Genomic DNA, 72,089 nt, shown 5'->3' with positions numbered 1-72,089 from the left:
CTGATTTACTAATTACTCATTCTCCAGAATCCTGCAAATTTTTCGCTACGTTTTCAACTTAAAATCACTCCTTTATACGCATATAGTAAATATGTGAGCCGTCATGACCTCTACATGCGGAGGAAAATTGCCGAATGGGCGAACGCCAAGGCTGACAGAAACAGAGTATGGCTCTATAGTCAACAGATCTGTTTAGTTATTAACAAACAAAGGATAATATTGCATATTTGTTCAATTGTAGAGACTTGGTTATCCTGAACTATACGACCTGTACAAACACAAAATCCGTCAACTCAAGAGTTAGCAAAACCCCCAGAAAACTAGAAATGGATTTGTTCTAGTGAAAACTAATGACTCTCCCTTTCCGTGCTACAAAGTCTCGAAAAGACCAACGATACTGACTCACCGCCATGTTGTCATTCAACTGCTCTTCCGGCCGTCGTCAGTTTTCTTGAGCGAAGCCGCCAGCTCCTCAAGAGGCCTCACAGGAGCTGTATGCATCCCGCTTGCAACAGCACTAACCAGACCCGAATGGTCACCCATGCAAATGTCGGTCATGATCGACAGTGTTTAACTTCAGTGATCTGACGCAAACCGTTGTTACCTCTGCGGTAAAGCCGTTGACAAAACTAATATGTAGGAAGAATATAAACTAATAGATTACTACAGCGGAGTTCCAAATTCTGTTGAAAAAATTGCCATTTAATACTTTGTTACAACATGTTCATAGCAGTTAATTCAGGAACCAGTTACAAACATGAAATTGTTATTTTACATGTTCTTCTAATGTAGCAGGATTTAGTATCAGTGGAATGTAAGGTGAACCATATAATAAAGATAATTACGACTTAGAGACCATAAACACGCTGCAAAGAAATTTATTTCAGTTTTCTTTTTTTCTTTTTTTCTCTCTCTCTTTTACTTCTCTGCTGACAGCATACCGTCTTCTAGACCCCCAGGTTTTCTTTTTCTCCCTCACAAATACAATTTCAGTAGCTTTTTTGTGTCTGCAAGCTCCCCTCTTTGGTTTTACGCCATTAGAGGTCAGATTAAACTTTTGATAAAACTTTTGGGGCTACATAGATTAGTGCAGTTTTTAAAGTCACCCTGAGCGCTGAATTTTTCAGCCTGCTTTCCTGAAGGATTATTGTTTCGGCTTGGACCTAAAATTCCACGACGACGGTGGTCTTGCGTATTCTTGGCGAAATTGTGCACGGGCCCTCAGGGCTCTGAACGGTGTCAGATGCAAATTCCGGTAGCCGCTCTGGACTCGTTGACACCGTGTCATGTTCTCATTCGGATAGTCATATCAGTCTGCTACTTTGTTCCAGTCTAGCTCTCACCGCGCTTACATAAGCATAGCTCTTCATTAAACTTTGAATCGGAATAGTATTGATTTATATTTCATCAGCTGTTATTCCTGTCAGAAAGTTTATGAAGTGGTATACCCTTTGGAAAAGGAAACGATAAAATGTTTAGCTAAAGGTATTATGTTTATGTGCATTGTAACAATCTGCGGCTCACGGGTGACACATTCGTTGTTCCACCAAGAATTCTATTTTGTGCTTGGTTTATCTCATGTAGATTCTCTCCTTTAAACTGAAAGAAGCGATTGAAGACATAAAGTCTGAAAATGAGTCAGTGAAGATATTTTTGGCACTTTATTTTACAGATACGTCTTGGTTACATAAATGTAAGAATTTGTGTGACCTGTAAAATAAAGTGCCAAAAAGAATCTGAAAGAAGGTTGAACGCCTATCTCGCAGGTGCTCCAATTACAAAATTATGATTTTCAGTGAGGGGTCAATTACAAAGCGTGTCTGCCAGTTTCAACAAAAGAGAGAATTTGCTGTTGTACACGTTCAATACATATTTAGCGGCATGTGGCTGCATGTTGGGTGCTTTAGTGATTAATTTTAACAGTGTGTGGCCTTAACACTGCTTCATATCGGCAAACAATAATTCATAAAAATTTTAATCACGCGTTTCGTGTATGCCGACAGTCTTGCTGCAGCGATAACACCGGTTCCCGTCAAATCACCGAAGTTTAGCGCTCTCGGGCTTGGCTAGCACTAGGATGGATCACCGGCCGGGTCTGCCGAGTGTCGTTCGCAAGCGTCGTGTACTCAGTCCTTGTGAGGGCAGTTGAGGAGCTGCTTGACTGAGAAGTAGTGACACTGGCCACGATAAGTGACAACGACTGGGAGAGCTGTGTGCTGACATGCCCTTCTGTATTCGCATTCAGTGACACCTCCATGCTGAGGATGGCATGGCGGCCGGTCGGCACCGTCGGACCATCAACGGCTGTTACCATGGTGTTTGTTTTTGTTTCGTGCATGGTCGACTGCCAGAATATAAGAAACAGATACAAAGCGTCGTGTGAGGTTTGAACTCTACATCTGCTCTGTTACCACTTAACACTGTAGTTTGTATCAAGTTTACTTCTGTTATTATGAAGATTGAAATGCCCAAAACGAGTCAATAGATAGATTTTTTTTATTTAGCCATGTGAAGCAGTGTTAAGGACGTGTTCAATATTACAATGGGTGTAGCCCTTCTGGACTATCTTGTCTCGCAAGTAGAAATAAAAGAGATAGATGGTGTGACAACATTGATGTTGGATGAGGCTGAATTGCATTGTTTTGTATGTTAACCGGGGACCTAGAAACGACGGAGAGGCTCCGTCCCCGATGCAGCCGCAGTGTCCACGACCCCACGATGACTGCCGCAGTCCACTTCACCCCTCCGCCACCCCACACCAAACCCAGGGTTATTGTACGGTACGGCCGCCGGTGGGCTCCCCCAAGGAACGTCTCACACCAGACGAGTGTAACCCCTATGTTTGCGTGGTACAGTAATGGTGGTGTACGCGAACATGGAGAACTTGTTTGCGCAGCAATCGCCGACATAGTGTAGCTGAGGTGGGATAAGGGGAATCAGCCCGCATTATCCGAGGCAGATGGGAAACCGCTTAAAAACCGTCCACAGATTGTCGGCTCACCGGACCTCGACACAAGTCCGTCGGGCGGATTCGTGCCGGGGACCAGGCGCTCCTTCCCACCCCGGAAAGCCTTGCGTTACACCGCTCGGTTAACCGGGCCGGCTAGATGAGGTTAATTTTATAGCGCTGCGGGTTCACCACAGAAGGTAGCAAGACATGATTAACGCGCTTTCCTTAGCACTGTCAAGATATACCATAAAATGAACGAAATACTCTTATCATTCTTTCCATTCAACTACACGTGTTAAATACATGTAGCTAACATACTGGGCACATTACATCAAAGTCAGAAATTAAGGTGTTACATGATGTACCTGCTCGCCACTGGCGGAGCACCTACAAAACATTTCCTTGTGATAGAATTGGAAGGAAGATCAGCATTGGCCTATTTTGCTGTTTTATTGTCAGCAAAATCGATTTTCGGTCACTTAGCGACCATCCCCAGAGCTGTAATACACAATTAAAATTGGTAGACACTAGTATCAAGCTATAACCACAAGCTTAGAGCGATCACAATTAAAATTGGTAGGTACTGGTATGTGATAGCTTTAAGCTTGATACCAGTTATAGCTTGATACCAGTGCCTACCAATTTTAATTGTATATTACAGCACTGAGGATGGTCACTAAGTGACCGAAAATCGATTTTGCTGACAATAAAACAACAAAATACGGCCAATGCTGATTTTCTTTCCAATTCTATCCATTATTTTGGTCGTGGTGCACACAACACGCCATAGAGTCGCCAATCAATATCCTTATGACGCTGAGGCATTCAACGGTTAGCTCTCCAATAACTGGTGTGTTGTTGCTGCAGGCAGCGGCTGACTGCTCCAGCAGCAGCAGCGACTCTGCACCGAGCAGACTTCTGCATCTCCACCGCCGCAGCCTTCTCGTGTTCCGCCCTAGGGAACCCGTGGCAGGTGAGTGCTAGCGGCAAATATGGAAGACGAGCCTGCTGGCAGCAACCATGACTTCCAGTTGATGAAATTTCTCTTCTGTATGATGTCAACTCGTCTCACAAAATAAATAAGAGGAAAAACGTACGTTACTGTCATGTTTTAACTATGTTCTTCAAGGAGTCAAAATTTATTTTGAAAAACAAACAAAACTTCGGAAAGCAGGTTGAAACTTAACCTCTCATTAAATTTTAATTTATAATATATCGTGTGAAAGTTCTATAAACAAATTTTGCTACATTAACAATGATGTAGGAGTATTTGTTCGTAGAGGGTAGCTACAGGCCCAGCGCTATCGAAAGTCGATACCAGGAAAATAATAAAGAGAAAAAAAGACTGCGAAAAGCAGTAATAGCACTGGCATTGACTTCCATATCACCACAAACTCCGCTACAGAGCGAAAATTTCATTCTGAAAACATCCTTCAGGTTGTGACAAAGCCATGTCTCCGCAATATCCTTTCTTCAAGAAGTGATAATCCTGCAAGTTTCTCAGGAGATCTTCTGTAAAGTTTGAGAGATAGGACGTAGATTACTGATCGAAGTAAAGCTGTGAGGACGGGTCGGTAGCTCACTTGGTTGAGAACTTGTCAGGGAAAGACCTACGTGCTGAGTTCGAGTCTCCGTCTGGCACACTGTTCTAGTCGTCCAGGAAGTTACACACAAGCGCACACTCCGGTGCGGAGTGAAAATTACATTCTAAGTAGAAGCACGCTTGGTCAACAACTGCTATGAAGCTTACCGTACATACCTCCTACACAAGTCGTATAAACAGCGTCAACCTTTCTGTTTTCTGTTTGTGGGGTTAGTCTTTCTACCGATAATCTAAACTCCTTCGTCACTTCCTACCTCGTATTGCTACCATAGTTACGTGCATACTATATGAACAATATGTTAGCCTTTCTGTTTACTTCTGCTGCTCATTCCACGCTGAAATTCCTCCACAGTTGATATATCAATAGCCTCTCGCTCCTTATGCTTCAGCGTTCTCCATGTATTTCTCACCTAGGCCATTCTTCTAACATTTTTCTATTCTGTCCAGTTACCTTCCCGGTATTCGTTTGTAGAACAAAATACAAGTTCCAGCTTTCTAAGATTATCATGATTTGCTTGCACACAAAGATAAATATCAAGATGAACATTTACAGTCATATTGCAAAATCCCACGCCATAATTTCATAGTAGTACATTCCTAAAAAGACCAATTTTGTTGTAAAGCTGATCACTATCCTGATTTCTGCTACTCATCTTCGGATTATTCTCAATGTATGTTCTGTGTTGATTAGACAGTTCATTTAAATCAACAAGTCCTGTACCTCTTTTACACTTTACTGACTGTAATGATGTATTCAGTGAATCTCGTCAATGATACCCGTTCATGCCGAATATTAATCCCAGTCTTGTACATTTCTTCTATGTCCATCACTGCTTCTACGATGTACAGATGAGACACTAAAGACGAAATGCTATATATTCCCGCCTTACACCTTTTTTTAATCTCTGTGTCTCGTTGTTCGCCTTCCATTCTTGTTGTTTTCTTTGAGTTCTTGTACACACTTTACATCAGCCGTCCTTCCCTATAGCATACTCCTATTTTTTATCAAATTTTCGAATATCGTGCACTATTTTGCATTGTCGAACATTCTTGCAAAATCGACAAATCCTTTTAATGTAGTTTGATTTTTCTTCAGTCTTTCCTCCATTACCAAGCCCAACATTACAACAGCCTTTCAAGTGCTTTTACTTTTCCGAAACCTAAACTCATCATCTTCTAGCCACTCCTCCACTGGCTTTTCCATTCCTCAGTATTATATTATTGTCAGTAGTTTGGATGAATAACATGTTATGCCTACTGTGCAATAGTTCTTTCTTGTTTAACGTGTAGCTGATATTTTTTCCACAGTCTGATGGTAATGTCTCTAGTGTTACAGATTCCACACACCACCTTGAACAGCCATGTTGTCACTTTCTTCAAATATCTTAGAAATTTCAATAGAATTGTTACCAACCCTTTGACTTATTTCCTCGCCGTCATAAATTTTGATTTTAATAATGCATCACCTATGTTTTCCATATCGACTTCCATTTCATCAGATAAGTCGTATGGACATCCAGTGTCCTCCTTCCAACTGCTAGCTCTCCCCTCTGCTTTTAACGGTGAACTACGCCCTGCGGTTTTAATGTTCTACATCTACATCTACATCTACATCCATACTCCGCAAGCCACCTGACTGTGTGTGGCGGAGGGTACCTGGAGTACCTCTATCGGTTCTCCTTCTATTCCAGTCTCATATTGTTCGTGGAAAGAAGGATTGTCGGTATGCTTCTGTGTGGGCTCAAATCTCTCTGATTTTATCCTCATGGTCTCTTCGCGAGATATACGTAGGAGGCAGCAATATCCTCTTTGACTCCTCGGTGAAAGTATGTTCTCGAAACTTCAACAAAAGCCCGTACCGAGCTACTGAGCGTCTCTCCTGCAGAGTCTTCCACTGGAGTTTATCTATCATCTCCGTAACGCTTTCGCGATTACTAAATGATCCAGTAACGAAGCGCGCTGCTATCCGTTGGATCTTCTCTATCTCTTCTATCAACCCTATCTGGTACGGATCCCACACTGCTGTGCAGTATTCAAGCAGTGGGCAAACAAGCGTACAGTAACCTACTTCCTTTGTTTTCGGATTGCATTTCCTCAGGATTCTTCCAATGAACCTCAGGCTGACATCTACTTTACCAACGATCAACTTTATACGATCATTCCATTTTAAATCACTCCTAATACGTACTCCTAGATAATTTATGGACTTAACTGCCTCCTGCAATATTGTAGCTAAATGATAAGGGATCTATCTTTCTATATATTCGCAGCACATTACACTTGCCTACATTGAGATTCAACTGCCATTCCCTGCACCATGCGTCAATTCGCTGCAGATCCTCCTGCATTTCAGTACAATTTTCCAATGTTACAACCTCTCGATATACCACAGCATCATCCGCAAAAAGCCTCAGTGAACTTCCGATGTCATCCACAAGGTCATTTATGTATATTGTAAATAGCAACGGTCCTACGACACTCCCCTGCGGCACACCTGAAATCACTCTTACTTTGGAAGACTTCTCACCATTGAGAATGACATGCTGCGTTCTGTTATCTAGGAACTCTTCAATCCACTAACACAATTGGTCTGATAGCCCATATGCTCCTACTTTGTTCATTAAACGGCTGTGGGGAACTGTATCGAACGCCTTGCGGAAGTCAAGAAACACGGCATCCACCTGTGAACCCGTGTCTATGGCCGTCTGAGTCTCGTGGACGAATAGCGCGAGCTGGGTTTCACACGGCCGTCTTTTTCAAAACCCATGCTGATTCCTACAGAGTAGATTTCTAGTCTCCAGAAAAGTCATTATACTTGAACATAATACGTGTTCCAAAATTCTACAACTGATCTACGTTAGAGATATAGGTCTATAGTTCTGCACATCTGTTCGACGTCCCTTCTTGAAAACGGGGATGACCTGTGCCCTTTTCCAATCCTTTGGAACGCTACGCTCTTCTAGAGACCTACGGTACACCGCTGCAAGAAGGGGGGCAAGTTCCTTCGCGTAACCTGTGTAAAATGGAACTGGTATCCCATCAGGTCCAGCGGCCATTCCTCTTTTGAGCGATTTTAATTGTTGACGCTGTTACTTTTAATTTCACTCAAGGCTTACTCGTTTTCTAAATAAAAACTACCTTTCCTTGTTACAATATATTTTACTTATTACACATGTGTTTCGCCATTTTACTTTAAGGCTTCTTCAGTGGAATTCGCAGCAACTTTGGTTTGATATGCGATATTTGTAGATTATAGAACATTTAACGTCTTTTTCTTTACATAAATAAGTGATTACTTACAGTTATACGAAGTTTTGGTTGGCATGTGCGTTTGCCCTCATCTGGTCATTCGCTGGTGGACGCTTTATAATTTCACGTACGAAATATAAGCAAATTTTCACGTTACGAACTTTTTTCTTCACAGTTTTCGTATTCTTTGCTAATTTCTGTAGAGCGCTATTACTCTGCTGATAGAAGTTGTAGATATTTTACCGGAACCTTTGTTGAAAGTCGTAACTACAGTGTGTTCAGCGTACATTTTAAATGTCTTCCTACTGAGTTATGTTTTCATATATGTTGCCAACATAACAAAGTGTAAGCTAATATATATAAGTGTGTGTGTTTTGGTGGCCGGATAGGTGGGTGGGTTGGTGTTAACCAGGGCTAGTTGTGAAAAGCTGTATGTGAATGCAACAGCTGTCAGAGAATAGTTGAAAGTTTTGGCGTGCAGCTGGTTTAACTTTTGGTTTAAATGTTTTATGGAGGGGTTCGTCGAATAGTGAGTGTAAAGCGATTGGGTGGCATTATTACGGCAATAATCCACTGTTGGAGTGTTATTCTATATTTCATCTGTTAATGTTAACAGTGAGTTGTTTGTCATGTTAATTGAGTATTAAACTCTGGTTTCTTTTTTGCTTCGGTATTCTGTATGTGATTCATGTCTTCTTCTCTAGAGGCTGGCTTATGATTGTGTTCTCTTGGTATTCTTTAAATGTGGAGTTGTTTGTCCCATACTTCCAGGCTCTCATGTGTTCTATGTTCGTGACATCAAACAATCTGCCTGTTTGTCCTACGGATCTGCCATCACAAGTGTTACACTGTAATTGATACATATTTGGTTTCTGATATGTGTCTATGACTTTTGACGGTTTTGCGGTGTATTTTTGGATAGAATTTTGTTATGTATGTGCTATGTTTGTGTCCTGTCCGTTGTAAACGTAGGTGATTTTATGTATGAGTTTGTGTCTGTATGTCATTTGTACAGTCTTGTGTCTTCTGTTACATTTTCCTGGTTATTCTGAGTAGTTTGTACGGTACTAACTGCTTCTGGTTCTGTTCGGTTCTTTTGGTGGTTTTGTGTTTTCTGTTTTTATTTTCCTTGCAATTTTGTTGTTTAGCTTTTTATTGTGTTACTATTTTAAGCATTGTTTTTCACTATCTGCGTTATTGTGTCAAGTTATTTTTGGTAGTTTTCTTTGTGTCATGGAAATGTGTTGAGTCTACAGAGTATGTGTCAAAATTTTGCTTGTTCTTGAGAGTGTGAGTAGTTTGGGGATATGGGTGTGATGATACTAGTTGCTGTGGGTTTACAGTACACTTCAAACATATGCTTATTGGGTTATTTTTTGACTGTTCTCCCTAAAAAGTTAATTTCATTATTTTGTTATTTTTCAGTTATGAATTTTATAATTTCATGTACCTTATTCAAATCACCAAACAGTTTTTCAATTTTTGTATGTGGTTTATCTATTAAGCAGAGGATGTCATCCACATACTAGAACCAGGACAATATATTGTATTCTTTTGCTGCTGTTTTTGTAAAATTGATCTACGGCGCGTTATCAGGATTTTTTCGATCATATCTCTTGCTTCTGCTGCTGGTATGCTCGAAAACATGCTTTCTACATAAAATGAGAGGAGTATTGCTGTTCTGCAATATTTGTATATTTTATTTGTTGCATATCTGCGCAGCGTTTTGAATGGTTTAATCATCTTGTTTCTTTGAAGCTTTCAAATATCAACACATATCCCCCAAGCTTGTAGCTGGAGGATTTTCTGAAAATTATTATTGGTTCCCCTGGGATATTTAGTTTATGGATCATTAGTTGGCTCCAGAAGACAGGTGCAGTGAAATTATTCATCGTCAATTTTCTTTTTTCTGTGTTATAAATTAGGATATCTACACTTTTTAGAGGGTTTTTCATTATTGTCTTGAATTTAATTTATGTTTGGATTCTAATATCAGTTTTATAATGTTATTTTGTGAGACGAATTCTTGTATTTTTAAATATATTGTCTCTTGTCTGTAAGTACTACTGTATTCGCATTGTTTGCTTTTGAGACAATGACATTTTGATTTTGAAGTTTTTATTACACTTTCTGAAAGTTACAGATTCTGTGTTTGTGGTTGTGTTTTGGTATGGGTAATTATACAATATATTTATTTTTTTACTATTTCTCCAGTTAATCCAATACTGACACTGCTCTTTTCTCTGCTATCCTCACTTGCCGATGTACTTCCTGCTTCTATAATTAAATTTTCTCTCTTCTATTTCTAATTTACATTGTATTTTAATCATTTCTCCACTAGTTATCCCAATTTACTGTTTATTTGTCTGTATGGAAAAAGCGTATGGAATAAATAAAGTACATTTGAGCTAGAAAAATGCGGTTTTTATTTAACAAACAAATATTTCTATGTTAACTGTGGATGAAGGCCACACAAACAAAGCAGTCTCTGAAGGTTTCCCTTTCTTCCTTTCCGTATGTTAAATCTCTCCTTTCACCGAACATTTTGCTGCTGCCATTTTGCCTTGACTTTCTTGCATTTTCTACTTACTTCACTACAAAGTGATTAATACTGGTATATTCCTCTCTAACCCCAACCATAGTTGTATTTTCTCCTTTCATCGATCAGCTGAGTGATTTTTCTGATACCGATAGTTTATCCATTATTGACTTTCTTGTACCTGCCTGTCCAAATTCTGTGACTGCTATTATTAGAACTGTGCACTTCTCTTCAACAGAGAAGCTTACTGTGGTACTCCATATCGTATTACGCATACTATTAGAGAACTTCAAACGCATCTCACCATTCCTAAGTATTTCAGTATCCCATTTCTTTCCACACCAAATCTTCCTGACAGTTCTCTTAAACTTCAGTCTACTGTTTGTGACTATTAAATTGTGATCTGAATCACCTCTACTCCTGAGTATACCCTAGAACACAACATTTGATTTCGGAATCTGTCTTACCAAAAGGTAAAGTAGCTGGAAAGTTCAGTGCTACCGGATCTTTTCCTACTATACTCTCTTCTCGCCATGGTTTAACTCTGAATTCTATGTTACTGATGTTATTGCAGAATTCGATTAGCCTTTCTTTTCTCTCAGTGTCACTGCCAATTCCATATTCTGTCGTAGCTCTTTCGTCTATTCCTTCCCATGCTACAGCATAACATACTCTCAGTGTCATTACCAACCCCATATCCTTTCATAATCTATCTTCCATTCCTTCACCTACTGCATAACCCATGATTACTAGATTTTCATCTCAATTTGCCTACTTAATTACCATTTTAATGTTCTCACAGACATTATCTCTTCTTCTTCAACCTGCAGCGTTGGCACATATACCTGAACTATTGTTGCTGGCTTTGGACTGATATAAATTCTACTGAGAACAACCCTATCACTGAATTGTTCTCTGTAACTCACTCTCTGTGCTACCCTCCAGTTCATGACAAAAGCTATTCGCTTTATACAGTTTCCTGTTATTGATGATATTACTCAACATTCATCTGACCACAAATCCTTTGTCTTTCTTCCACTTCATTTTATTTGTATTCCCATTCTCAGATAATCAACCATTTCGACCACATTCGGTCGTCTGACATCCCTCACTCCGTCTCGTGGAATGTTATCTTTCTTAGGTTAGTCAATCATTTCCCATAGCTAATTCTCTCTTGATAGTCCCCTCCGGTGTTCCTAATGGCGATCTAACACGGATATCTTGCGAAATGAAAGAATATCACGACACTTTTCCTATTACAGTCAAACGTCCTGAGGATACGTATCAGGTATCTTAAATGTGGTGGTTTCCATTGCCTACTACGTGCTCATACTGTTGGTAATCGCTGGTTGTTCCACCTTTCAGAGGCAGTTCTACGCCCCATGAGCAAAATGTTGCAGTGGAACTCTGTCTACTCTTTCGCGATCTTTCACAGGCTCGTTGGTCTAATGAGGGTGACTCTTTGTAACGAAAATCTTCGGAACTCATAGTTGACAATTTTCAGTCAGAATGGAAACGGTGGTTGAGACTGAGCACGGGACGTTTTACTTACTGGTCAACGACGCCTCCCTTCGATCACGGGTTCATAAGATGCTTGAGAATGACTCGAAGAAGTGGTGCAGTTAAGCCAAGGCGTACTGTGAAGAACTCTAAAAGAATCTGTAATTGGAAGAACATATTCAGCGTACAGAAGGTTCTATACAACCTACGGTGAAATTTAAAGCAGAGGTGTTGACATTAAGCGTGCAGGAGGAACGTCACCGTTAAAACAAGGAGAGAGACTGAATAGGAGCAGAGAGTGCTGAAGGCATCTGCGAGTGGTAGGCACTGATAACCAAATAAAAGATATACGAATTCACATCGAAGATAAAGTGGCTCCAGTATCAGAGTTTAAGACAATTTTGGAGGTTGTGCGGTATAATGGATACCGTGAACAGTATTTTCTTCGAATTTCTAAACGACCATTTTTTTCTAAAGTCCATGAGTCTAGACTTGATAATATCATCGCCACATTACCGAAGACATCAAAAGCAGATAAATGTGAGAACTACAGCTTAATAGACTTAACAATAGTGCATCAAAGTTCCTGACACCAATTGTATACAAAAAATGGGGAACAAACTAAGAATATATTAGGTGTCCATCAATTTGGTTTTGGGAAGGATAAGGCAATTAGCAAGGTAGTTCTTATGCTGGACTTGATAATGGAAGCAAGACTTTAAAAAAATTAAGGCACGTTCATAATATCTGCCGACCTATAAAAAGCGTCCGACCACGTAAAATGTTGCAAGGTATTCTAATTCTCAGGGAAACAGATGTAAACTATACGGGGAGATGGAGGGGTGGGAAGGAGGGAAGACTTGCGTGCTTCAACGACAGTACAGAGAATGTGTTAAGGCATCAGTATTAGTCGTCAAACGTTTATACGTATCAGATAGTGCTTAAGAACCAAGAACAATGAAGGTATCTTTTGAAAAGCGTATTTTCTTTGTTGAGAGTAAATTCGTGGATGTTGACCTTTATTATCAGAAGTGAAACGAAAAATTTTGCGATTTGACTGTCCACTAAGCTGCGAATCGTGATAGGTGAATCAGACATAACATACATGAATGCATAATATGCTGATGTCTAGTGTTTGTCATGCTTGTATCACTGACATTATCGACGTATGAAATGTTTTACATTCATTGGCTTAATTACACCATCCACTGATAAGGAAACATATTTTCAGATAGGCCTACTGTGCGAAGCAGCCCGTCATATCAGTATATGGTAATGTCCAGCAGCGACATTTAAAAGGTGTTACCAGTGAAATAGTGGGTGAGAGATTACTGTGAAATGCTTTATCGATTGTCATTTCCACTGCGGTCATTCTGCGATATTTTCTACAAAGTGCACTGGAACAGTTACGTATTATTTGTTTATCTTTTGCTTTAGTTAATTTCTAGAAATTTAAACACTACGTGTTTTGTCGCTTGTTAATATGTGAATACTGTAGTATCACGCAGGTTCTGTGTGTAGTAACACTCTAAATACCGTAGTATCGTGCAGGTGTTGTTTGTAATAAGACGCATAGCCATAAGAAATGGAAGTACAGCAAACCAAGTAATGTGGATAAATGACAGTAAGACAGCAACAAACCTCACTTTATGATATGAGGTATGTACCTATCTAGCAGGTAACACCTTCCAAATTTTCTGCGATTTATTCAAACTTTGAATGAGTAAAAACTAAAGAATATTGTAACCAAAACAAAGAATTGTTGTTGTTGTGGTCTTCAGTACTGAGACTGGTTTCAGGTAGCTCTCCATGCTACCCTATGCTGTACAAGTTTCTTCACCTCCCAGTGCCTATTGCAACCTACATCTTTCTCAATCTGCTTAGTGTATTCATCTCTTGGTCTCCCTCTACGATTTTTATCCTCCACGCTGCCCTCCAATGCTAAATTAGTGATCCCTTGATGCCGCAGAACATGTTCTACCAACCGGTCCCTTCTTCTCGTCAAGTTGTGCCACAAACTCCTCTTCTCCCCAATTCTATTCAATACCTCCTCATTAGTTATGTGATCTACCCATCTAATCTTCAGCATTCTTCTGTAGCACCTCATTTCGAAAGCTTCTATTCTCTTCCTGTCCAAACTATTTATCGTCCATGTTTCACTTCCATACAAGGCTACACTCCATACACTTGCTTTCAGAAACGACTTCCTGACACTTAAATATATACTCGATGTTAACAAATTTCTCTTCTTCAGAAACGCTTTCCTTGCCATTGCCGGTCTACATTTTATATCTTCTCTACTTCGACCATCATCAGTTATTGTGCTCCCCAAATAGCAAAACTCCTTTACTACTTTAAGTGTCTCGTTTCCTAGTCTAAATCCCCCAGCATCACCCGACTTAATTCGACTACATTCCATTATCCTCGTTTTGCTTTTCTTGATGTTCATCTTATATCCTCCTTTCAAGACCCTGTCCATTCCATTCAACTGGTCTTCCAAGTCCTTTGCTCTCTCTGACAGAATTACAATGTCATCGGCGAACCTCAAAGTTTTTATTTCTTCTCCATGGATTTTAATTCCTACTCCGAATTTTTCATTTGTTTCCTTTATTGCTTGCTTAACATACAGCTTGAATAACATTGGGGAGAGGCTACAACCCTGTCTCACTCCCTTCCCAACCACTGCTTCCCTTTCATGCACCTCGACTCTTGTATCTGCCATCTGGTTTATGAACAAATTGTAAATAGCCTTTCTCTCCCTGTATTTTACCCCTGCCACCTTTAAAATGTGGAGGAGAGTGTTCCAGTCAACATTGTCAAAAGCTTTCTCTAAGTCTACAAATGCTAAAAACGTAGATTTGCCTTTCCTTAATCTTTCTTTTAAGATAAGTCGTAAGGTCAGTATTGCCTCACTTGTTCCAATGTTTCTACGGAATCCAAAATGATCTTCCCCGATGTCGGCTTCTACCAGTTTTTCCATTCGTCTGTAAAGAATTCGTATTAGTATTTTGCAACTGTGACTTAATAAACTGATTGTTCGGTAATTTTCACATCTGTCAACACCTGCTTTCTTTGGGATTGGAATTATTATATTCTTCTTGAAGTCTAAGGGTACTTCGCCTGTCTCATACATCTTGCTCACCAGATGGTAGAGTTTTGTCAGGACTGGCTCTCCCAAGCCCATCAGTAGTTCTAATGGAATGTTTTCTACTCCTGGGGCCTTGTTTCGACTCAGGTCTCTCAGTGCTCTGTCAAGCTCTTCACGCAGTATCGTATCTCCCATTTCATCTTCATCTACATTCTCTTCCATTTCTATAATATTGTCCTCAAGTACATCGCCCTTGTATAGACCCACTATATACACCTTCCATCTTTCTTCTTTAACTTCTTTGGTTATAACTATGTTTCCATCTGAGCTCTTGATATTCATACAAGTGGTTCTCTTCTCTCTAAAGGTCTCTTTAATTTTCCTGTAGGCAGTATATATCTTACCCGTGGTGAGATATGCCTCTACATCCTTACATTTGTTCTCTAGCCATCCGTGCTTAGCCATTTTGCACTTACTGTCGATCTCATTTTTGAGACGTTTGTATTCCTTTCTGTCTGCTTCATTTACTGCATTTTTATATTTTCTCCTTTCATCAATTAAATTCAATATTTGTTCTGTTACCCAAGGGTTTCTACTAGCTCTCGTCTTTTTACCTACTTGATCCTCTGCTGCCTCCAGTACTTCATCCCTGAGAGCTACCCACTCTTCTCCTACTGTACTTCTTTCCCCCACTGCTGTCAATTGTTTTCTTATGCTCTCCCTGAAACTCTATACAACCTCTGTTTTGGTCAGTTTATCCAGGTCCCATCTCCTTAAATTCACACCTTTTTGAAGTTTCTTCAATTTTAATCTACAGTTCATAACCAATAGATTGTAGTCAGTGTCCACATCTGCCCCTGGAAATGTCTTACAATTTAAAACCTGGTTCCTAAATCTCTGTCTTACCATTATATAATCTATCTGATTAGTATCTCCGGGATTCTTCCATGTATGCAACCTTCTTTTATGATTCTTGAACCAAGTGTTAGCTATGATTAAGTTATGCTCAGTGCAAAATTCTACCACACGGCTTCCTCTTTCATTTCTTAGCCCCAATCCATATTAATCTACTATGTTTCCTTCTCTCCCTTTTCCTACACTCGAATTCCAGTCACCCATGACTATTAAATTTTCGTCTCCCTTCACTATCTGAATAATTTATTTTACCTCATCATACATTTCATCAATTTCTTCATCATCAGCAGAGGTAGTTGGCATATAAACTTGTACTACTGTAGTAGACGTGGACTTCGTGTCTATGGTAGCCACACTAATGCGTTCGCTATGCTGTTTTTAGTAGCTTACCCGCACGCCTATTTTTTTACTCGTTATTAAACGTACTCCTGCATTACCTCTATTTGATTTTGTATTTATAACCCTGTAATCACCTGACCAAAAGTCTTGTTCCTCCTGCCACAGAACTTCACTAATTCCTGCTATATCTAACTTTAACCTATCCATTTCACTTTTTAAATTTTCAAACTTACCTGCTCGATTAAGGGATCTGACATTCCACGCTCCGATCCGTAGAAAGCCAGTTTTCTTTCTCCTGATAACAACGTCCTCTTGAATAGTCCCCGCCCGGAGATCCGAATGGGAGACTATTTTACCTCCGCAATATTTTACCTAAGAGGATGCCATCATCATTTAACCACACAGTAAAGCTGCATGCCCTCGGGAAAAATTACGGCTGTAGTTTCCCCTTGCTTTCAGCCGTTGGCAGTACCAGCACAGCAATGCCGATTTGGTTATTGTTACAAGGCCAGATCAGTCAATCATCCAGACTGTTGGCCCTGCAACTACTTAAAAGGCTGCTGCCCCTCTTCAGGAACCACACGTTTGTCTGGCCTCTCAACAGATACCCCTCCGTTGTGGTTGCATCTACGGTACGGCCATCTGTATCGCTGAGGCACGCAAGCCTCCCCACCAACGGCAAGGTCCATGGTTCATGGGGGGGAAACAAAGAATAACTAGCCGAAAATATATTGCTTGTGTATACCAATAATAGCGCACATTCTTCAGTCTATGAACAATAAAAAAATAACATTTTTACTACGGTAGTGAATTCAAATTTACATAAGCGGAATGAAGGTAAATTCCTTAGTCAAAACAGTCTATCTTGATGTAAACTTACAAGCATCAAAGAATTCCCTTAAAGTCTCTTGCAGTAACAGAGACTATTACTACAAATATTTGATTGCCTATAATATTTCACATACCAAAGATTCAAGATACATAGTAGTGAAATGTGGATCACTTATGTCTAGCATTAAGGGGCACTTTTGAAAGGTGGTTCATATATGCAACCTGCGTGCTGCAGTTAAAAATGTGTAGAGAGAATGTACGTACAAAGACAGCCACTGTTGCTTTAACGCGAAAAGAAAATGATGGAATGTAAAGCGTTGCTGGAAACCATACACGGCGTACCTGAATTATTGCTGTAAGGCAGGTTCATATTTCTCTCACTCTATCCTTAGATACAAGCGAGATGAGATATCAAATTGTAAAACAAATCGGATGAATCACAATTTGGAAAATTTGTTCCCTTTGAGGTTTCAAAACGCAGACATTTAACCGGTAAAATCTATACGGTTTTCCAAGGGAAAAAAAGATGGAGGAACCATACCGACATTATAAAGTTCATATCTGACTAATGTCACGAAATATGTGACCTCGTCACTTACCGGCACATATTTTGCTGCATTTTAGATAGTTTTGTTGAGTTCGGTTTTTCCTGTCTACTTTTTCATTGTATACGGTGAGAGCTCCAGTAACTATCGCGGCGACCAAGGGTAATGTTTAGCGGCGGCATGTTATTTTCCGTTTGGACTCGCTTTCAAGTCAGTAAATGCAAATATAACACTGTTTTCATGTGCTTTTATGTAGTTTTATTTGAGTACGGTTTCTCTTTGTGTGGATCTGAAAACCTTTATGTTACAGTACAATGAAAATTTCTCGCAGTCGAGTTTAAAACCTAGTATTATTTGTTGAAGCATATGCTGAGTAACAACTGTTGATTAGTTTTGCAATTTTCTATCAAGTAAGAAATTCTTCTATGATTATGTTAGTAAAGGGTGTTGTGAGCTGAGTGTTTATCAAGTTGCATTTGGTAGTGGGTTTTCTGATTATAAGGATGAAAGGGGGGGAGGAGGGAATTATACAGAATTCGTTATATCCCAACTATATAGAACTCTTCGTTATCCCAATTATATAGAACTCTTCGTTTTACGATTTTCTGTCAAGTAAGAAGTCCTTCTATGAGTATGTTAATGAAGGGTGTTGGGATCTGAGTGTTTAACAAATTGCGTTTGGTAGTGGGTTTTTTGATTATAAGGATTTCCGTCAAAAGGGAGGGGGGAGGAAATTACACAGAATTCGTTATATCCCAACTATATAGAACTCGTCATTATCCCAATTATATAGAACTCTTCGTTGCTTGTGGTTAGTAAAGGATTAATGGTGGGGAAAGTTACACAGAATTAGTTATTGTACCAGTTGCAGTTGTTTTCAGATTCTCACTGGTTCCAATTTTCTGTGTAAAAAGGAGCCTTTCAGTGCTTTTGGTAGTGATGGGCGAATGGGGGAAAAAGTTACGTAAAATTGCGTACTTTATCAGTTGTGGTTGTTCTGAGAATCTTACTAGTTTAACAATTCTTTACTTCCAAAATAAATAGATAAACTTAAAAAGAAAATGAATTATGATCAAGGGTTTTACAGAAATTACCTAAACCGCGAAAATGGTTTGGTGTTGGCACGCTACAGTCATGAGCATCTATGAAGAGTGCTTGAAGGATGATGAAACCAAGAGTAGGCAAGGTCAAGGCATTGGGCGTCCACTCATTCCCAGAGAACATGGAAATCGAAAGTTTGTCCGTTTTATGAAGCAGAATAGGCGTCAGTGCAAGACCTGGAAAGCATCGTGCTGGTTCAGGCACACTGATGAACATAGGGCACAACTCAGACACCCCTATGTTTTCGAATTTTGACTCACCGACGTCGTCAGTTAAGACTGCAGTGGGTACGGCACTATCCAGATTGTACCGTGGATCAGTGCAAACTTGTAGCCTAATAGCATAAATCACGCCTCTTGTTACACTACGCCCATGTTTGTGCCCGGATACACTGTCATTCAGGCGAACTGCTGCTCGAAATCATGTGGCAATACACTGACACCGTCCTGTTGGTGGGGGCAGTGTTACGCCATGTAGGACGTTCACCTGGGTTACCAAGGGAACAGTGGTCGTAATCGAAAGCGCAGCGACAGGTTTGGACTGCAGGAATAATACTGCGGACCATCCACATCCCTTCATCAATGATGTCTAACGCGACAGAGATGCCATCTTCGAAGCGATAATCGTGCTACGGTGGTCTTAAAAGGAGGACGGTGAGCTTACGCTGATATCGAGGTCACCAAATTTGTCCGATCTGAATCCGATGGAATACATCGGCAACGCTCTCAGACGGCAGGTTAGCAGCCCCGAACCACCAGCCCGAAATTCACAGAAATTGCGTGACCTCTGCGTAGACATTGCATGGGGGCTTAATTATTTATAATGTCAATAATTTTTTATTTTTAGTAGCTGTATGTCCGGCTACGAAGTCTCGTAACTGGTTGGCCCTGACTAGTATTAGTACGCAATCTGACTGCATAGAATAACAACAAAGAATGAAAGGAAATTTCCGTTAACACTATTAATTAATTAAGTCCCCATCAGCTATGAAACTACGAAACAACATGGTACATGTGTAACTGTTCTGTGTGTGGAAGTGTGATTCAACGTACACATCTGGCACGGCTCTTCCTCATTAAGACAATATATTTTAAATTCCATTAACAGTGAATTAATTAAATAAAACTGAAATACTATAATTACACATAGAAACCCAAATTACAGTCTGATACATGAACACAAGCCAGATGCTTTGTTCACTGAACCTGTGACCAAGAGGCATTGTTAGTCAGGAAATTTAAAAATAAAAAATAAAAAAAATGCTTTCTACCTTCGTATATATTGACTAAAAATACACTCTGATCATCACAACATCCCCATTCGAACAACATCTGCTGTCTAGCCCATGAAAACGACTGCACACGACAAGGCCTCAAATAGTACAGCTATCAACATCCTCTCAGCAAAGCACTAACCACCACAACATCTGAACAAGCGCTGCCAGTGGAGGCGGCGGAATAAAACTCTTTGGCGCAATCTCTGGTGCTGTGATTCAGTGTAGCCACCTTTCAACATCTGTTGCTCCTTACCTACGGAGACCTGCCAATGACGTGTCAAATCCATGCCAAGCAGACTCGCTGCTGCAGTGTGTTCCAAATTTGGACCAGCACGCTATTAAAAACGTGGTCATAATGTCTTCGCTCATCAGCGTATACTACAAAGTAAACAAGGCTGAGAGTGAGAAACCTAATACAAATTGGATCACTGCTGCTTGGTGAGTTGGTCTCCAATAATTGTGAAGGACGGTCTCTTCACAGCCTGAACAATGTTCCGTATCTTACATTGAGGAATGTGGAAGGACCTTAGCGGTATGATGCAAAAACTGGGTGTCCTTTGGAAACTGTTATTCACTATCCTGTCTTTCCACATCAGGAGCAAAAACGGAGGCTGAATTTATTCACATGGTTCTTTTTTGAACCTATTGTACGTTGTAGAACCGTCAATCGTCATTGTCTGTGATGAACGTAAGATCATCTAGCAGTTACTGTCACTACAAATGCAAAATCTTGCCCATTCAAGAAACCCGTGAGCTGCTCTACAAAGGTTCCAGAAACCTTGCTAAGGTCTGAAAGACTACATGGTCAAGTAGTTGGAAAGGTCATCAGACATTCGTCATGGGCATCCGCACACAATTTCATGCAAGAGCGGGAATATTGTAAATCTGTCATTTTTATGTAACTGGTTCTATGAAATGTTAATTATGTATCGTGCCCCACAGAACCAAATTTGACAGTATATATACAAAACTTACTGTATTCCATACTGTTGACAGTAATCCATAGAACGTTTTTAAGGTAGATTACTTTGTAACCTGAATGATACGCCTATTTAATTAGTATAAACAAAACACATTTTTTTCGTTATTAATATTTATATCAATGCCATGTTTTTTTCAAAGAAATACAGTTAGTTTCTTGGAGCCAGAACAGTGCTACACTTGTTTTAGGGCATTATAGTGAACTGACGTTGATGTCTCGGCGACCGAGTTCGCCTGCTGTGATTCCTTTGGAAACCATGTGGGTCGCTGTCGCGCGCCATCACCGCGTAAGCAAATCAGTGGCCCGTTATTTACGTGAATTACATGACCTGTACCTAGACATCTAATGCCACATAGCTTCATAGACCTACCACCAAATTGTGAGATGCCTGCTATGCAGAATCAGTGACGTATTTCAACCCAATCTATTAAAGCAGGTGGTCATAAGGTTTTGACTCATCAGTGTGCGCAGTATGGTTCTGATACAATAAATTAACGAATGAACTATACAATTTATTTACACATCATCAGTTTAAGTTAATTTCTCATATACCTATACATATATTTCTCCTGTTCATGTCTCCCCCCCCCCTCGCCCCCTCTGCAGTACATTAAATATTTATGTAAGGTATCCTGTACACGATCATAATTTATCAGACAGAACTTGTACCAAGACTAGACCTTAATGTTATAGCCCACGATCAAATGTAGGCGTTTCACGTGGATAGCATCTCAGCCTTATAACGTATCGGAAATGAACCTCACCAGTGGACTGAGGTGACAAAGGCATAAGTAGTAAGTGGTAACTAGGAATTCGGGTGGGAAAATTCGGAACTGGGTCGCCCTAATGGGCAGGACTTGGGACCCTATATAACTGCCCCAGTACTCAACGTGTTTAATACATAACTTGCCTTTATTAGAGTCAAACGAGTTTTAAAAATAATCAGCAATGAAATAGAGCGAGCGGACATCAGAACGATGACCTTTAAAAAGCTTCCACTAATTATAAGCGCCAGCACCAAAATGACAGAATTTTAAAACAACTACATTTAGGAAAATTCACTGAGCAGTCTTTTTATCTAAATAACCTTCAGACAGCTGTATTAACGTGAACTAACTGTCACTCAGTAGACGGCAATGGTACATGAAATATGTCTGTCGATACGTCCCTCGTATCGACGCGAATCAGAGAGGTTTGTCTGTGCCGGTCAGGAAACGCGCCGAGCTGATAACATCCCTGAGTGGCGCGAGCGGTAGTTGGTTGGCAAGGGGCAGAGGGAGCAGTCTGCCCTGTGCGAGCGGCGAGCGGAAGGACCAGCCGATCTGAAGTGCAACACTCTGTCGATTGGGGTCTGGTGTGCGAAGTGACAGAAAGGAAGCGGCGGTGGCCCTCACAGTCGTGAAGTGCAATTCGGTTGATGCTGCAGGATCCCGGCAAAACCCACGGCAAGCAGAGGACAGCGGGTGAAGTACTAAGTTATGTGCCTTTCACTGTCGATTTGAGAGCTGCTTACAAAAGGTGGAGGCTTCCCATGGTTCTTCGTTCGACTGTCTCCCTAATTTTGCTGTAGTAACTGTCACAGTATTTAGTGTCCAAAAATTTTAATAGAACAGCCAGTAAAAAACTATATCGGTTTGGTGACTAACTGCCACAGTTTGTCAGTGCACGTAAATATATTTGAACATTTCTTGCAAGTTAGAAAACGGATGTCACAGTGTGTTAGTGGTTGAAAATTTCATTTGAATAGCCAACATAAGGCTGCATCTGTGTTGCGAGTAACTGCCACAGTGCGTTGGCGCACGTCACTCTATTTGAACAGTTTGTTTCGAGTTAAAGTATAAATGTCACAGTGTATTAATGGCGGAAACGTTCATTGGAACAGTTAGCACAAACCGTTTCTATTTGTTAGTAATTGTCACTGTGTGTCAGCGCACGTAAATGAATTTGAATGTGTGTCTCTAATTAGAGAGCACGTACTACCATCAGTTAGTAGTAGTTAACTAATTTGTTAAAGACAGTGTAAAACTATTACTACTTTGCAAGCAACTGCCCCAGGTTGTAGCGTTCGTAAATAGAGTTGATTTCTGGTTATTGTCAAAGTTTGTCATACAGTGTTAATGGATGCACAGTTTGCACAGTGTGTATACACCGGTTAATTGTTAGAAGCCAACTGTTCCAGTGACATGTTTGAAAGATCAATTAATTCTTTTCAAGGAAGAGTAATTGCTGCTATGGGATAGCACCCCAAGTTTATTATTCAGTACATGTTCTTACAAAAATTATTTCTATAGGGGAGTAGTACCCGTAAATTTCACTTTGGAGAATGATTTTTAAAACACAGGTTCCTCAGTGACAAATTGTTTGCAACTTCTTTTTTTTTTTTAGTAAATTGTCGTTCTTAGTCCAGTGGCATTCACTCCAGGATCTTGTGTATTAGTTTACCAGCTCTACGGTACTTCCGTCATTTCACCCTACGTTCAAAGGTGGTATCAAATGATTACACAAAACGTGGTTACGATCTATTGTTATTGAGTAAATGAGCTTTTGAGGCTTGTCGTAAGGTTAGAAGAACGAGATGAGGTTTTTCAAATAACAGAAGTGTCAATATGTCAGACTGTGTACCCATCGGTGGAGAGGTGCTTAAGCTGGCTAATAGCTGTGGTAGATATGGAAGGAGCGACCTTTATTCTCCTTCGTAAAAAAAAAAAAAAAAACCAACTTAGATGGGGTCGTGCGGCTAGAAGGATCTGTGTGATAAATATCTGTACGAAGCTCGGGGCATTGCTGAAAGCTTGGCCAAATACGTGGAAAGGGTTTGGGTTGCTAGGGTGGCTCGGTACATGGAAGTATCCGAGACGGAGGCGATAATGAGCACATTGGACGGTTTGAGGCGGGGGGGGGGGGGGCGGAGTGGAAGGTCAGATGACAGAATGACATTTTCACTCTACAGCAGAGTGTGCGCAGATATGAAACTTCCTGGCAGATTAAAACTGTGTGCCGGGCCGACACTCGAACTCGGGACTTTTGCCTTTCGCGGGCAAGTGCTCTACCAACTGAGCTATCCAAGCCCAGTTGCAAGAGCACTTGCCCGCGAAAGGCAAAGGTCCCGAGTTCGAGTCTCGGCCCGGCACACAGTTTTAATCTGCCAGGAAGTTTCACGTCACAGTTAATGTTTGCTAGTAAGCCAGTCATTTGTGGACTTAGATCATTAATACAGAGAATGTTAGGTACGTCGATGATAAACAGGAGTTAAAAGGGGTCGCAGGGGATGCAAGAAGGCAAGGGGCAGGTTCCCTCCAGTGTAAAAAGGGATATGAGTCAAGATGCGCTTTCGTCAAGCGCGGTGATACAGAACACCTGGTAATGGGTTTTAAAGTTTCCCATGGAGCGGGCAGCGCAGATGGCTAACGCCAAGAACCCACAGGGGCTTCTGGAAACAAAGCCGCCACGTGCATGCAAATGGGTTTGTGCTGTAAACGCTGGGGATGGCCATTTTTGTGCGTGAACATAGAAAGGGGACCTGCGTGTATGGTTACTGACTCCGGGAGTAGTATCTCCATCAGTGATTGTGAGTGAATGAGGTCTGGCTGGGATAGGAAAGGTATAAACAGGAAGCGAGGTCTGTTGCAATGTATTCGGAGACCTGTTGCAAGTGATCGGTCAGCTACAATTCAAGCTTGACATTTGTGGGTTTACCTGACCGATAAGGGTCTGGGTTGTAAGAAAGTTAACAGTTCGGGTTTTGTCTGGATGTGATTTCATAGAGCAGTCCCAGAGTGGACTAGATGACGTCTGTACTTTAAATTTTGCAAGGACAAGGGTGTTAAGTTTTGTCACTAACAAGAGAATTTGGGTGTGTGTCTGACGGAGAAAAAGGTTGGGGGTTACTGAGTTGGTCAAGGAGAAGAAAAGGCAACAACTCTTAGAAGTCTTGGACAGGTTTCCTGAAATCCTGACAGAGTTTGGGAGCTACTAACGATATCAAGTGCAATCTTAAATTAATCGACCAGGTTCCGATAACGCAGACTCCGTACAGACTCTCACCGCTCAAGAGGCAAGGATTGCTCAAACTCATAAATAAACTATTAAAGGATGGCATGATTCGCCCATCTGTGTCGCCATATGCCATCCCACTTGTACCTAAGCCAAATGGGGGAGGGTACCGTCCGGTAGTGGATTATAGTTTGCTTCATCAATTTTAGTCAGTACCTCTACAGATTTATACAATTGTTTCACCTGGTTTTAGGCGCTCACGTCTTTACCGTATTAGATCTTAATCGGCATACCAACAGGTATCACTGGCTGAGAAATCCAAAGCAGTGGCAGCCTTTTGTACATTTTTGAGTTTAACCGAGTTACATTTTTCGGGCAAGAGAGTTAAAATTTGTCAATCACTAACTCGAGTCATTGCTAATTACTTCAACAAATTTGTACCCAATTTTGCCAGTTTGGCAGCTCCCCTAAACCAATTACGACGGAATGGAGAGAAATTTGTCTGGGAAGAGAGCCAGCTCTGAGTAGTTTCACTCTTCCTTTCATCGTACGGGCCGATACATCATGCAGAGGAACCGCAGCTGTTCTTTTTCAAGAGCAGGAGGGAAATCGTGGACCGTTGGCTTATACATTAAGAGCTTGAACTGGTCCGTAATTGCAATACTCTGTATATGAACAAGAAGTCTTTGGTGTATTATTTGCCGTGGAGAAATTTGAATTTTACATTGAACATCGCAAGTTTCGTCTCGAAAGTGATAATAAAGCTGTAAGTTGAGTGCTGGCACTGCTGCACAAACCAGGGCATGTAGCTCGGTTGGCTGTTCGAATATGTGCTTCCCAGTCTGAGATAGCTGATAATGGGAGAGGTGAAAACAGCCGATGCGTTGAATTGAAGTGAAAACAGCCGATACGTTGAGTTGAAGTGAAATTAATGATGTGGAAGACACCGAGAATAAAGGAGCAGCGCTGTGTCTACGGCAGGCGACAAGGAGTAGGTGTCCAGACACCAAGTAGTCGCTACCGTGTTGACAGAAATTCCTAACCTTTATTGTAACCTGGAGTCTGAACAAGAGTAGGAGCCAGAGTTGCGCAGGTTTCACATAAAGGTTAAAGGAGGTAGGTATGACAAGCGCTACTTCAAAGAGCGAGAGATTTTCTGTTATAGAACAAAGCAGAACGGTAAAAAGATCTGTTTACCCAGTAGTCTAGTCCCAGTCGTGTTCGCGCATTTTCACGAATCTTTATGTGCGAGGCATCTAGGCGTTAATAAAACCTTCGCTGAGATAAGCGAACAGGTCACCTGGAGAGGAATGAATAACAACATTCACAATTTGGGAGGATAACGAGAATATTGTAAGAAAAAAAGGATTTATACAGTCGACCCGTGAATTCCGTCCCCTCGATAAACTTTTCACTGATTATTTAGGTTCCCTGTCACGCACTAAAGGCCAGCCGCTGTGACCGAGATGTTCTAGGCGCTTCATTCCGGAACCGCGCACCTGCGACGGTCGCAGGTTCGAATCCTGCCTCGGGCATGGATGTGTGTAGTGTCCTTAGGTTAGTTAGGTTTAAATAGTTCTAAGTCTAGGGGACTGATGACCTCAGATGTTAAGTACCATAGTGCTTAGAGCCATTTGAACCATTTTGAAAGCATTAAAGATATAAACCGTATCTCGTTTGTCGTAGTCGATGCCTTTGTTCGTTTCGTATGGCTAGTTCCGAGCTAGCGCACGACAACAGGAATTACGATTAATCATCTGAGCGCCATATTGGCGAGTTTTTGTCCACCTCGGCAGATAGTCAGTGACAATGCGACTACTTTCAAATCGAGTGAGTTAAAGGGGTTCTGTTTTAGCCGAGGAACTCGACATGTGACAACGACACCTTTTAATCCCCAAACTTTTTTCGCAATTTGAAGGCGCCGCTCATAATTTACCACGCTACCTCGCAAAGAAAATGGGATAATTCCTTACACTGAGTCTATCCTTTAACACAGCTTGCCATCGAGCTCACAAGAGTACTCCAGTTCGACCGATGTTCCCCTACGAATTAAATTCGCCTTTAAGCAATTTGTGATCACTGAGAGATTTTTCTATCAGAGCAAGTGAATCCTGATAAATTGACAACCAGGTGGGAATTTGCACGGTGTACTATCATGCATGCCCATAGGCGGCTGTCTCAGGTCTATAATGGACAACATGACATAGCAATGAAAATAGGGCAACGAGTGTTCATGAGAAATGTGTGGGGACAGAGCAAAAGAACTGCCTATAAAATGTCGGCAAGGTATGTGGTACCTTACCAGGTTATCAAAACCCTTGCACCTGTAACTTTTTTGGTGGACACGTCAGAGCCGTAAACGGGTTAACCTGTATCAGCTCAATCGGACAAGTCAAGGAATCAATAAAAGCTGTGTTTCTGGTTCTTCGGTACTCGTTACTATTTCCTCACCCACGTCCCTGGGTGTTCGGCCTCAAGAGGAGGAGTTGATGCATGTCTGCTGATACGTCCCCGGTATCCCTAGGAGTTGCCGACACAGTCGTGAAGTGCAATTTGTTGATGCGGCAGGACCCTGGCACAACCTGCTACGATCCGAGGACAGCGGGTGCTGTACTCAGTTATGTATCTTTCACTGTCCATTTGGGAGCTGGTTACAAGGTTCCGAGGCTTTCCGTCGTTCTTCGTTGGTTTATCTCCGTGATTTTGGTTTAGTAACTGTCGCAGTGTTTAGTGTCCAAAAATTTTATTTGAACAGCCAGTACAAAACTGTATCGGATTGTAACTGCCACAGTATATCAGTGCACGTAAATATATCTGAACATTTCCTGCAAGTTAAAGATAGATGTTACAATGTGTTAGTGGCTGAAAATTTCATTCGAATGCCCAGCATAAGGCTGCATTTGTTTTGAGAGAAACTGCTAAAGTGTGATAACGCACGTCAATGCATCTGAACATTTTTTCCGAGTTAAAGCATAAATGCCTGTGTTAACGGCGGAGAAGTTCATCTAAGCGACTAATAAAAACCGTTTCTGTTTGGTAGTCACCGGGTATTAGAGCCCGTAAATGCATTTTAATGTGTGCCTCTAGTTATAGAAAACGTGCTACTATCAACTACTTAGTATTAACTGCCCCAGGCTGTAGCCTTCGTGAATGGAGTGGAATTCTGTTTATTGTAAAAGCATGTGAATGCTTTCACCGTTAATGGTCGGACAGTTAGTACATTTAGCCAAAATGAAATGATTAGTTTTTAACCAAATCACTTTTGAACAGCTGCTGTTAATTACGAGCGGTGGTTGCATAACCAACACCGGGGGAAGGGGTGGCACAAGGGATAGACCGAGGGCTACGGATAAGCGGATGTTACTTAACATGGACAGGATGGCCGCCTCCCTTCCACTCAAGTCTGCAAGAGACTGGACCGCTTTCACCTTTCTCTGGTGTGTTTTCACAAGCATCATGTCCACTCCCATAACCGGCAGTCGAAACAAGTCTCGGTGTGTTCACACGAGCCGATTAGTTCTCTCGTCCACCACCCAGAACTCCAAACCTGTCGCGTCCCCGACCTACTCGCTCTCACACCGCACGCTCACTGCCGGAAACCTTATTGTTTCGCGGTTTTTGGCCCCCACTGATAGCTCCACCAGCGTGCCTCCAGTGTTATTAAGACAAAGATCGTCAACGAGAGGCGAAATTGTAGGTCAAGCTCTTACCGCTATTCTGATACAATAAATTAACGAATGAACTCTATATCAATTTAAGCTCAAAGACTAGAACCTTATGTTTGACTTGAATAACAGCTCAGCGTTAAAACGTATCGTAAATGAACTTGACCAGTACATTGTGGTAAGAAAACTCAATGGATATCGATATGCACGTTTGCAGATGGCGGTATTATTGCGTTCACAAGGTATAAAAACGGCAGATTCTTATGAAAGACTGCCGACCTGGTTATGGCCGCACGATGGGAAGAACAGACTTTGAACGCAGGGGACATTACATTTCGGAAATCTTCAGGGATTATGATATTCAGAGATCCAGTGTCAAGAGTGTGCCGAGAATACCAAATTTCAGGCATTATGTCTCGCCACGGACAAAACAGTTGCCCATGGCCTTCACTCAATGATCGAGAGTAGCGGCGTTTGCTATTGTTGTCAGTGCTAGCAGACAAGCAACATTGCGTGAAATGGCGACAGACATCAATGTGAGACGTACGACCGATATATCCGTTAGGACGTTGCGGAGGGAGTTGGCGTCAATGGGCTATGGCAGCAGACGACCGATGGGAGTGCCTTTGGTTACAGCAGATTGCCTGCAGCGCCTCTCCTACGCTCGTGACCACATCGGTTGCAACCTAGGCGACTGGAGAATCGTGATTTGCTCAGTCCAGATTTCATTTGGTAAGAGTTGATGGTAGGGTTCGAGTATGGCGTAGATTCCACGAAACCACGGACCCAGCTTGTCAAGAAGACACTGTGCTAGCTGATGGTGACTCCGTGGTGGTGTGGACTGGAATGGACGGGGACCTCTGGTCCCACTAAACCGATCATTATCTGGATATCTGCTGCCATTCACTGACTTCATGTTCCCTAACAATGACGGATTTGTTATGGTTGACAGTGCGCCATCTCACAGGGCTTAAGTAGCTCGCTATTGGTTTAAATAACATTCTGGATAATTTGAGTGATAATCTGGCCACCCAGATCGCTTGACATGAAGCCTATCAAACATTTATGGGTCATAATCGATGGGTCAGTTCGTGAAGAAAATGCTGTATCGGCAACACTTTCGCAATTAAAGACCAATATTTCTGCAGGTGGTTCCCAACGTCTTGTTGAGTCCACGCCAAGTCGAGTTACTGCTTTACGCCGTCGAGCACGAGTTCCGACACGATATTAGGAGGTATTCCACGACTTATATCGTCTCAGCGTAAATCATTGTGGAATCAGATAGAACTGTACACAACGAAATGCAATAGCAACTTGACATCTTCACACGAATTTCGTTTCCAGGTGGTTGTATAAAGGAAAGATAATAAATGGGGCAAAATTCATTATCCATGAGATGCTATTCAGCCATTCGTCAAATCACTTGATCGATTCTAGAACAGGAAGTTTCTTTAAGAATCGCATTGTTATTAAGAAGAATAACAGGAAAGTGGTATCGAATCCTTCACTAGTCTTTCACAGACAGCATCATTGAGCAGTGTGACCAGAAAATTGTGCTGGTCTCCAGAGCAGCTGTTAATCCGGGAGCGGCGTGAGGGCGCGCGAAAGGAGCAACGAAACAATCGCTCGTTAGGGACGGCTGCTCGTTTAGCGGGCCATCACGCCGACTACGCGGCACCCTGGTGTCTCCATGACAACGGCACACCGGAGACGCGGCGCTAAGGCCGCTCCTCCCATTTGAACTCGCAGTGTACGGTCTGCCGCCGACTACGTAGGAGAGACACCTTCCTTCTAGGTTGTAGGACACCGATTTACATTTTAAATAATCAGCATAATCTAGCGGCGCCTGGAGAGACACATCGCTTTCAGAGATTCATGTGGCTGCAGAAGACTGCAGGGTGGGGCCACGGCGCGCCAGCGGCGGATTACGGCAAATGGAGGCGCCGTAATACGGAGGTCGCGAGACGGCGACTCGTAAAGCGCCGAAGCGCTGGCTGCCCCTTATCCGCCACGGCCCGCAAATACTGATGACTTCGAGGAACGCTCCGGAAATACTGCCTCTAATCGCGGCCCCGAATCGCTCCTGCCTGTTACAATCCTACAGCTTAATTAGAAACCGCTTTCTGCGGCGACTGCAAAGAAACAAAGAAGGCTTTACTGTCTCGACGTCGGTGAGAAAAGGCAGAAGACTTAGGACGCATAGTCACAGAAGGAACCACTGTATAATTCTTTTGAATGTCAATGCTTGTGATCTATGGTCTGTGGGACTTCCACAGTTCACTTACGTAATAAAATGAAACACCTGCAGCCGTCGTTTTGATGTTATTTTATCATATAGCAATCAGTTTCAATAAGTAAATACACCACCTTCAGGCTTTATATGATGTTGAGACGATGAATTCCGATCGGATACACGATCTCATCAGTGACCAACATTTGTGAACTGGCTACTTTAGAATACTGTAACAGTGATGTTGTATCTGCAACCAATTGATGGTTGCAGACGCATCGCTGTTACAGTTCAGGAGGAAGTTGCCCTGGTAAATAACAAACTCAAACCCTAAAATGCAGCAGTCACCGACGGAATTCAACCAGAAACTATCAGAAATACGGTACTGCAGAACATACCATTTCTGACTCAATTACTGAATGACAACAACTCGAGACACCCACAACATGGAAAACTGCAAATACAATAATCATCAAGAAGACTGAGGACAGATACCAGACGGATCAGAGGCTATACAAACCTACCTGCTTGACAAACATGTTGGTCAATGTTTAGGAGGCACTGCTGTACAACGGGCTTCAGTCGCACAGAGCTCTTTGGGCTTAGCCCCCGCCAATTCTGGTTTAGACCTCAGGAATTCGTAGATGATGCCATTAACAATGCACTGCAGGCAGTACAAACTACACAAATACGAAGTTGCGATAGTTGATACATCCGGCGCCTTTAATGACCTATAGAGCCCTGCATAGTTCGCAAGATTTAGAGAAATGCTGGTACCCACAAAGTTACGTTGCAGTCTCCTAGACTACTGCAACAGAGCTGTAGAATGGCGCACTGGCAATCAGAAGGTTGCCAAAAGAATTACGAAATGCTTCCCACAGATGTCTTTATGCTGTCCCATATTCTGAAATTCTTTGAACACTCTTGATGAGGACAACAGGGTGACAGGAATAATTGCGATGCAGACAACGTAATAGTGATTACATCGGCCAACTCAAGAGTAAATATTCAACTAAAGGCAACACAGATACCGGAAAACTAATTGGTGCAAGAACAACTGACTTAAAGTATCAGCCAGCAAAACTGCCTACAGGGAGCATTACAAAGAAACCCCACAATCAGACTTGGCAATAGCGCCATATAACGAAAGCATAAAATATAGATCCTACATGTGGTATGGTTCACTTACTTACAGGGTATGGACCGTAGCCACAACATCTCAGTCGTGTTGGACTAAGTGACAGACATATGAACATGTGGAGAAATCAGCACATGGTACGATTCCGACAAAAACACAACCACTGACTCGGATGCCTCAACAAACTCAGAACAAGACAACATGGATACATAGAACAATATAAAAGTAAATAATACAGCAATGAAAACAATAAAAGTATGTACAGAATATTATCAAAGATCGAAAATGTATAAGGATCCTAACTATAGACTAGTAATACGTAAATAACTGCTAAATTTAATTTAATAACGGCTTGCCTTGCAGAAATACACTGAGCTAAAACATCGTGGGGAGGCGAGACTCGACAAACTCCTGAGGCTCTCCTCGCACAGAAAATGCCATGTAATTGCTAGTAATTATTCAAAACCGTATGTATCTCACTGTTGAGTGAAACGAGGCACCAGACTGTTTAGCGGCCGTCTTAACAATTGACATAACAAGGATATGTTTCCAGAGTGTGCTCATGAGATCCTTACACCCAAAGCAACTTAAGCCGAGGACGAAATGGAGGTTTAAATATTTCCACGTTATGACTGAAACGTTTCAGACATGTATTTAATATATCGCATGACGAAACTATGGCTCTGAGCACTATGGGACTTAACAGTTGTCATCAGTCCCCTAGAACTTAGAACCACTTAAAGCTAACTAGCCTAAGGACATCACACACATCCATGCCCGAGGCAGGATTCGAACCTGCGACCGCAGCGGTCGCGCGGTTCCATACTGAAGCGCCTAGAACCGCTTGGCTACACCGGCCGGCAATGAAAATATGTTAGGAAGAATATTTTATGTCAGCTGTTGACGGGGTAGATAATTTAAAGGAAGAGTACAAAAGCTGTTGTCAGTAATCGAATTAATTAGAAGTGGAATTTCAATTACCGAAGGAAATATGCGTACGATAATTCAGAAGGAACTAAATTGTGACGAGAGAGAGATAGTTCAGAGCATAGATACAGAAGAGGGAAAACAAAGCGTTAATACTCAGCTGGCCAAAGACACTGGCTCATTCCATTACGTTTGGTCGGTATCGAAAGCTGCTCTACTCGCTCAAACAATATTAGTAACAGTACAGGCCCCATGCTCCGTTCTACGTAATCCATCTTTTAAAGGTCAAAACCATTTAATCTTGCACTAGAATTTCTTTATTCGTCATGAGGTAGATTCTTGAAGACAGGTATGACAGCATCGTTGTAGGGGCAGACAAATTAACAATATCAAGTTTGCAGATGATTTTCTGGAAACAACAGACGATCATCAACTGAAAATCATTATGCTAAGGTTGGCCGAACAAAGCAGAGAATATGGTATTGAAAACAACATAAAAACCAAAGACATGATTGTTGACCGCCCTAATAACAGACGTGACATCACAAGAAATATTAGCTATTAGGTCGTCAGTGTCTGTTTCCACTGATACTGTAGACGGCGAGCCTGAGAACCATAGGCGCATTCCGAGTACGAGGATTTCTACAGCAGAACTTGCTCGTGTGGAAGCAAAACTCAGTCGGTGTCAAGACAAAGTTCACCTGTTACGAACTGCAATCTTCGCTACCGAACGCTATACAGCAGAAACGTGGACGATGAAAACAGAGAACCATCGCAGGATTAATTCTACGGAAATGTGGTGCTACAGAAAATTACTTCTTGTACGATGGACAGCATATCGAACTAATAAATCGATCCTGAGATAGGTTGGCACCACAAAAACGCTATCGACTTTTGTCGATCAAATCAATTTAAATACGTTGATCACATTGCCAGTAGGTATGAGGCAATGGAAAGAACCATTATAGAGGCAAAAGTCGACCGCCGAAGACTTAGAGGACTGGCACTATTGCGGTGAAAAGCCCAGATTAAGAGCCTGATGGGGATGGGCTTGCAGCAAGCAAGTCAACACCCCCGAGACAGAGCTTCGTGAAGAAGCTTACCACGTCATGTCACTATACCACTGCGTAGAGTTAAGACCTAAGACAAGTGGCTCCGGTAGTTAAGACTAGAACCGCAAGTCTTTACAGAGATCCTTTGTTTATAGTAACTACAGAATGAGTGACCGAAATGGACCGATCAACACGTAATATAGGATCGTCTATTTGTCAGTTAATTACGAGAGTAAAGTTATCATCCTGGTATCGAACTGGGGTTAATAGAATGTGCTGTGCAATGTAGCAACACAGCTGTGAACTTGAAATATCGACTGTGGACTAGTTTGTAAGTATCTTTAAAGCAGTCGTTAGGTACGTGTTTAGTAGGAATCGATAAACTGGAATACAATGCTGAAGCGTTCCTTTGATGCTTTAAGTAGCTCTTAATATAGTTATGATACTGAAAATAATTATCGAAATGATATACTTCAAGAATTGTCTGGCACTGACATTCTTTGCTTAATAGAATAGTGGACTCATTTAAAAAATAGGATTTCAAGTTTAATATTTCTTCTTAAGTTACTCTCGTTTGTTAAATGTTGTTAGTGCCGGATAGTACAGGCCAAAATGCAATGTTGATCAGCAGTTCGCTCGACTGCATTTGACAGCGTAAGCTAACTAATGTTACCATACACATGTAAAAATACTTTGAAAACAAGGTTACCGGACTTCGTTAGAAAATGCCGGTTTAATTGAAAAAATAAAGCGCTGAAAGCGCCTTAACATTACGTCAGCAAATTTACCACCTCCCGCTCATTTTGAATGGCTTAATTTTATATTTCTGTATTGAATTTATCAGCAAAGGAATGTTGATATAATCAAGAGTGAAATAAAAACAGTTTGAACACACACAACGGTTATTATTTCAAACAGCAACAAGCTACATAACACTTACGTGAGCTTTATTCATCATCTAGAAATAGAAGAAGCGTCGATGATTGTCGAAGATACAATTTTTGATCTGTAATGTAGTTTCTATTGTATCACTGTATCTCTTGCTTAGTGTCAGTGGTAAGACATTATAGTATGTACCGGCATATTTTTAGTAATGAATACAGGATGGTTCACAATTGATATTTTACATGTGAAAATATAACCATTCTTTATGAACTTACATTCTTATTCGATGTAAGGGGTTCTACACATAAAACAGCGCTATTGTGCGGATGTGGGTTTATGACCATGGAAAATTCCTCCAAGGTTATTACGCTCGGTGAGGAATGTGCCCTGACTTTTCATGAGATGCAATAAATTTCACAATGCAGATTTTGAAAGTGATCGGCATCAGAGGTGTGTCAGATCTAAGAAAAACAGATAAAAAATAAAGGAAACTGCAATTGACACTGAGAATGAAATGTGAAAAATATATTGATCATCAATCCATCGACGAACTGTTATGAGTGATAGGTCGTTCTGTTGTCAGTATAGGCAGGCTACGCAACGAATAGAAGTTCTGGCCACAGACAGGTTAGTCAAGCCGGACCAATCGCCATCAGCTAGTGGCGTCAATTGGATGCGGTATTCCCATGCCGCAAGCAATCCACCAGAAAGGGCGAATGCGATTTCAGCTATCGGAAAGAGGAGTTCGAATGACTTGGTAAGGGGAATTAGCACTTGAGTAAGGAATTTTGTACAAAAAGTCCTAATAAAAAGTAATAAATAAATAAAAATAAAATGCCAGACGTAGTGAGAAAGTTCTGTTGTTCTATTGGGTAGAAACAAAATTCGCCACAAAATTGGCCTATTAAGAATGGTCGTAGTGGAGAAACCGGTAATACAGCTTAAAAAATGCCTAATACATTTTAATGCCCTCTATAACATTTTATTTGCCCGCAAAACTTTACATATGACTGTTGTTCGAAGTAATGCTTTATTTTTGTATCTTCTATTATTTAATTTTTAAGGGCGTAATAAAACCTGAACGACATTGTTTTGAATGCTATAATTTTTTCTGTTAGGATAAATCATTATCACGGGACAGCATTTAACTGAGACCAGACTCAAATTGATTGCACAGTGGATACAATTTAACTGTTTCTAATTTCATATTGTTGCAGTGGTGTATTCATCTAACAAACAAACGTTAAGAAAATGTTTACGACGATAGTTTTATTTACTCATACATGATAAGTTTATAGCCGTTAAGTCTATATTCTCAGATGTAATGCTATTACTCCTAAGTTCTACGTATTTAACTGAGGCGGCTGTTTCTTTGAGTCAAGTTACTCATGAAGTCAAAGATTCATACTTTGCTGTAGTCGATAAATTGTTATCGTAAATGTTATATGTAATCCACAAATACCGTTTGACAAAATATTTCCATTAAACTCTCACTAAACAAGTAGAGAAACCTAATTTGCCTTACACGAAGCGAACGGGGGTGTCGAAAAACATGTAAGCGTTGTGGTTCAAAAATGTGTGTGAAATCTTATGGGACTCAACTGCTAAGGTCATCAGTCCCTAAGCTTACACACTACTTAACCTAAATTATTCTAAGGACAAACACACACACCCAAGCCAGAGAGGGGACTCGAACCTCCGCCGGGACCAGCGGCATGAAAGCTTTGTGGTCGTCAGTTCCAGCTAGCCTTCGAAGCTCTGCACAGACCGATACAACGCCTTTACCCTTTACCCAGAAGCACAATTCCCTTCGAACTGCAATTATCTACACGCACGGAAATTAATGTATGAGGACTGAGGGCTGGATCTCTTCCGATTCAAAGCGTTCTCTTATCAGCCTGCCAATGTGGTCAGTGAGCGATATCGTGAAGGTGACGAGGGACGACGAATAATGCAGCAGCTTCAAACTCTCAGTATGCAGTGCTTTTCTTATACAAATGCATGGTTTTCCGCCTATACGTACTTACAAAATTCTCTCGAGCTTTCAGCCGCATCAAGCGGTCTAAAATCCACTAGCTTCGGCCGAGTACTCCTTAGCCATTGTCAAATGGCGACTGTTTTTCAGTTGCTGCTACCGTCCTTATAAAGTTGCACTGACTTCTGTGACGTCAGTGGAACTGGCTCCAGTCCCATGTAAGGTAATGTTAAACATTGAGATAGCGGGGTGGCAAGCCGTTCTTAGCTCCAGGCCCCCTTTTTTTATTGAACGTGATGTTACAAATTTTAATCTCGATTGCTTCCTTTTATTACTCTATTGCAGAAACAATTGGCCCGTGTAATAACAACTATCTCTTCGAACGCACTGTTGTGGATTTATTTAAGCACTCCCTGAGGTCATTGTATTTTTTGTATGATGGAGAATATTTTGATTAGACGGCTGACGGCGTCACGATAGGGAGCCCATTAGCTCCAGTTATAGCCAACCTATGTTGGAGTACATTGAGGAAATCGCCCTGGACACTGCTCTTGCAAACCGTAATTGATTTTATAGTTACGTCGACGACACGTTCGTTGTCTTGTCTCATGGACGTGCAAAGCAAGGAGAATTTTTGGACCACGTCAATAATATCCAATAATATCAAGTTAGAGGTAGAGACAGATGGTACCTTTCTTTTCCTTGATTCCCTCATCCGCCGTATAGGAAATGGTTCTCAGCCACAGTGTTTACCAGAAACCCACCACAAGGACCGATATCTGCACAAGCTAACAGCTGTCAACATCCGTCGCAGAAGCGTTCTATTCTGAGGACCCTGGTGGAAGGCATCACACGCTGGAAACATGCCGAAGGAACTGAGCCACTTGCGGAAAGTATTCAAGAAAAGCGACTACGACAACCGCTAGATTTCACACGCCTGTCTTTAGAAAATACGTACGCCAAAGAACCCCTAGAAATACTCGCATGCATTTTAACAGTTCTGTTGCTCAATAATAGGGTCGGCTGCTAAAGAGGCATAAAGTCGATTCGATCTTTAGGCTCCAAGAAATATTCGACAACTCATGAGACCTGTGGAAGACAATGTAAGCCTCAGAACGCCAGGAGTATATACAATACCGTGTGGACGTGGACAGTAAGTCGGACGGACTGTGCATACCATTAAACTACGCTGGGTAGAAAATGAGAGACGGTTTTGCTTTCAGTACCGTGAGAAATCAGCAGTAGAACAACATGCTCTAGAAAACTGACATATGACGGCATTCGGTCATCAGTTAAAACACGGACTAATAGTTTCTGGGATAGCGTAATAAAAGAAACGATCTAAATAAGAATTAGTTGACAGCACCATCAGTAAAGACGACAGCCTGCTGCTAAGCACGACTTAGGAGCCTCCCATCGGAAGATTGAAGCGGACGCGGCTGGAGCGCAACGATAGCATTACCTTATATGGCCTTGGTGCGAGCACCTGTGACGTCACAGAAGGCGGCGGTAGCAGCAACCACAAGACAGTCACCACTTGACAATGGCCGAAGAGTAATAGACCGAAAGCTCGTGGATTTTAAACCACCTGACGCGGCTGAAAGCTAGATAGAATTTCGTCAGTATCTTTTTAGGAGACGAACTAAGCTGTCAAACTGACGGCCACTTGCTATGCTGCAACGTTAATGCGATGATCCATCCCAAACCAATAAATCGTTTGACTTGCTATGGTAATGTATTTCGATAAATGCGAAATTGTTTAAACTTCAAACGGCCGTATTTATTAATCCGCAGTTTCCATTTAGGAGGATGTCTAAAAGTCAGGCTGCATGCGATAAACAATTGTACAGGAGACATTTTGTCACCAGCGTTGTAATGGGGTAGGTATCAAATAGTGTAGTGTATCACATCTTGCAATGGCTTCAAATGCTTGTCTGGAACGATCAATATTGTCATTTTGTGTGTTACATTTCGAATAGAAGTTCATGGACGTACCTTCGTGTACAATTATGCGTATTTCGGAGCCTAACCTTTACTCTGTTCTTCCTCAACGATGTGGATCTTCCATTTTCTAAGTTAATGGCGCTCTAAATTATTAAGATGTGGTCGTTAATACATATCAGTACGCTACAAATAGTTAGAATATTAGTATTATTAGCAGTAATAGTTTAGTAAATTGATGCCTTTTGGCTATGGAGGCAAAATATGTAGTTAAACGTGTTATTAGTGGAAAGATATTCCTAAATATCACGTAATTTGAGAAGTAAGGCAGAGCTTGAAGCGACAAGAAATCAGTATGAGTAGCGATCAAAAAGTTTCTGTTCGATACATTCCATAAAAGGTACACCCAGATCGACCGTCGTCTTGTGTCGAATAACGACCAGTACGGACTTTGGCTCACTATTTTCGACAGATATGCTGGGCTATGTACATTCTTAATTCACCGCTGGATATCTACCCGCGAGTGGCCATCGGCAGCCAAGAAAAGAAATCATGTTTGCCCTGTTTTGATGCATTTGATAATAACGTCGCCATAGTTCACGTATCCACGTTTTCCACATGGACGTTGGGAAGACATGAATGCCACACTAATCCCTTGCCTATAAGCCGATGCTTGTCTGTTATCTGCACAGGTTATAGAATCATGACCATATGTCAATATAACATTGCAGACTGGTGTTCATTTCTTTACATATGTTCTGTTACTCAGCTGCATTTCAGTACTTCGATGTTTGCCTATGAAGTATAGCATGTTTTATCGAAATTCTCCTCGCTGTTACCATAAGGGATGTAATATTCCGTGAATTTTGTGACGATGGGGAATCTTGACAAGGGCAATCCATTCTGAAACATTAGCAGCTATAGGCACTAATCCAACGACTGTTTTTGTTGCTTTATTGAAATTTTAAATGATGTTGTTACGGACTGCAAGGCCTGTAATTTACTGTGATCAATTTCTTAGTCTTGAATTATAGCATTGTAACAGCAGCAGCTTATAAGCAAAGAAAATAGCAAAATTACTCTGTGAAGCCAACGGCCTTGCCACAGTGATAACACCGGTTCCCGTCAGATCACCGAACTTAAGCGCTGTCTGACTGGGATAGCCCTTGGATGGGTGACCATCCAGTCTGCCGAGCGCTGCTGGCAAGCGGGATGCATTCAGTTCTTGTGAGGCAAACTGAGGAGCTACCTGATTGAGAAGTAGCGGCTCCGGTCTCGGAAACCGAGATACGGCCGCGAGAACGGTGTGCTGACCACATGCTCCTCCAAATCCGCATCCAGTGACGCCTATGAGCTGAGGATTACCGGGTGGCCTGTCAGTACCGTTGGGCCTTCATGGCCTGTTCGGGAGCAGTTTTACTTTGTGAAAGAATCTTGCTATTCTTTCGTACATGAGTAGTAATTTTGAAAAGTTTGGAGCTACATAATGGGAATATCTAAGTTAATTCTGGAGGAAGGTAGTTTAGCTATGTCGTGTCTTAAGTATTAATTTCATAAACTGATGATTATCAAATAACTTAGTTGTATATTCTACTGGCTGAGTGGGTTACGTCGAAATGTACTGTAACCGTGAGTCAGATTTCCTGTATTTGACGAACGCAAAACCCAGTTTCTACACTTATTTCAAATTCAAGAACAAAATTATCTATGCGCTACATAAAGTTAACTTTTTCTATAATGTTTATCGTTTTACTACGTTTTCAAAAACTTGTGGTTTACGTATACCTCGAAATGATTCTGCAATTTTTCTATATTGGTATTAAACCACATGCAGGCTGTTCGTAAACCGAATTTTCCAAGCTATCTCCTTATTCTCAGTGTCATCCAACAGATTGTCTGTGGCTAGAGTATTTGTATGCACGCGTTCCGAGGACTGCTGAAAGACGAACAAGCGTCCGTCTGTCTCAATCAGAGGTAATTTCGCTTCTGGCTGTAACTGGTAAAGATTAACAACTGTATTTCTTAGTTACTTGACATATTGTCTACCACTGTCGCATACCGCGCTTCTACATGTACATCTACATGGATACTCTGCAAATGACATTCAAATGCCTGGCAAAGGGTTGGTCGGACCACCTTCACAATTCTCTATTATTCCAATCTCGTACAGCGTGCGGAAAGAATGAACACCTATATCTTTCCGTACGAGCTCTGATTTCCCTTATTTTATCATGGAGATCGTTCCTCCCTATGTAGGTCGTTGTCAACAAAATATTTTCGCATACGGAGGAGAAAGTTGGTGACTGGAATTTTGTGAGAAGATTCCGTCGCAACGAAAAACGCCTTTCTTTTAATGATTTCTAACCCAAATCCTGTATCATTTCTGTGACACTCTCTCCCATATTTAGTGATAATATAAAACGTACTGCCTTTCTTCGAAATTTTTTGATTCGATGAAACATGGGAGAGGGTTGTTCGGCTTTCTTCTCTGTCGTCTTGTTGTTGCCTCTTTGATTAGAGTAGTCTTAACGGTGAATAGTTGAATTCTTGTCTGTTTATAGTATTCCTCTAGCATCAAGTGACACAGGAAAAACATTTCCTAAAGAACGTCTGGTTGCATTTTATTGCTGGAGGTTTATTCAAGTAAGCTGACTCAGTTTTTTGGTAACTGTAGGTCCTCAACTCTCTCTGAATTCAAAAATTGTTAGAATTATTCAGGGCGAGTATTACAATAGATTACCAAAATTTCTAGAGTAGATGACATACAGGTACTATGATTACTTCCAAGGAATGTGTAATCCTGACAGCGAAATATAGAAATGTTAGCGGGCCAAAAATACTAGGCGGCCTAAGACACCGACCCAGTTGGCTGTTCGTGTCGTGGACAGATCGTTTCAGCTGCTCAGCCACGCTCACAGTCGGGATGTCTACAGCTGTGTCGCTAAAGCAGTCGCTCTGTCGGCCGTGCTGTCATCTCGTCGTCGCCGGCTTCCTCTACCACTAGAGCAGCCGGAAGTGACGTTGTCACGTCTCCCGCATTCAGCTTCCGACAACCGTCTGCTCGCCTGGTAAAAGCTGTGTGAGACTGAGACAACTGAAGAATACCTCGTCCCAACAGCATTCTAGTGTGATATACCAGAAAGAACAGTTCGTGAGCTGTAGCGTTCTCTCCTCAAACATAACCTCTTTTTTTAATGTGCCATTTCATATTTCATTACTATTCTATTGCCTGGCTTATAATTAGTTCAGAACAATCAATTTGACTGATTGTTTTCAATTTCAGCCGTAAAAATAAGCTCCTGTTTGGCAACGCACTTCCAAGTCCGGAATGTTAAATGTTTCAATGTTTCAGAGAACTAGGGTAGTAAAAAACAATAGGGAACTGTGGACAGAAATCCAAAAAACTGCTGGTTGAAGGTATAGACTGTAAACATTAAAGATGTTAACTGAAATACAAGTATAGTACTGGAAAACGGTAAATTAAAACCACATGTGATGAATATGTCCATTTAAATCAGGCGATGCTAAGGAAATGTGATGAGCAAATAAGAGAATAAGATAGTAGATAGGTTTTACTATTTGGTCAGCTAAATAACAGATGACGGCCGCACTAGAGACAACACGAAATGCAGATTGACAACAGCAAGGAAATAATTTCTAAAGAAGAGCAATCTGTTAAAATATAAGATCAATTTAAACTTTAGCAAGTCTTTTCTGAAGTTATTTGTCTGGGCTGTAGCCTTGCATGGAAGAAAAACATGGACTATGAGCAGTTCAGACATGAAGAAAATAGAAACTTTTAAGATGTGGTGGTAGTTAAAAACGGGATTGGTAGATCGAATGAGAAATGATGAGTTACTGAATGGAATTATGGAAAATAATGGGCACAACTAAGAGAAAGGAACAGTTGGCCGGACGCATTCCGAGGCATCAAAATATTATCAATTTCGTAATGTGTAAGCTTTTACCAAATCTACAATACAATTTAATCAAGCAAGACATACACAACTGTCTGGATCAATACAGAATGTTACAACTGTCAACTGCCCAACACACAGGCAATTTCAAGCTATTAATAAAATGGACGCATAAGTTTGGACAAGTGATTATCACAACGGACAGGGGACCATTAAAAAAATTCTCAACTGATCACATAAAATTTCTAAATGAATGAAATCTTTTTTTGTCTGTTTTTTCAAATAATCTACCACATTAAATTTAAAAGCAGATTGGAAACATTTAACTTCAGAGTGACACTTAAAACAAATTACTCGACCTTTAAAAAGAACTTTTACAAAAGATAAGTGCGCCATGTGGCAGTGAAAAGCAGTGAGGCTCGTAAACGTCGTCTTGAAGACAGCACATGCTAATATATTGGTGCCAAAGTAACACTAATGCTTGGTGATCTGAAGATATAGACGAGCCTATCTCAAGTTTAGCAGAAGCAGATAAATGAAAGACAGGTTCGTAAAGAAGCCTCACTTTGAATCAAGAAGGGCCGCCATGAATGACACGAACCCATCATTAAATAAAATAGCTTTTACTCACTGAACTCATTAACAACTAGAGCGAAACTCGATAAGCAAGGGATCAGACAAACAAAAAAAAAAGAGTTTCTTAATTTAAACAAGTAATAGATTCAACAGTTAACTCACAGAAAGAACACTCACATTTAAACCTGTAAGATAAACCAGTATTAGAATGTATTGGATGCACAGTACGTGCCACTTTCAAGCTAACCAATCACCCTTGAACACTTGAATTTAAAAGATTAGTTTCAACGTCCAGATACAATTGTCTGTATGCATGTTACCAGTCAAAGACTGCGTTTAATTACACGTTCCTTTACACAACAGCGATATGCTTTGGGACAGCCTGATATTCACAGTTTGTAATTACATAATTTTTACATCAAACAACATATAACAATTGACAACAGGTGACTCAATGTATCAATGAAAGAAATCTGGTCACGCGACCCTAGCCAACAGGTGAATCAGATAACAACACAATTAAATTTCCAGCCATTCGCTGGTCAACCTTGAATAGAATGATGAACGTACTGGCACCTCTAACACGGAAAGGCGCTTGCTACAGCTTTCAATCTAATCGGTGTTCCACATTTCCAACTAGATTACCAGGGTGGTGATCTACAGACCATAAACTTGAAGTTCTCCTAGAAAAACTCTCACCTTTAATTTCAAACAATTAGTTAGCTGAGGAGCAGTCCTTCCAGTGGTTCAGTGTTCAACCGCTTTTATGTATTAACTGTCGTAACGACTTGTACTGGCCTCAGCCACAGCTCCCATAATAATTATAAGTTCAACTACACATCAAACTAAACACGTCCAAAAAGTGGCTCTGAGCACTATGAAACTTAACATCTGAGCTCATCAGTCCCCTAGAACTTAGAACTACTTAAACCTAACTAACATAAGGACATCACACACATCCATGCCCGAGGCAGGATTCGAACCTGCGACCGTAGCGCTCACACGGTTCCAGACTGAAGCGCCTAGAACTGCACGGCCACACCGGCCGGTAAACACGTCCACCAGTCGTGGACACCAAGCATCGTCTCCTTATGTAACGTAGCACACTTGATTCAGCGATGAAGCACAACATCCCCTTCATACGGCTCAAGCCTTGCTTATACTGGCGAGCCGAGCTGCACCCGCGCCGTTTGGTGGGAAAATCTCCAAGAGTTGCCAGGAGAGCCATTAGAGAGATTCCCGCCGAGCAGATTTTATTGATAGCAGTTCTCCCCACCCCTCCTTAATGTGCAAGAGGTGGGAGTGGGTTAGTAGAAATACGTAATCCTGGGTACGAGTAACGTGCGTCGTAATGCACTTCCCTGTGGACTGGTCTTGTGTGAAGACACTGTTTGGAGACGTCACCCTGACAACCATGTAGAGTTCCATGAAATGGGAAACATCTCAGACCTCATCTTTCGTCGCCCTTTACCCCGCGCCCAGAAGATTTTTAGGAAAACCGCTTACCGTAATTGCAGTATGGCAGAGTGTCTGCCTATGTTATAGTGGACATACTCCTTGCAGCAGGCAAGCCGGATATTGCTCCGCACTGCTTCCCAGTTTCTCCTGATGATTCTGGGGTCACTACTCTCTGCAAGGAGGTAATTGATTATCCACGAAGTGGATAGTGGCGAGTTTATTTGGAAGCTGAACATCAATTTAAGTGGGGCGGGTTTTTATGATTAATGTATGGCAGTCCCCAAAGGAAGGTTCAGCTGCACAGTCGATTGACTCCACTTGATTTGAGTTTGCTCATGACGATCAGGGCGGAAATAAGGCTACAGTTAATCCGCCCAGTAAACGAAGATTGTTGAAAATAACGAGTCGTCATAATGTGTAATGCCACACTGCTGTAGTAGTATGTTCTGAATTCACAGGATAAGAAGGCTTGTTCGTTATTACTAACCAGAGCATTCAGAGCCCCAAATAGAGAAAATATAAGCCTTTAATGGCCAACAGTCACACAAGTGATACCTGACCTACATGGTGCGTACCACACAAACTGTGAAAAGGTATCCTTTGCTACCAAGAAGTAATAATTGCATGCCTTAGTACGAGGCAGAGGATCCAGGCACTCAGTGAAAGTATAGTTTAAAAACAGTCTTGGTTGTAATTTTAGTTTTTTTAATTTTTCAACTACGCGTTTCGCCTTATTTAGGCATCTTCAGGTTATCTTTTCTAGATGGACGCGAGAGGCACCAAGATCTGCATCCAGATAACCTATACTGTTAAGCACTGGTTTGCTGTATGCCACATATGGATTGGAAGAATTTCAATCAGTGAAAATTCTGCCCTACTACAGTTCTCGTACCTGAGTTTTGGGATTAGCTTTAACCTTGGCACGTCCTTCACACTACCTGACTAATTTTCTCATATCGCGTTTTAAGGTTGACCAGGTTAGGTGTCTCTTCATCTTTAATATTGTTTTGTACAATCCCAGATGTCTCCCACAGAGAGAATGATTAAAATACTTAGACAGGCACGACTAAACCTTTGAGTACACATCTGTATTCTTATCATCTTAATTGGTGTAATAACACAGGAACTCCTTCAGCGAGTAACCCAGTAGTATCTTTCCCTCGTTTCATTACTGTCTTAACTCACAAAACGATGTTTCCTTAGGCTGTGTCTTGTCTAAATTTTCGAGTAGATCAGGGTTTTGAGCGAGGACAGCTCCAATGCAAACATGTTCCTCCGTACCCTGTGTGATCTTTTCCTTCCCATCCTCGGCCTTACGTTGGAACATTCTAGTTAAGTCATCAGCTACCCAGCTATTGCTGCCTGTAAGGTGACATACCTGAAACCGGGAAAGCTGAAATTCTCATCGACCATCTGGCTATTCTTCCGGTCTTCTCAGGCCATGCCAGTACCCAGGTTAAAACCTGATTGTCTAACACAACAGGTTTATGTTCTGGTTAGAATATAAACCACATTTACCCAAACTGGATGGCAATGCCTCGAGTTCATTTATTGAACATTTATTTTCTGTAGTCGACAAAGACCTAGATACGTAACCAACTGGTGTCTGATATTTCTCACTTACCTGTAGGAGCACCATAGCATTGACTAAACTGGAGGCATTGATCTGAAGAATAAATTCTTAGTCGAAATCTGGCATGGCTAGACGAGGTGTACTGACCAGTGCCAGTATTAACGAAACAGTAAATGCCTGCTGGCTCACACCCTTGTGGAATTTCTTGCTTTTTTATGTATTCGGTAAGGTGAGCTTGAAGGTGGGCGAAGCTGGCAGTCAATTTTCTACAAAAATTTACTATACCGATGAATGTGTGAATGTCCTTGTTGCTCGTAGGCTGTGGGAAAACGTGAATGTCTTTCATGTACTCATGGACAACCCTGATTCCACCTTTTGGCTCTGTGTGTCCCAGGAAAAAAGTTTCCCAGCATGCTAAATTAACCTAAGGCAGGTCGACGCTCAGCTCAGCTTCCGTAAGGTGATGCAGCACCTGACCTATGAGCCCCTCAGAATCCCTACTGCACATCAAAATATCGATTAGACTCATAGATACACTTACATGTAATGTCCTCCAAAACTGCTGGTAGTCAGACCAAGTTTGATAAGTTACACTGAAACAAGTTCCAGTCTCTATACAACTCTGTAAGAGTTTTTGAATTTTCTGCGTAAGGCAGCTGAAGAAAGGCCTCACTGAGTTGCAGGACAATGAATTATTAGTCACCTGAGAATCATGTGAAGCAACTGTGTAAGTCTTGCAAAGGTACAAACTCCTGAACCGCCTTCTGACTGAGAATTCAATGATCGACCAACGGCTGTTTCCTGTCACCTCTGGGTTTCGGCACCCGAACATCAAAGATGTGTAGGGCGAAACTTTTGGCCTAATCATATCTTCGGCTAACAACTGACCAAGGATCTTATGCACCTCTTTTATCTTGGGAGGTGGCAGACGGTATGGTGACTGGAAGCAGGAACCTTATCTGCTAACTGCATCGCGTGGGATTAGCCGAACGGTCTAGGTGCTGCAGACATGGACTGTGCGGCTGATCCCGGCGGAGGTTCGAGTTCTCCCTCGGGCATGTGTGTGTGTTTGTCCTTAGGATAATTTAGGTTAAGTAGTGTGTAAGCTTCGGGACTGATGACCTTAGCAGTTAAGTCCCATAAGATTTCACACACATTTTTTGCTAACTGGATCTTGTACTCATTTCTCTTTGTTTACCCAGTCGATCGGTTAATAACTCAGATTACTGAGCTAAAACCTCAGATAGCACCCAACCTTGTATTAGGTCTAAGCGAGAATCGTCGAAATCTAGCTCCTTAGCTTTCATAGACCCCACGGCCCACGGCGCTGATAAAGTCACAGATAAAAAAAGTTTCTACTGGTTTAATTTTCAAGTAAATCACTCTGACAACATAAATTTGTGTACTTCGAGTGGTTTCAAGGAAATCACACACTAATAGTACATCGGTGATTAATCCTGTGACAACATTAAATTCATTTGGCCACGACCAGTACTTTCATCTCCGTTACTGGCAGTGGACTTCCGGAAACGGCTCTGCATGCCATGAGTGAACTTTGTAGCATAAGAAACATCTCATACCACCCAGAGTCATTTATGGTAATACTCCTAGAGCTGAACAGAGTGCATACAAGTTCATGGTTTAAGGTAACTCCGAGCGGGATCCAGCCTTGGCTTTACTGTACTGTTTAATGAACTCTTAACAACAGCGCCAGCCTGCCATCGATTCCGTCACCGCCTCCGCCCTTGCTCCCCTCTCTTAGGGTATTGGGTAGTTTCACACCAAGTGTCCTCTCTGGTCACAACAGAAGGACATAATATGACTTATGAGTTTAGGATCAGCTCTACTCACTTGGACTGTGTCCTGAAACTCTCTCACACTCTCACTAGATGTAGTGGTCCCAGGCTTCTTGTCATTAAATGGTAGATTCTCTGTGCTTCCCACGAGATTGTCTAGTCTCATAAAAATTTGAGGCTTATACAGGAAGAGTGCAGATTCAGAAGGCTGTGGGTTGCAGTATGTACTGGGAGATGAAAAAGCTTGCACAGGATAGAGTAGCATGGAGAGCTGCATCAAACCAGTCTCAGGACTGAAGACAACAACACAACAGGAAGAGTACATGGGATTGTTCCATCTGCCTCATATCTGTAGAATATTACTCCTCAATAACACTGACACACAAAGACATCATGGCGATCTGAAGCTCAACCATAAACTGAACTAGTTTTTCGGCATGCCTCTGAGGGCGACAGAAGTAAACCTCCCAAGATCACTGCAAAATTGGTTGGACAGCTGCCTCTTCATCAGCCTGTTATAGAAGTCAGTCAACAACTCACCACTGTTAAGTGCTTCAGTTACCCACCTACCCAAGTTTCCCTGGGATAACGGAAACGTGGCCTGAAAGATGATTACGTTTAACACCCACAAAATGGCGGCTGGTTCTGCAATCGGACTGTGAGCTATAGCTCAGTATGTGATAGTTAGTATCCATAAACAAATTTGAAATGCTTGCACTACGCACTACAAATGGTTGGGCAACTGGTTAAACACTTTCCCATTCTCCAGACTCAGATACTTGCTCTCAGCTTTCAGGCTTGATAAATAAACCTGTATCCTTCCCAGCCCGTTCCTTCCAGCGTATCGTCCTCGCTTCGCTTTGTAAGTTATTAACACTTGTGCAAAATTCACGAACAGTTATCTAATGCTTCTGATCAGCCTACATATTATCCTAAGATCTTAAATCCGATATGCCAAATGATGTAACTGCTCTTGAATCCTAAATGTTTACAAATCGGAGGGAAAGCTACCTTGGAGCAATCAGTTTTGACAAGATTATTGCATTTCATAGGTGTCACATAGCTCTCTGATGTTTTCTTCGGTAAAAACCAGTTTGCACACCAGTGTTGCCCTCAGATTCTCTCTCAGCTCGGTCTAACTTCCCTCAACCGCTTTGAGACGTGTGCCTAGCACACGATGTGGTTCATTCTTATTTAAATATAAAATCATTAGAAATATTCGGTGATCCATAAACTTTCCAAAATTCGTGACTTACCTGAAAACAACACAAAATTATACATAGTATACAGGAAATATAACCTTACCACCCACTACACAGGATCAGAAACCTTCCACTCAAAGGTAATCATACTCTGCTACTACTTAAGTGCTAGTGGAAGTGGTAAGGCGCTGGGCCAATAAAACCTTGATTAATTTGAACAAATTTTATTTACAGAAACCCAAAAAGTAATTTCACACAAAGCGTATATATCAGAACTTTGCATAATCTTTTACCAAAATGACACTACAATTTGATGAACCAAAACCATGACGACAGACGTTACAAGATACACACAACTGTGTGAATCAATCCAGAATTTGTTATCCTCGTCAGCCGCCTAACACACAGGCAGTTTCAAGCGATTGCTAGAGTGAATGCATAAATTTAGACAAGTGATAATGACACGGAATGGGAGCCCATTAAAAACAATACCTTCCTAACTGATCACATAAAATTTTTAAGTGAATGAAATCACTTTTCCTTAAATAATCCTCCACATTAAATTTAAAAGCAGACTGGAAACAATTAATGGCAGAGCATCTCTTTAAATAACTAAGCACCAAAAAATTAAAAAATAAGCAGAAATTAGCAAAAGATGAAACTATTCCTTTAGAATAAACAGTGACACAAAAAAATTAAGTCTGAGATATAGCTAATAGTGTAAGTAGTCACACACAAAAAATTATTTAAGCAGACAAAATGGCAAACAATGCTATTAAACCTAACTGTTTCACTGTATTATTCATCTATTAACAAGAACTCTTACGTGATAAAACTGTCCTCAAACGCCAGTGACGAAAGGAGAGGCCTTAACCTTCACCTCAAAGACTGCATGTACCAGTACTACAGCGCCAAAATGAACTGTCACACATATCAGAAACCTTACAAAGGAGTGGAAGAGGAAAATAATACTCTTGATTCAGGACCCAAAGATACAGACAATCCTAACTCAGTTTTACCAAAAGCAGATAACTCAGACAGGTCTGTAAAGGTGCCTCAATCTGAATCAACATCGGCCAGCATCAATGGTGCAAATGCATCATTAAATAAAATAACTCTTACTCACTAAACGCATTAACGAGTAGACGGAAACTCGGCAAACAAGTGGTGATAGACATGTAGAATACAGAACAAATTTTAATTTCAACAAGTAATAGATATGAAAATTAAATTACAGCAAAAGCAGTCACGTTTTAACCTATAAGATCAAACAGTATTAGAATGTAGTGGAAGTACGCTATGTGCCACCTTCAGGCTTACCAATCAACATTGAAGACAAGAATTTTAAAGCTTTGTTTTCAACTACTATTGGACGACTGTCTGTTGTGTGCTACAAACCAAAGGCTGCATTTAATTGGACGTGTCTGTACACAACAACAATGAACTAAGTAGTGGCCTATGAGTTACAAACTGTCATTACATAGTCCTTACGTCAAGTAACGCATGACAGTTGGCGAGAAATAGCTTAATGAATCAATGCAGAAGTCCACTCAAAAGAAGGCATTTCATATAACTAAAGCGAGCAGATGTGATATTAATGCAACTAAATTTGTAAGCGCTTGCCAGTCAATCTTGATTAAAACAGTTAATTGTAATTACGGACACCAAGGCGCTAGGTTCAGTTAACAATCTAGCCACTGTCGCACAGCTGGCACTAGGTAATCAGGATGATGAGTTAGTCCACATAAACACTTGCAGTTCACATACCAAGGTGCTCAACTTTGATTTCGAGCAATGACAGCTATGGCGCTGTTCTTCCAAAAATGGTGTGCTCATCCACTTTCAAATATTAGCTGCCACAACAAGTACTGACGTCGGATGTTCAGCTGTGGTCCAAAATGAACCCATCCACCGCAGTTGCGGACATCAGTCAGCATGCTCCACTTGGAGAAGAACCACAGCTCCCCTTCCATACAGTTTGTTCCTCGTCTACATCGGCATGTCGAGTTGCTCTACTGCAACCTAGCGGGAGTGTCTTTACGAGTTGGCAGTAGGCCGATCAGAGCGGTTCCCCCCTTAGCGGACTCTATCGATAGCAAAGTAAGTCACGCATACAGACTGCACATGGCACAGGATCGTTAGTAATGTGACAGTAACTGCTGACATCCAATAAAGAAAGCAATACATCTTCTACAACAACTTGTCCAATACACATGTTGTTGGTGGTTGAATAGTTGAAACGAACTTCAGCTATCTCCGAGGATCTGTACTTAATCAGTGCATAAAGAGTTCAATAATGTAGAATGCGCTACTGGACTCAGGGGTGGGGAAGGCAGATGACAAACTGCAGCAAGAGCAGTCACGTTTTAACGTGTAAGATAAAACAGTATTGGAATGTAGTGGAAGCAAGCTATGCGCCATCTTGAAGCTTACGAATCAATCTTGATGACATGAATTTTTAAGCTATGTTGATTAACTATTATGGCTCTGATTATGATATCTCAAAGAAATGTAAGTCAAAATGATGATTTGAACCATTTATAATTCACATTGCCCATCACAAATAGCTCATTTTCACGAACAGCTGCTACATCCCTGTAGAAAGCATAGGTCTTACGATATATAGCAGCATTTTCACGGAATACAACCTAAAACATAACTGCTCTCAAAAGGATCACTTGATGAACAGCTGAGGTATTTATGTTTGATTCTACTATTTTACACCGCAAATAATTTTGAAATGCAACTTAGAATTAACCGGTGTATTGACTCAGTTAGAAATAGAGTTGGTAAACCTGTACTGCGGTGAACGCTCTGTAGTACCTTATGTATTACGAAAATATGCTGTTAAAGTATTGCTTTGGTATAAATATCTCGTCAGAATACCATCTTACCTTTTTCCCAAAAACGTGATGATACAGTCCGTTTGTTTTTTGGCACACATGTTGATTAGATTTTGATGTTATTTTGTGACTGTACGGAATATAGCTTGTAAACATTTCAAAGAGAATTGCTACAACCGTTCATGTCCACAAAATGTACAACAATCCTCCAAATGTCTTTGTACTTAACCTCTAGTAGGTATAGTCTAAATGCAAAGAAAAAAATATTATGCTATTAATCGTGTCAATCTCACTTTACAAGTCTAGACGATGATGCTATTAAGTGTCAATTATATTTTACTAGTCTGGAAGATGAATCATTACCTTCATGCACACTAAAATGGTGCTTCCTAAGGTGAAGCATTACCGAAAAAATTGTAAACTTTTGGCTCCAGTTCTCCATATGAACCGCCATTAACGTAGCTTCAGATGGAAATAGCAACATACTTTATATATTTCAAACATTGTAACACCTGACAAGCAACGTAGTACAAGTAATATGGAGGCATATTTGATCTGAGTTTTCATTGTTTCTTACAACTGAACCCAAAATTGCCTGTTCGTAACGTTTATTTCTTCATCCACATGTGTTTTAGAACTATTTACGCATGAAAATAGCAATGGAACAATTAATCTGAGAGTCCACAATCATATTGTAGGGACCAATTCTGATGGGTATTTGTGTGTGTTTGCTTGTGGTAAATAACTTGGCGACATCTGATGTAAACACTGAATTTTTAAATTGACGTATTTTTGCCTACATATTCGATGTCCAAAGAACATTGTGAGACTTCAAAAGTATCATAGAACAATTCAGATGTGTAGAAAATAATTTCTGCGTGACACCATATACGGTACAGAGATCGACTTTGCACTTTCACTTGTGCTACTTAACCTATAAGGTCATGGCATAAACATTGCTTTTGTACATGGCCGTGAGTGAGAGTGAGAGTGTGAGAGTGAGAGTGAGTGTGTGTGAGTGTGTGTGAGTGAGAGTGAGTGTGTGTGAGTGTGTGTGAGTGTGTGTGAGTGTGTGTGAGTGTGTGTGAGTGTGTGTGAGTGTGTGTGAGTGTGTGTGAGTGTGTGTGAGTGTGTGTGAGTGTGTGTGTGTGTGTGAGTGTGTGTGAGTGTGTGTGAGTGTGTGTGAGTGTGTGTGAGTGTGTGTGAGTGTGTGTGAGTGTGTGTGAGTGTGTGTGAGTGTGTGTGAGTGTGTGTGAGTGTGTGTGAGTGTGTGTGAGTGTGTGTGAGTGTGTGTGAGTGTGTGTGAGTGTGTGTGAGTGTGTGTGAGTGTGTGTGAGTGTGTGTGAGTGTGTGTGAGTGTGTGTGAGTGTGTGTGAGTGTGTGTGAGTGTGTGTGAGTGTGTGTGAGTGTGTGTGAGTGTGTGTGAGTGTGTGTGAGTGTGTGTGAGTGTGTGTGAGTGTGTGTGAGTGTGTGTGAGTGTGTGTGAGTGTGTGTGAGTGTGTGTGAGTGTGTGTGAGTGTGTGTGAGTGTGTGTGAGTGTGTGTGAGTGTGTGTGAGTGTGTGTGAGTGTGTGTGAGTGTGTGTGAGTGTGTGTGAGTGTGTGTGAGTGTGTGTGAGTGTGTGTGAGTGTGTGTGAGTGTGTGTGAGTGTGTGTGAGTGTGTGTGAGTGTGTGTGAGTGTGTGTGAGTGTGTGTGAGTGTGTGTGAGTGTGTGTGAGTGTGTGTGAGTGTGTGTGAGTGTGTGTGAGTGTGTGTGAGTGTGTGTGAGTGTGTGTGAGTGTGTGTGAGTGTGTGTGAGTGTGTGTGAGTGTGTGTGAGTGTGTGTGAGTGTGTGTGAGTGTGTGTGAGTGTGTGTGAGTGTGTGTGAGTGTGTGTGAGTGTGTGTGAGTGTGTGTGAGTGTGTGTGAGTGTGTGTGAGTGTGTGTGAGTGTGTGTGAGTGTGTGTGAGTGTGTGTGAGTGTGTGTGAGTGTGTGTGAGTGTGTGTGAGTGTGTGTGAGTGTGTGTGAGTGTGTGTGAGTGTGTGTGAGTGTGTGTGAGTGTGTGTGAGTGTGTGTGAGTGTGTGTGAGTGTGTGTGAGTGTGTGTGAGTGTGTGTGAGTGTGTGTGAGTGTGTGTGAGTGTGTGTGAGTGTGTGTGAGTGTGTGTGAGTGTGTGTGAGTGTGTGTGAGTGTGTGTGTGTGTGTGTGTGTGTGAGTGTGTGTGAGTGTGTGTGTGTGTGTGTGAGTGTGTGTGAGTGTGTGTGTGAGTGTGTGTGTGTGTGTGTGTGTGAGATTTTTAGTTGTGGAAATACAGCAAATTTCACCTAGTATGTAACATTGTGGATAATTCCTTCCAAAGATGACATAAAAAATCTGATCTTTAGGGTACCTTTCAGCACAGAACACGTGGCAGTTCTGGGATTAGATCAACAGATATTCAATGAACTGTAAGGAACTGGGCTGTGATCGGAAATTTACAACAGTGTGGTTATGGGAGAGGCAGGGGAAAGCCAAAGGATTACAAAGCGTTACTTCGTTATTTCCACCATCTTCGATATTTTTGAATTCTTAAGACATTTCTATGTTCAGAATTTCTTTTTTAGTTTACTGACGTCTTGCATTTTTAATGCCCCACTACAGCCATCTTGCATTTGTAAATTTCTCATCATTTTCAACTTCTACATTTCCAGCTTGTATATTCACATTTCCGACCGTACCACCTTGGATTTTCGAAATTGCTGTTACTACTACTACTGGTGCTTCCTAAGGCGAAGCATTACTGAAAAAATTGTAAACTTTTGGCTCCAGTTCTCCTTATGAACCGCCATTAACGTAGCTTCAGATAGAAATAGCAACACACTTTATATATTTCAAACATTGTAACACCTGATACGCAACGTAGTACAAGAATTATGGAGCATATTTGATCTGAGTTTTCATTGGTAGATCGCGCAACTAATGAGGAGGTATTGAATAGGATTTGGGAGAAACGTTTGTGGCACAAATTGACTAGAAGAAGGGATCAGTTGGTAGGACATGTCCTGAGGCATCAAGGGATCACCAATTTAGTATTGGAGGGCAGCGTGGAGGGTAAAAATCGTAGAGGGAGACCAAGAGATAAACACACTAAGCAGATTCATAAGGATGTAGGTTGCAGTAGGTACTGAGAGATGAAGAAGCTTGCACAGGATAGATTAGCATGGAGAGCTGCATCAAACCAGTCTCAAGACTGAAGACCACAACAACAACAACTACTTTTTTGTAATATCGAACAGGGGAATCTTTCTGTACAATTTTTGTCGTATGTAAATAATCATCTTGCAAATTTGTGGCTGGAGAGGTCGTGGAACAGTGAAACAGATGTATTGGGAGTTTAAAAACTGTTTGCTGAAGAAATATTTCTCCTAAGACCATTGTCCATATCCTCGATCAAAGTAATTTTTATTCAGAGGAGTGCCTCACTCTATGATGTATATAGAACAGTTTACTTGTTCTCTGGAACATTGAACTAAGCTTTCAGCAACTGTAGTTAGAAATTTGCAGCTGGCGCACAGAGAGCAGAAAGGTAAGGTACTTTCATTTCAGGATCAGTTTGCTAAGAAAATTATCAATGCACAGGGGCCATTTCATGAACAGCATTACTAGACAGATCATTAATGTACAGGGACGACTTAAAAAGATTAATAGTAAAGTTCAGGATTTAATCAGTTTGCACAATTTCTTATAAAGATTACGCAACAGGGCCAAATTCATGTTGTATTCGCGCAGGCAGATATATTTGGTTTCTCTCGCAGTTCACATTCTACAAAGTCACCCAAATCTAAACAACAGCCAAGTTACAACCAACCAAGCCAGTATTATTTAAAAATCAAATCGAATGAAAAGAATTTTTAAAGGAAACTTTCGCTACCATCCACCATCTTGGATTTTTTAATTTCCCGTCACTGCCAGCGACTGCACTACCACGGCAGCAGTGGTGACTAATGACGGAATCTTGATCTATGTACCATATTACGCTTAGATGTACTACTAATATGAAATATTCACGAAATAGAACTAATCAACGCCAAATACTATTAGGAACAGACAGCTTACATAATTAGAATTATCAAAGTATATTTCACGAGGCAACTTAACGACAAATCTCAGAAATATTGACATATGGGATAGGCGACTGAACACATTTACTTTTTGTTCGTAGCATTTGGTATTTAAAACATTGCAACTGCTACCAGCATCTGAATTAATGCTACATAAAAGACGGAAGGAGCACCATTTACATATCGTATATGGGTCACTTTCTACATAAGAATGATCACTACTGTTGGCTTAGAGACTAACGGGCCCATAGTATCCACAACGTCTTTGAAATTGCTTAAAAAACAAGCAAGGTAAGAGAAGATTCAAGGAATGCCGAGAAGAAACACTGAAAAGCATCACATGACAACAATAGTATCCTTCTTAGTGAACCATATTCTAAACTATAGCAGAAAAGGTGAATGCATATGAACCAAATCCAAGTGAACTTATAGAATTATAATAATGTGTAAAGTGCTTACTGAACGTTATATGGATCAAATTGTGCACAGGTCAAATATTAAATAGAAGTAAACTAAAATAATAAATTTCTAACAGGGACTTTCCTTTAATGCGATATTGAATAACTGATTGCGCATTAGACTATCAACTTAAAAGTGTGAGATTGTTTCTTATTTCAATATTTTCCATTTGCTAATGCATTATTCGTTCTAACCTTTCGTCAATGTGATTGTGTGAAATGTGGACGAGGTTAAAGATGGCTTGGTAGTTTCATTTAGTAACTACACAGAGCGAAGAAAATTAAAGGTAAAAACTTGTTTTGTCAGGATCGTTCAGCCAGTAAGAACCTTGATATGGAGTATTGGTCAAGGACGCAGTTTCAATATCCACTTACATAGCTGGTTCTATTTATTATTAAGAGGATTATGTTGTACGTATATGATTCTTCAAAGCGGAAATAATTTGTTTTTACGTAAAGCGCGTTTATTATTTGTTTCTCAGTAGTCACAATATTAGGCCGTACGTACACCAGTAGGCACTATATGTTTGGTTGTCATCGGTGCTCTCATAGTTTTCACTTCACCTTCATGGCAATGTTGAGTGCATTTGGCGGTTTTCTCTTCTAATCGCGAGTGATTTTCAGTGTTACATGGCCGACAGTGGAGCCGCGTAGCCATATACAATACAGAAGATCCCCGTGTCATCCCCTGGGTGTATTTTCTGTCCGCAGACTAACCGAAATAGTGTATACAGAGTTGACTCACGAGAGCCAATACATCCCTGGAGAGCTGTTGACCTCTTATGGGAGCATGCGATGCAAAGCAAATACTAGAGGGACGTCAGCACTGCACTGTAGTGCGAAGAAAATGAGAAGTGACGCACGCGTTACTAAGATTGTGGAAGAGCCACGTAACAACCTTTTTCTATTATCAGTTTCTTTCACAGGTTCGATAACAATTTCCTCCTTAGTATAAGTCACTACAGAATGTTTTATTTGTTTGTGCTTTAACTACACAGCTCTGCAGAAATTAAGGAAGACACATATATAGCGTAAGAGAAGATATTAACATTTCGGTGAAAATCAATAAACTGCTGGTGCATGATACCAGAAGTCTCTCAGTTGTGCACAGAAAGGTGGACGTAACATGGCGTGAGGTCAATGTGACTACAGAGCCAAATCGACCTTGCCCACTACGGGAAACCCATGAGAGAAATGGAAACGACAGTGTGTATCAATCAGCGAACAGTTATGGGACACTGTGCTGGTGTTCTTCGTTACAACATGGCCTGAAGACAACATTTGGATGGCTGCCCGCGGAGTAAAACCATGGGGAAACTGGAAGAAGGACAAGATGTAAGGAATGTAGTCCGGGGGTTTGGTACCGTGTGGGGTCCTGCCTACTCGTTGCGTATAGGGTGCCTAAGGGATGCCGCGTTCTCAGAATGCTATACAATAATTCAACCAAATAACATTAGTTTTATTTCAATAAAGCAGATTGACAATACTTAACTTTGAATTAACAGTGGTGTCGCGAGCTATGAGTGACATGCAAACAAGTCAGTCCTTTGCTGTATACAAGGTTCATGTAGGCAATTGATATGGCTCAATACTAACTGATATCGCAGCACTCTCTGTTAGGCGGTGCTAATACCGTACGAATACTGATCTGCCGAGTTTTGGAGGAGCGGTGCTTACATTTTCCTCTTGTAGAGGCCGCTCCTGTCGTGGTACAGTCCTGATCAGACCATTATTGGCCCACGTCATTTCGCCGCCTTCTTTTCTCTTGCGTTCTTCATCTTCGTTCCAGCGTTTGTGGTTGCACCAGATCATTCCTCTCCCCATCCCCCCACCCCCAACCCAAAGCGACGAATGGTCGTCGAGAGGGAGTGCGACAACGGCGGGGAGGCAGGATTGTTGGCGCATCGCCAGGCCGGAACCTGTGGCTGCAGGGGACGTCAAGCTTCCGGCCGTACCCCGCCATCCAGCCTACGCTCTGGCCGAAACGTCCCCCGGAAAACAAGAAGGGTACTCATCCACTTCCTGATACCATGAACCAGATGAAGGAGCTGGTGACTGCTGCGGCGTTCGCGAATCCATCTGCATCGGTAGGACGAGAGGAGGCGGAGGAGGCGAAGACTCCGTCTGCATGGGGTCGTTCTGTAGTGTCGTGAGGACACCCTCTGGCGACTGCTGTGGCCGCTCTGTCCTCTGGATCCGTGAATCTGGGGGAAGAGCGACTGAAAGATCATCGTGTGCATGACAGAGGCGAAGTTGATTTTGAAGGCGGCGCTGCAAGCCATCTGGACCTGAAAGAAGATACATGCAAGCGCCAAATCGATGGACAATCTTGCCTCGCGCCCACCGTCTGATGCCGCTAAAAACCCTGTAAAAAACATCATGCAGCGCGAATCGGTACTTGCGGCCTTCCTATGGCGCCAGATGCTGAGGAGGTGGAGCAGGAGGAGCAGTGTCCGATGGCGGCGGCCGTGAAGCATTTCCGCTTGCGATGGTCCATCTCGTGGGTGCGAACGATATGAGGCGAGAAACAGTTGCAATGCTTGATCCCTAGTGTGTGCGAAGTTTGGACATCTGCTGCTTGAATGTTCTGACAAAATGTTCCGCTACGCCGTTTGACTGTCGATGGAACGGAATACTAGTTAGTTGCTGTATGCCATTGCGTTCACAGAATGTTTCAGATTCATTTGACGTGAAATGAGAGATGTTGTCTGACACTAGTACTTCAGGTAAACGTTCGAGGCAAAAAGTCGATGACAACACTGAATTGTGCTACGAAACATTGTCGAGTACATTGGAACAGTGAAAGGAAACTTGCTGTAAGAGTAAACCACAATCAACCAACGAGTGTTCCCAAAAGATCCCGCGAAGTCTATATTCAGTCCTCAGTCCACAGTCATCAGTCATCAACATAAATACCTTGTTTAGGATTTTACGTTGGTAACGCCACGTAGCGCTCTGTGTGAAAATCACTGACTGTGCTGTGTGCATTCTGTGGTTGTGTTGCATTGTTGGCATATTTGCCATTGTAGTGTTGGGCAGTTGGATGTGAACAGCACGTAGCGTTGCGCAGTTGGAGGTGAGCCGCCAGCAGTGGTGGATGTGGGGAGAGAGATGGAAGAATTTTGAGAGCGGACGATCTGTACGTGTGTCCATCAGAAAGAGTAAATTTGTAGTACTGTATATACACTCCTGGAAATTGAAATAAGAACACCGTGAATTCATTGTCCCAGGAAGGGGAAACTTTATTGACACATTCCTGGGGTCAGATACATCACATGATCACACTGACAGAACCACAGGCCCATAGACACAGGCAACAGAGCATGCACAATGTCGGCACTAGTACAGTGTATATCCACCTTTCGCAGCAATGCAGGCTGCTATTCTCCCATGGAGACGATCGTAGGGATGCTGGATGTAGTCCTGTGGAACGGCTTGCCATGCCATTTCCACCTGGCGCCTCAGTTGGACCAGCGTTCGTGCTGGACGTGCAGACCGCGTGAGACGACGCTTCATCCAGTCCCAAACATGCTCAATGGGGGACAGATCCGGAGATCTTGCTGGCCAGGGTAGTTGACTTACACCTTCTTGAGCACGTTGGGTGGCACGGGATACATGCGGACGTGCATTGTCCTGTTGGAACAGCAAGTTCCCTTGCCGGTCTAGGAATGGTAGAACGATGGGTTCGATGACGGTTTGGATGTACCGTGCACTATTCAGTGTCCCCTCGACGATCACCAGTGGTGTACGGCCAGTGTAGGAGATCGCTCCCCACACCATGATGCCGGGTGTTGGCCCTGTGTGCCTCGGTCGTATGCAGTCCTGATTGTGGTGCTCACCTGCACGGCGCCAAACACGCATACGACCATCATTGGCACCAAGGCAGAAGCGACTCTCATTGCTGAAGACGACACGTCTCCATTCGTCCCTCAATTCACGCCTGCGCGACACCACTGGAGGCGGGCTGCACGATGTTGGGGCGTGAGCGGAAGACGGCCTAACGGTGTGCGGGACCGTAGCCCAGCTTCATGGAGACTGTTGCGAATGATCCCCGCCGATACCCCAGGAGCAACAGTGTCCCTAATTTGCTGGGAAGTGGCGGTGCGGTCCCCTACGGCACTGCGTAGGATCCTACGGTCTTGGCGTGCATCCGTGCGTCGCTGCGGTCCGGTCCCAGGTCGACGGGCACGTGCACCTTCCGCCGACCACTGGCGACAACATCGATGTACTGTGGAGACCTCACGCCACACGTGTTGAGCAATTCGGCGGTACGTCCACCCGGCCTCCCGCATGCCCACTATACGCCCTCGCTCAGTCCGTCAACTGCACATACGGTTCACGTCCACGCTGTCGCGGCATGCTACCAGTGTTAAAGACTGCGATGGAGCTCCGTATGCCACGGCAAACTGGCCGACACTGACGGCGGCGGTGCACAAATGCTGCGCAGCTAGCGCCATTCGACGGCCAACACCGCGGTTCCTGGTGTGTCCGCAGTGCCGTGCGTGTGGTCATTGCTTGTACAGCCCTCTCGCAGTGTCCGGAGCAAGTATGGTGGGTCTGACACACCGGTGTCAATGTGTTCTTTTTTCCATTTCCAGGAGTGTATATATGATGACTTTTGAACATTATTAAGGTAAATACATTGTTTGTTCGCCATCAAAATCTATCATTTGCTAACTATGCCTATCAGTAGTTAGTGCCTTCAGTAGTTAGAATCTTTTATTTAGCTGCCAGTATTGGCACTCGCTGTATTGCACTAGTCTGAGTAACGAAAATGTTTGTGAGGTAAGTGATTAATGAAAGGTATAGGTTATTGTTAGTCAGGGCCATTGTTTTGTAGGGATTATTGAAAGTCAGATTGCGTCGCGCTAAAAATATTGTGCGTCAGTTTAGTGTTGATGAGAATAAGTAAAGAGAGAAACGTCTGAGTGCGTTCAGTTCTGCTCAGCTGTTTGAAAATCAAATAACGTAGATATTTAGCAGCCCAGTAATTACACAATTTTCTAAGGGGACGTTTCATCCTGCACTTATACCCATACACCATGTGTATAACAGCAGATTTCATCCACTAAAAGTGCAGCGCTATAAACCAAAACTTTGAAAGTCATTCACATGACAGCCAATGTCAACACTAAACTCTGGCACGTAGGCGTCAGACTATAAGACCTGCCCTTGCTTAATAGTAAAATACTTTCCATTATCCGGAATGGAAAGGCTATTAAGCATTGAGTAGACCTTGTAAGAAATAATTTTATTATGGAGTCTGTGGGGCGGCGGGTTTGAATTTTTGTGTTGGTTATATAAATATGTTTGAATGTAGAAACACTGCATTTCCCGGCCGATGCACCATATGTGGGGCGGCGATGTAAGTTGTAAAAATAAATTGCTGTATAAATGCTTGCATGTTGAATCAGTTTCAGGCTTTTAGAATGGTGTTAATGCTGTCTTTCGCCGTTCTCAACAATGGCTCTCTATTTACTTTTTAGCACCCAGAAAGTGATTTAACACAACGTGAAGCCTGTAATTAGAGTTCCTAGTGCCCACTTCATCTGAGAATACCATTATAGCTGCAGCTTATAGCTCTGAGGAATTAGGAGATTGTCCGGGATTTCTAATCAAAAACGATTTTCCAAAATAGTTGAGTATATTCTGAAATTCACTGATAAAAAACACAAGTATCCCTACAACCTAACTAACAGAGCAGTTCAGAGTCTAATGCGCTGATGCAACTATAAATGTCCAAATTAAATGTTAAAAAGAATGCTCGCCATAATTTGATGAGAATATTTCATCAAACGCCACGCTAAATAATTGGTAGAATGTCTGTCCCGCAACGGCACGTGAAAATACGACAATACGCAATCTGAAGCAAGATAATGAAAATCATCCCAGAATTAACCCTTCACTTGAAATGATTTCATGGTTCCGCGTATCTCTAGTAACTTAATACGGCACCCGAGGCTGTTTGTAGCAGTGATACCGATGCAACGCGACTCCCGACACAGATGGCGTGTTATTCAGCGTCTGGAGAGAACTGGGGCCTTGCTTCCTCGCGCAGCGTTCTTATATATAAAGCCGCGGTGCGGACGGCTAAGGGAACACCTGATCAAATCGGTTCTCCCGACTAGCCGCTGGGCTAGTAACACACCACTTCAAGTTACATAATAAATTATAGCTTCTTTTTCTGATGGCCGATGAAGCTCTTAATTTAAATGTGCATTCAGCACGCAGGTATGTATTGATAATAAATTTTTGACGTGGCTAAGTTAAATATTTTGGGCGAGAGAATTAATTAAATTACACTGCACGCAGTAGAGCTCTGAACTGGCCCTTTTGAGATCCGCTATCGCTATAATTTTATAGGTACTCAAAAGAAACTTTTCACATCTTCATAGTCATAGCGGACCTCCAACCTATTTAAATCTAAACATCTTGGCCTTATTTATTAGCCTACTTAATCTATCTTGCTTCCTTCAGTTTTGAGACGAAAACCACAAAATCATGAATTTCCACTAAAATCTTAATTTGTGAAATCCCAAGTACTGTTTTTATTAAATCATCCTGAAAGATGAATCAAATATAAATTTTGAAGTATCTAGCTCTTTTCTGTTGCGCCAATGCTTTTTTCAGAAAAACGTCAAATTTCGAAAATGGCTGAAGTTATCGAACTGATATTTAACACACATTAATTTAGTATTACTTCTGATATGCCAGAAAAGTTTTAGGTTCTTTGCTTGATTTTTAAAGTATTGCGCAACATTTATGACGTCAGAGCTAGTTACACCAGACTGGCTGGCACACAATGGAAACTGATGTGAATATACTACAGCATGAGTAGGCTGCTTCCCTACATCACCCTCTACTTAAATTTTTTGTTTATGAATGTTAATGAATGAAAAAAAATTTAATTACAAAAAGGGAAGCAAGAGTACAGTTTAACTCCCTATGAAAAATCAAAATTGAAATGTAAACATGTAGAAACATTAAAGAAAACTGATTACCTACATTAATTATTTAAATTGTCATTACTCAAAATTTTAAGCAAAGTCAATGAAATATTTTGGTATACATATTGCCTTAGACAAACAAACACATACAAAATGAAAAATTATGAAAATCTTAGATCCATTAAATATATTAAATACATTTTTACATACACAAATTCAAAGAAAATAACATACATAAACAGCTGATTATCTCTTAGCAGTCTTTTATAAACCTGAAAGAAAAGTTCACAAATAATTTTTACACACGTGGTTGTAGCCGCTTTAGCTGGCGTCCTACACTTCCATTCACAAGGGTAGAGGAGGGGAAGTTGCTATGGTGTGCGTCCTTCACGTTCACTCTAAATAACATGGGGAAAGGGGAGGGGTCACTGTGAGTAGTGTCCAAGTCACTCCACGCTTTCACGCAGCTCCCAGGCTGCCATAATCTGGTTTGTCCTGTAGAACAAACAAAAAGAGTGCCTCAGACTCAGTTCACTTAATATCTATGGGTGGGTCACAATGAAATGGGGATATATACATTTTATCCTTCAATATTTTGCTGGAACAAAGTTAACAGAACTTTTTCAATTTTACTCTTACGGTTACTTAACTGTCACAAAATCGTTAAACAAATGGCTCAAAACGCCTTTAGTCACGTACTAGAGAAAATTTATGCTCCTAAGGCATACAATCATAAATCATATTTAATCTGAATTTATTATTTCTGGGCCGGAACACTGAACCAATGCTCGGTACATTCTTGATACATTTGTATTTTAAGCACTTAACTGACTCATCTTTGATTACCTTATTCTTAGAGATAGTATGAGTATGATTAGTGGTTGTTTTCTCAGCTTCTTTGTACATGTGAGTAACTTTTGGTAATAGTACAGTTGTGAGTGTTCAAAACACACTACGTTTAGTTGACTACTAAATCCACTTATTGGTCCTCTGCTGTTGTCAGTTCCACATCTGCAATTAGGTACTTACTTACTTTGAAGTGTATTTATGCTGAGCTAAAATAATGTTTCACGTCTGTCAGTATGTTATTTATTTATTTTGCTAGTGTATGTACTTATTTAACACTCACTCTATTAATATTTAAAGCATAGGATAGCACATTTATTTCATATTCATAGTGTATTGCAGCTGATTAGTTTGCTCACGTGGCAATCCATTTCCACTCGATCGGACGCTGAAACCTCAGGTAGTCTCTCTCAGACCTACCACTAAAGTGCATCAAGTAATTATGGACGAGCGTAATGCTAAATTCCTTAAACCTATAGGACACCATGAGCTGCTCTGTCTCATCTAACATAAGGGTACATATGGTCGCATTCACGCCTCCAACTCATAACCTCAATACGTGTAGGTGTATCCTGTCACACACTACACTAAAATAATGGCCAGCTCCAACCTTATAAATACTTCAGGGACGTGTCCTTCACGTCTCAACCACAAACACTGCTCAATTCTATTACACTGCCTTTCCTTGCTACACAAGGTGAGTTCATCCTTACAACTTATCTGCATATTTTTCATAACACTAAGCAATCTTTCTTACTATTTATTAGTTAGCTCTAATGCATACACTAGGTTTCACTACCACTTCAGATCCTGCTTGTACATGAATTCATATATCTTTTTAAATTACTGTTGGTGGACCATTTCCAATAAAACACTTTGTACTCACTATATTACCAGGGTACTATACATAATTGTTACTCAAATACATTTGTATCTTAATTACGTCATACTTCTCTATTGTTTGTCACTATTAGGTTTGTCACATTAGGTATTTTTCTTCACTAATCGGTAGATAGAATGGTTACATAACTCATGGCTTGATAGCCATGACAGAAAATTTTCATGTCTGGAAAGAAGAGGTCGAAATTTTTGAGGACAGGAAAGAGGAAGAATCAGTGAGACCTGAAAGGGAAAGATTTCACACAGCTGGGACTGCACAGCTGCCACACTGTGTAGAGGTTACAGAACAACCTCCTACCTACAGAATTCATTAGCTTAATGCTGGCTTGATAGTCATAACGGAAAATTTTAGTATTTGGAAAGAAAAAGTCGAAATTTTTGAGGACAGGAAAGAGGAAGAAAGAGTGAGACCAGAAAGGGAATGAAGATCTCACACAGCTGGGACTGCACAGCTGCCACACTGTGTAGAGGTTATAGAACAACCTCCTCCCTACAGCATTCATTCATAACCTTTGACTATGCCAGGTCGATCTGAAAATACTTTATGATGCCTTTTTAGAACCTGTCTCAGTTCTTCCTTCTGATTGGCTGAAATCTTATCGATTTCCTGCAATTTAGCTTCTATTTTGTCTAAAATAATTGCTTCTTCTTCTTCTGTGTTTAGCTTACTTGTACTAAGATTAACACTTTCGTCCCAATATCTCCTAATTTTCAGAACTCGTATAGGCAGCTCCCAAGTTTCATCATTAATTACTACATGCTTATCACTAAAAGGGACTGTAATTACTCCGGTTATTGGCAAGACCATTTTTAACTGGCTTCTTTCAAAGTCAACAACACTCTGATATTTTGACAAGAAATCTATACCAATGAAAACCTCAATACTGAGATTGTTTACAATTAAACATGGATGATCAATTAAATTACCATTAATGTTAAAGGGCAGCAAAGCTTCTTGCTTTATCGTTTTTGACACCTTGCCAGTAGCACTAATTATTCTTAGTCCTGATACCCTCATTACTGTAAGGTTGTCTTTACCAGGTAATGCATCAAAGGAGGACTGAGATATTGCACTCACCTCACTTCCACTGTCTAAGAGACAACGTACATTGATACCCAACATATTCACTATTATTATACGGTGGCTTATTCTAGGTTGTACAGGTGGTTCCTCAAATTCATCTAGTAGTTCCTTTTGGATTTGTCTCGAACTAAAGTGATCGACATCTGTCTTCATTACATTTAGGTCACAGTGTGTAGGGGTTTCCTGAATTACATTTTCAGCTGCCTTTTCCAGTCGGTCTATTAATTTTAAATCGAAACACCGCACGACTTCATTACATTTAGTTTGCTGAACATAACCCAAATTACTGTAGTCTGAGCGATTCTGCGTCTCCAGACCGGGCATAACACTAGTTACAGCTAAACCACTTTTACCATTATCGTCTGTTTCCTTCTCAAGTGACAACTGGTCACAGCTACTGGGTTCATCGACCCTCAACAGCCTACCCTCTACATTCTCACTTATCTCCTGTCCTAAATCTATTAGTACATTATCAACATCCTGCACAGGCACTTTAGATAAGAGCACATCATCTTCATCGTAAATATAAGCATGAATTTCTTCTGCTTCTTCACCTGTCAATTCAGTATTTTGTAGCTCCTCCCTATCGTTACACTGCTGCGCCTTCTCTTTCTCTTCCCACTTAGAAAGCGTCTCTAACACGGTATCTATCAAATACTGCGAGTGATCTAACATTTCTGTTGTATCCTTAGATGCTACCGACACTTCATCCACCTGTTCAGTTTGAGTATTCTGATTTGTCTTACCAATTCCCGTAACTACTGGCTTAGGAAAAGTAACCGCCTGGTAACCGCCTGGTGAGCGCCGGTGTCCTCATAGACGGGAACTAGTTTTCCTGCCTCGGCCTACTACTGTTTCCTTTTAACTATAGTTAATTGGCATAGCATTGCTTTCCGTACTGTGATTTACATGCATAATTTTGTTTGGCCCAAAATTATCCTTTGGATGCCATTGTTGGTTCTGATAATTAGGTCTCCAATTCCCACCTCTCTTAGGATGATGAACACCTACTGTTCTGATGTTTACATTGCTATTTTGCTCGTTCCTAAAATTACTACTATTGTTATTAGCATTTCTGTTATTACGTGCTTGCTCCTCATTGGCCGCAACACGTTCTACACGTTCCAGATACTCAATCAAACGATCCAGATTGTCTCTAGGGGCAGATATAATTCTAGTTTGCCAATACCATGGCAGTTTGGCTTCAAGACCTAGTATAATCATTTCTGGTTTTAGCTTTTCCGCCAAATGTGACAAACGTGAAATCCATGACCTAGCAAATTCTTTAATTGATTCCTTGCCTGCATTGAAGCGTTTTCCACTCCAAAATTCTCTCAACACTTCATTTTGCTTATTGCTAGACCAATACTCATTAATAAAAGCTGTTTTAAATTCCGCTAATGTTTTACACTTTAACATATCAGCTGACCAACGCATGGCGTCACCTGCTAAATGGCTTTTAATAAATGAGATTTTCTCTCGTTCAGACTAAGTTGGTGGAATCACATCTTCAAAATCGTTCCAGAAATCTAGCGGGTGGATATTTTTATCTGGATCGAACCGCAAGAACTGCCGACACCCGATAAAAGCGGCGTTTGCAGCTACCACTTGTTGTATATTACCAATACGAGAAGTTACTGAAGCTACTTTACTCTCAATGTTAGCAATGTTAGTACTAATATTTTCTACTTTCATTTCAACATTATCTACTCTTTGCACAATATGAGTAGTATCACTTTTGATTGCATCTACGTCTGCTTGACATGTTTACTTTTATATTAACATCTTTAAATCTATCTGAGCACAGTTCAGATTCCGCCTCGATCTTTTCTGTTAACTTGTGCTCCAGCTTCGCATCTTCCATTTGGAAGTCCTTGCGAACCTCAGCAACTTCGGATTTTACTGTTTTATACATTTCAGAAAATTGTTGAGCAACCTTTTTCTTAATATCCTCATGGTTGTAATCAATTTTATAATTCAAACTGTCTAGATCCTCTTTCAACTTATTGCAACCAGCCTTGAAGGTATCGCCCATTACCTCCAATCGTTTATTAAAATTTGTTTGGCTAACCACAATCCTGTTATTTACCTCAATTATATCAGATTTTAAATCAGCTGTCGTTTTTGCATTACTGGAAGCTATTGCTTGTAATATAACATTTAAATCAACAGCCCCAGCATCTTTGGGTTGCTCACTAGCTGGCTTTGTATCACACTCAGGTGACGAAAAACTAGCTCCAACACCAGAATCATCAAAACTAAACGAAACTTCTGATTGATTAGTCATCTCTAACTTCTCCTTCTTAAACTCTACCATTTCTGATGACTGTTTCATTTTTAATTCATCAGAGAAACTATCATCCAATAAATTTACAATTTCTGCTTTCTGCTTTACTACAGGGGTCTCTATTATTGAATCATTGCCCCTCCCCACACTACTGTCAGGAGACAATATTTCATATTTCACCTTTACATTACTACTTCCATGCTTATTTACACTTGAATCGTTGTCTGGATTTACAGTTCCCTCAACAGACATAGGTTCTGATATAAGTTTAACCTCAGTTTCTTTTGGCGGTTCCATCGCCGACAGTCTTTTAGTGCAGGTTAGTAAAATTTTTAACAGCTTTTCACTTAACTTAGTTCCTTATGCACGACGTTGTCGCCGCGGCGTACCAGGATTACTGATGCGACGTGGCACGTTGAACTGCAGACGGCACTCCGACGGCTGTTGTGTGTTTGTGTGGCCCGTAACTACAGGCGCGGCTCCGGCTGCTGCGGCGGACGACTGCGGTACGGCGAAACTGGCTTCTCGCGATGCCGGCAGCACCGCTAGACTCAGTGCCAGCTCCGTCAATCCAGATGCGTTGTTAATCCAACTGCGTTGTCCACATGCACACGTAACACTTTCACTGTTCTATTATTCAGCTGCGTGTCGCATTCCACTCGCGAATCCGAATAGTTAAAAATCACTTTCACTTAGTTGATTTCCCGGCCGATGCACCATATGTGGGGCGGCGGGTTTGAATTTTTGTCTTGGTTATATAAATATGTTTGAATGTAGAAACACTGCATTTCCCGGCCGATGCACCATATGTGGGGCGGCGATGTAAGTTGTAAAAATAAATTGCTGTATAAATGCTTGCATGTTGAATCAGTTTCAGGCTTTTAGAATGGTGTTAATGCTGTCTTTCGCCGTTCTCAACAATGGCTCTCTATTTACTTTTTAGCACCCAGAAAGTGATTTAACACAACGTGAAGCCTGTAATTAGAGTTCCTAGTGCCCACTTCATCTGAGAATACCATTATAGCTGCAGCTTATAGCTCTGAGGAATTAGGAGATTGTCCGGGATTTCTAATCAAAAACGATTTTCCAAAATAGTTGAGTATATTCTGAAATTCACTGATAAAAAACACAAGTATCCCTACAACCTAACTAACAGAGCAGTTCAGAGTCTAATGTGCTGATGCAACTATAAATGTCCGAATTAAATGTTAAAAAGAATGCTCGCCATAATTTGATGAGAATATTTCATCAAACGCCACGCTAAATAATTGGTAGAATGTCTGTCCCGCAACGGCACGTGAAAATACGACAATACGCAAACTGAAGCTAGATAATGAAAATCATCCCAGAACTAACCCTTGACTTGAAATGATTTCATGGTTCCGCATATCTCTAGTAACTTAATACGGCACCCGAGGCTGTTTGTAGCAGTGATACCAATGCGACGCGACTCCCGACACAGATGGCGTGTTATTCAGCGTCTGGAGAGAACTGGGGCCTTGATTCCTCGCGCAGCGTGCTTATATATAAAGCCGCGGTGCGGACGGCTAAGGGAACGCCTGATCAAATCGGCTCTCTCGATTAGCTGCTGGGCTAGTAACACACCACTTCAAGTTACATAATAAATTATAGCTTCTTTTTCTGATGGCCGATGAAGCTCTTAATTTAAATGTGCATTCGGCACGCAGGTAAGTATTGATAATAAATTTTTGACGTGGCTAAGTTAAATATTTTGGGCGAGAGAATTAATTAAATTACACTGCACGCTGTAGATGAGCTCTGAACTGGCCCTCTTGAGATCCGCTATCGCTATAATTTTATAGGTATTCAAAAGAAACTTTTCACATCTTCATAGTCATAGCGGACCTCCAACCTATTTAAATCTAAACACCTTGGCCTTATTTATTAGCCTACTTAATCTATCTTGCTTCCTTCAGTTTTGAGACGAAAACCACAAAATCATGAATTTCCACTAAAATCTTAATTTGTGAAATCCAAAGTACTGTTTTTATTAAATCATCCTGAAAGATGAATCAAATATAAATTTTGAAGTATCTAGCTCTTTTCTGTTGCGCCAATGCTTTTTTCAGAAAAACGTCAAATTTCGAAAATGGCTGAAGTTATCGAACTGATATTTAACACAGATTAATTTAGTATTACTTCTGATATGCCAGAAAAGTTTTAGGTTCTTTGCTTGATTTTTAAAGTATTGCACAACATTTATGACGTCAGAGCTAGTTACAGCAGACCGGCTGGCACACAATGGAAACTGATGTGAATTTACTACAGCGTGAGTAGGCTGCTTCCCTACAAGTTGACAGAGGATCAGTGAACCTAGCTTCAAAATCAGTTGATATTCTTCATGAAATAAAAATAAAGTATAAAATGTGCCTTCATTTTCCTTTTCTTTTGTTGACTTGCACAAAACATTCGACCTTGTGGTCTGTAAGACTCAGCCGTCTATAAAAACAGTCCTTTATCATGTTTATCCTTTATGACCACTTCTTCACTGATTTAGTATAATGACGGCTTTCGATATCTTTTTACTTAAAAGTGGAACGGAAATCTCTTTTAAAACGTTAGTTTTATACCTAATGCTAAACAAGACTGTAAATTAATAATCTTCGTCCTCCACTATGGAAGGGAGAAACATAGGAAACGCGAAAGAGAGAAATATACGCTGTTACCTGTGGCTTATCATTGACTCATGTCGATGTTAATCGCTTAATTATAAACAATTAATTAAAGACTTTACGAATGTAACTCCTACCCATGGTTGAAGGTGGGTGGCACACATGTTTCAATTCACTTTACCCAAATAGAGGCAAAGATGCCCATAAAATTGGCTCCACACGTACATGTCTGCCCTCGTGTGTTAACAGTGGTGGAAGCCAAGCTGTCTGCAACCAACATTTTCGAGTTTACTTGCAGGAGGAAAATATAAAGAAAACTACAGTTGCTGGCTTTCAAATAACTACGCACCCTCCGACTCAACGTTGCAATAATAAAAGTTTTGGCTGGTTTTAATTGTCTAGGGGCTGGGATACGTAGTTGCCGCATTACAGGCCAAATACTGTAGAGTCTACAGTACGCAATAAGAATACATACATGAATCGAATGGTCGAAGGTTTCTATCACTCGGCAATTGCGAATTATGAATGTAACATATAAATTTATAATTGAAAGATTGCAATTAAATAAAATCTGCAGGTACTATCTCAACGACTTTAAATGATGAGTACCGTAGTCGAAGTACTTTTAAGTATGCGGTATATTTCTGCAAAACATTTATTGGCGTCGATGGTCCAGCAATTAAATAAAACATAAGTTGAATAACAGCGAAACAATAGATTCCTACTTCACGTAATTAGTTACTAACAGCAACATAGCTCGCGAGATAT

The sequence above is a fragment of the Schistocerca piceifrons genome, chromosome 2, assembly GCF_021461385.2.
Source record: "Schistocerca piceifrons isolate TAMUIC-IGC-003096 chromosome 2, iqSchPice1.1, whole genome shotgun sequence".
NCBI lineage: Eukaryota > Metazoa > Arthropoda > Insecta > Orthoptera > Acrididae > Schistocerca > Schistocerca piceifrons.
This window is presented reverse-complemented; position numbering follows the sequence as displayed.